At 44.3% G+C, this 72,089-nt stretch overlaps 2 protein-coding genes across 5 annotated transcripts; one reads left to right on the top strand and one right to left on the bottom strand.

The window, feature by feature from the left end:
• Nucleotides 1-1,973: 1,973 nt before the first annotated feature.
• On the top strand, nt 1,974-20,817 carry gna13b (guanine nucleotide binding protein (G protein), alpha 13b). Its single transcript, XM_026166248.2, has 5 exons — nt 1,974-2,288; nt 9,070-9,299; nt 16,025-16,075; nt 17,663-17,863; nt 18,652-20,817. The coding sequence occupies exons 1-5, from the start codon at nt 2,006-2,008 to the stop codon at nt 19,039-19,041; spliced, it is 1,155 nt and encodes a 384-aa protein (XP_026022033.1). The 5' UTR covers nt 1,974-2,005; the 3' UTR covers nt 19,042-20,817.
• Nucleotides 20,818-36,042: 15,225 nt separating this feature from the next.
• Nucleotides 36,043-46,308, bottom strand: slc16a6b (solute carrier family 16 member 6b). Of its 4 annotated transcripts, none has more exons than XM_026166242.2 (6): nt 46,271-46,308; nt 42,554-42,801; nt 40,986-41,129; nt 40,106-40,234; nt 39,100-40,017; nt 36,043-39,020 (listed from the first exon to the last, which is right to left on the bottom strand). In XM_026166242.2, the coding sequence occupies exons 2-6, from the start codon at nt 42,783-42,785 to the stop codon at nt 38,761-38,763; spliced, it is 1,683 nt and encodes a 560-aa protein (XP_026022027.1). In that variant the 5' UTR covers nt 42,786-42,801; nt 46,271-46,308; the 3' UTR covers nt 36,043-38,760. The 4 variants fall into 4 exon arrangements, with proteins under 4 accessions (XP_026022027.1, XP_026022025.1, XP_026022028.1 ...); XM_026166240.2 differs by lacking the exon at nt 46,271-46,308 and adding an exon at nt 44,933-45,182; XM_026166243.2 differs by lacking the exon at nt 46,271-46,308 and adding an exon at nt 44,933-45,133 and having other exon boundaries at nt 40,106-40,392.
• Between the last annotated feature and the right edge of the window lie 25,781 nt (nt 46,309-72,089).

Genomic DNA, 72,089 nt, shown 5'->3' on the forward strand with positions numbered 1-72,089 from the left:
TGTTGGATAACACCTCCCACCCACTCCATGACATGTTGGTCAGTCACAGGAGCTCGTTCAGTGAGAGACTGAGATTACCGAAAAGCACCACTGAACGACACAGGAAATCATTCCTGCCTGTGGCTCCCTGTACAACGCATCCACTTAACACACTGTTTGCTGCTACAGCTACACATGTTTCTTTTCCAAATATTTATTTATGAGTGACTTATGTATGTATGTATGTATATATATGTATATATTGTACTATTCTTAGTTAGCGTATTGTCTGTCTTGTCTTAATGTTGGTTTAAAATGGAGCACTGTAACAAAAAATAATTTCCCCCAGGGATCAATAAAGTATTCTGATTCTGATTCTAAAAGTCTCCTCCCCTGACATGTTGTTCTTCAGCTCACGGCAGAAGGCATACTGCTGCTTGAAGTGATGCATTTGAAATTTCTTTACAAAGCTGTGGAAGAGCTCAATGAGGTCCTCTTGTGTGCCCTCCACAGATTTCTTGACTGTCACCTTGACAGTGTCCTTCATCTCTCACGCTCACTCTGCAGGTTTCTCTCCCTTCTTTCAGGATCAGCTTTAAGGCGTTCCCGATACTTCTTTTGCCTTTCTGCTGCTGTTGTTGGTGCCATCTTACTCGCATCCTTAACATGGAACATAAATCACATTCAGCATGTATGCAGTATAAGAATGGTGATTGAATATAATAATAATTGATTTAAATAATTGGATAACTTAACAACCAAAGTATTAAACTCTCAACCCCATAACAATCTCACAACCGCGTTACAATCAAAAACATAACAGGGTTGAGATTTTTGCACAAACGGGCCGCTGCTCAATATAGTGAATACCAGACAGAGAACACATGGCATGCATGAAATTCAAAATCACCATATATTCAGGAACTAACAAAAAACTTTTCATAAGTAATAGTTTTCTTTTTTTCATGTTACGGTGTTGAGTCATTGAGGTTGATGACCACAATATCACAAGATAAATGACTAAAATAAAGGAAAAGAATGGAGCAACTTGCCTGTCTCTGGTCCTGTTGTCCAAAAGACTTCAGTGATGTCACTTCCTGATGTATACGAATTCTGGATCACACCATTGTATTTATGGGGGTGGGATCATTCATGTGACGGGGTTGAAGGGTTAGTCAGGTACAGGAATAATTGTGATTTTATTGAATAATTAACAATTAAATTTGAAAAAAAGAAATATTAACAGCAAAAGAGCACAAACAGATGTTTAGGTTGATACCAAAATTTATTGACTTTTTAAATAGTTTTATTTGGTATTTTCAAAGTAAACTTTCATCAAGGCCATGAGGGACATGACAAAATAGGTGGTGTCAAATGAAAAAACTGTATTATTTCCCATAAAAAGATCAAAATTAGTTCAGTTTTTTACACTGTATTAAATGGTACATTTCAATATATATGTAAAGCTGTTTAAACAGAAAGTTTGGTGACCCAATAGATGAAATACACCATAAGAGGTGAGAGGGACTCAAATTGTGCCATTTTCATGGAATGACTCGACTACACGACAACCTATGACTCAATGACCCACACATGAATCAACTTTATTTAGTTATTTATTTAATTTTGTACTTTTTTGATATTATTAGGATGATTTAAGTTTAACGAGTAAGTTCTGAGTTCATTCTTGCCACGTCTCTGAGTTTGCTTACAGCTGCAAGGCTCTTAAATACAGTAACAAAGTATTTGTATTTCTTTACCACTAACCTCTGGAAATTATATTACAATACTGTTCAAGAGTTTTGCGCTGTGTTGTAAATTAGTCTCCATGAAAAATGTGCCAATAAGGGCATCATTTGCAGAAAAGGTCCATTTGAAATCAAAACTGAGTGTCACGATACGGACTGTGTTGTGACAGCTGAAACGCACAAGCGAAACGTCGTTCGGAGGATTCCTACGGACCGTGAACGCAGCACTGGACTCAGCCCTCCCATCCACCCTCTGTATCGATGTAGTTGTTTCAAAGATGGCGGACTTCCTGCCGTCCCGCTCCGTTTTATCTGCATTTTTCCCCAACTGCCTCCTTACAAGGGGCGAGGCAGAGCAGCTGCGGAAATCCAAAGAGATAGATAAGTGTATTCATCGAGACAAGACTTATGTTAAAAGGCTTGTAAAGATCTTATTGCTCGGGGCGGGAGAAAGCGGCAAGTCCACTTTCCTCAAGCAAATGCGTATTATTCATGGGCAGGACTTCGATCAGAAGGCCAAAGAAGAATTCAGGGCTACGATTTTTAGTAATGTTATTAAAGGTAAGCCGACATTATACCGACTGCTTTTCACATATTGAAACAGGTTTGTTCCGACGTGTGTAGAGATGGGGCTGTAGGAGCAGCCAGTGGGAAGTTGCTAGCTTCTGTTCAGCCGATTTTCTGTGTTCGACCAAGCTAGTCTGGTTAGCTTGTTGAGTAGCCAAGAAACGCCTCTGCTGCTTGTGTGTGCATGGTGGATCTGAACGCAGCACTTGATCGTCTGTGATTAGTAAAAGCTTCGCCGATATTTACGTATGATTTCTGCTCTCTTGTTCAGTCAAAAACATGCAGACTGGTTCGTCTTTATGGACAAAGTTGAGGAAAAGGGAACCAGTTTATTTGGAGTGCACTGGGTGTGTTGTTTATTACTTTTAAGCCTCTAAGTGTTACATAATCGCTCTGTAGCGATGTCTTTTTGCGAACCAGGCCAGTTTTTCATTGCTTTGCGATAAAAGAGCAGACGCGAGCATGCTGTATTATGGGAAGTGTTGCCTTGTGTGGTTTGTCATGAAAGTTTTTGTAGGAAGTGCAGGGCCACCCATGCGAGAGCTGCCGTTTTGTTCCAGCTTAACTGGTTTTCATGCTTTCTGGGGATGTTTGCCAACATTTCAACTGGTCTAAACAGATATTTCTAGTCGCAGAATAATCATATTTATGACATTTTATAGGTGAAAATGGACGTTTTGTTTTTGTTGTTGAATTTGAATATAAATATTAAGTCATTTTTTTGTAATCAAATATTGAAGTAAACCGATGTCCAGATTCTAATTGTTGGCCAAAATAGTCAGCAGTTTACAGATGCAAAGTTATTCATTGGGACTTTCTATAGATAATTGATGAATAAATTAAAACATATTAGATAAGACTAATCTATAAAGGACCATTCATGTCTCTTTAAACATTGTTGAATAACTGAAATCTCACAACCTGCAACCTAACAGGAAAGGAAAAACCAGCTGTTTGTGGAGAAGCACAGCAAACCGTGACCGACAGTTACACAGCAAACAATCGTCAAAGGCATCTGGTAGAGTGAGGCACGTCTGTGGCGCTATGCTCATCACAGCACCATACTTTAAATCATCTAGGTTACTGTTAGCTGAGCTGACATAATTCTGCCCCGTACACGAGGAGGTTTTCTAGTTTTATTCAGTGACGTCTTCAAACTGGTCAAACTTGAGACACAGTTGCAGGCACTGGAGCTCCGAGTGCTCCGAACCTGTGGTTTCACACGTGTTTCACGTTGATACAGATCATACGTTGATTTCAGGGTTTTTCCAGAAAAAAACAGCATCAACTAACTAACTAGGCCTACTTTAAAGAATGATACCGTCCTACTTCCTTAACGTTTCGTCAACATTGAAGGATTCTTATGACCTGCAGCACATTTCCTCTTTCTACCGTCACTCTAACAATTGCTGACAGATGGCATATAAATCTTTTCAGGGTGGGACTCTCACCATGAAGTTTGGGAGTGATTCCTTTAGATTTCTTAGAGCAACTTTCTTATAACAGAGATGAGCAATTTCATCCTGGATGGCGAAATATCGAAATTTGTCAATCCCACCATGATTTCACGAAAACTCGCTTTGCAATTTAACGTCACCGCTGTCTTTACACTGAACGAAGATAACTGATCTGACCAAATCCCTCAGAGGAGTTGCTAAAAATACAAGATCTGAAAATATCACCAAAATTATACATTGAGTTAAAAATGGCTGACTTCATGTTGTTGGTTCTTTTTGTTGAGACTTTTTACGCCCTGTTGTCTTACAGGCTGCCAAATGTCAGACTCATAGATGAAACGTAGTGCAGCGGCTGCTTTTTGAAATTTTGTAGGTGGTGCTTGGAGACAGTGTGCAATAGGGCTGCCACGATTAGTCGACTATCAAAATCATCACGACTGATTTAATAGCCGACGCGTCGTTTGAAGCTTTATAAGATCACAAAAGACGCAGGAATAAGTAGTAGGATTTAAGAGTGTAATAACGGACTGAAACAGAAGATGGCAGCACTGCATTTACAAGGATGCCAGCTGCTGTTAAACCCCGAAGAAGAAGAAGCTGTGTCCCAGAATTCATAGCGCCCCAGCTCAGTTTCCAACAATGGCGGCAGCTAGTTAGTTTTAATATCCATCCATTCGCTTCCGCTTATCCTTTTCAGGGTTGCTTCAGGCCGTTTAACGGCACCAGGATGGACCTGAGTGATGCCCCGATCGTGTCATTTGTAGCACATACCCAGTGCATAGAAGAATACATATCCACCATGATTGTTCATCCAGTTTAGTTTTCTACCATTGTTACCACATGAAGTGTTGGCCCTAGTCATCATATCCTGCCTAGAAATGTTCCTGCCCTTGTGCTAATGCAGAGTCACAGTCAGATATATGAAACGTGCGTACTTGCTGATCTTGTTGTTACCAGCTTACGTATTGTGAACCCCGGGCTCGTGCATGCTGCCTGCAGTCTGTTGAGCTGAAGTGTAGAAAGTAGTGACGATGTTAAATACATGAATCAATCATGTCTGAGGAGGAAGTCAGAAAGGCCAAAGGGACAGTGACTGTGGCTCGCTGTCACACAGAGTCTGGATGTTAAAGTTCAAAAAGTAAATGAGATCAGAAAAAGAGAAAGCAACAAAAAGCCTGATCTGTCAGCCTGAGATCAGAAACTCAGGGAAGTGAAAAACTCATTATTGACATGAGGTAGTGACGCCTGTTACTACAAAACTGCCAGAATACAGAGTAAGACAAAAATATTGCTGCATGTCAAAGCTGATCTGCAAACACACAGTTCATCGTGGAAGGGTTTCTGATTGGTGGCAGTTTGTAAACACCCGTCTGACACACACGTGCAGCTCTGTGTTTCTATGCCAGGCGAGCAGTCTCAATCAGTCTCTTTCATACGCTCATTGGGCTGAAGGTGCTGAATTTGAATCAACCAATCAGCAGCAGCCTGTGTGTGATCCCTGGGCAGGAAATCCCTGCTGAGATACAAACACACTGTGGGTCCCACTGAGAAACCTGTGACAGCGTGAGCACGACGACACGTGTGTGAGTCTGCAGCACTGAAACAATGGCCCCGGAGCAGCTGGCGTTGTTGTGGATGCAGACTGTGTCCTCGTTGAAATCGTGTGGTTCACTGTGTTTGTGTAAAGGTCGTTTCTTTTTCTTTTTTTCTTTCTTTCTTTTTTTTTGTGTCCCGTTTGGATCTTTAGCATCAGAATTGTTGTCTTAAGGCCAAGAAAGATGCCAAGCAGATTTATTTTACCAAGTGGATCATCATGGCCTTGCCATATTGGTCCATTTGTTTGACCTTTATTATAATTATGAATTTATTTTATTTTCAGTTGCTACAAACGGGACAGACATGACTGGGGGATAGGACAGGGAGAAAGAATGAAAGAAAGAGGGGGAGAGAAAGAAAACCAAAGGGGAGAAGAGACGGTGAGAAAGGGGGGAAGAGAGAAAAAAAAACACAAACAAAAAAACAAAAAACACCTGGGTCACCTGTATGGAGAAAAAAAACAGAAGAGAAAGCAAACAACAAAGAGCAACATAATAAAAAACAGCACCATCACAATAAACTAGCTAGCAGTAGATATCAGTAGATACTAAATAATAAATGATATTGTGCAGCACGCAAGATAGACAGCGCACAATGTGCTTTGAGGCAGCAGCCAAGAAAGCTGTAGTCCGCGTCTGTGATCACCCGTGTGTACACCTGTGTGCACACCTGTGAGCATGGACGCTTGTTTTTAAAAGGTTCCTTCATGTAATGATCTGCTAGAGGGTGTGGGGGGGCCACAGCCCCGTCCTCCAGGGCATGAAGCAGGTATGGAGGAGATCCAGGCCCCAGACATCCAGAGGCCCCCAGAACACAAGAGACCAAGGAAGACCAACAGAGGGGCAGCCGCGCCACTGTCCCAGAAAGAGCTGAGGAGAGTCCCAGATGAGGGCTCACTCAGCAGCCGCGGAGCAGAAGCCAGGGGGAGTTGCAGTGACGCGCCCGTGAGCTCCGCCGGCAGCCAGCTGTGCCTGAGTGACCGAGCCCCAGGCCGAGAGGCCGGGGGCACCCCACCTCCGAAGTGGCCCGAGCGAGCCCCAGGCTCCAGGCCCCGATAAGCGGCCGCCAAGGAGTGAGCCGGTGTGTACCTGGACGCCCACCCCCAGACACAAAGAACCACCAACGCACCGACACCTGAGGGAGTCCGCCACTGGCAGGGGAAGTGGTGGTGGGGGGAGATAGGCCTCCAAACCTTGGAGGGCCTGAGATGTCCCCAGAGAGGTGGCGCCTGACACCCAGCCTGACATATAGACACAGACATACAGGCACACACAGACACAAACATCCATTCCCACCCTCATGCTCTCATATGCACTCACTCCACACTCAACCAACATGGAGACAGACATAAAGAGACGCTGTACACACAATCACACTCCCCAAGCGTACTCTACAAACCGGGTCTAGGTGCCCCCGCCCCTGGAGGGGGAACTGCACCCAGACCCAGGTGGTGTTACCCTTTTCCCTGCGGTGGGGGGAGGCAGACCGCCCCGACTCCGCAGCAGCAGGGAGGCCCCACACTCCAGACCGCAGTCGGACGGTCAACTCCTCCTCCTAGCCCCCCCGCTCCAGCAGGTCGCAGAGAATGGGGGTGGGAGAAGACTCCAAACCTCCCTCCACCCGCTCATTGTAGTGTTGATGCATGTGTGTTCTAAGGTGCATTTAAAACCCAGGAGGGCATGGAGCTACCTGCCAGAGAGCAGCAGGTAAGCGCATGGTCCCTCCTGCTAGCCCTCAATGTCTACGTGTATTTAAAATTGAGAGGTGGGCAACGATGCCAGGGGTGGGGTGTACACCCTGATGGTACTTTGGACTCCGTGTATCGTGCCCACCCCCAAGATCCTATATGTATGTGTAATGAGAGTGTGAGTAATGTGAATGTCTAAGTTGTGGGATAAAATTGAGGCAGAGGCAGCCAGAAGGGGACAGAGGGGGGGGGGGGGGTAGCCTCCTCTGCACCCTGGTGACATACCCCTACTCCAAGGTCCTGCATGTGTGGGTGGTTGTGGTGGAGCGGGAAGAGGGAGGCAGCTGGAGATGGGGAGGGAAGGAAGGGAGGGGCAGGTGACCCCTCCCTGGGGCCAGCTCCCCCGCTGACCCCAGTAGGCACCCCCATACTCCGCGACCCGCCAGGGAAAGGGGGCCCAGGCCCATCCAGACCGGGGCCCAGTGCAGCAGCGCCTCCCGGCCCCACAGAGCCCAGGACAGTCCACCCAACCCCACCACAGAGAAAACTGCACCCACCCCACCATCCACTCATCTTCCAGACTACATGAGGCAATAAACACCCAGGCTGAGATCTTCCTCCACCTCTCCTGTATCTCCCCCTCCTGCAGAGAGCTCCTGGGGAGAGGAAAGGTCGTTTCTTAGTGAGGACAGCCACAGCTGCATGTATTACACATGTATGTTTGGCTGTGAAAGAGAGAGAGGTGTTTTTGTCAGCTTATCGTCCACCCTCAGATTTTAGAGCAGGTGATGTCATCACGCAAAATTCTTCATTAAACTTAAACTGTTTGAAAACATTAAACATAATATATTAAGAGAACACCTTAATAGATCAAGGAGCGGTTTTAAGTTCTCCTCTTGCTCCAAGTCTTTGGAGGCTTTGAAGAGGAGTTTCTCTCCTCGTTTGAAGAGAAACCATCAAACGTTACAAAAATGAAAGTAAGAGCACAGTCCTGATATGCAGAAGTAGTTAAGCACACAAAACGTACGGAAGAATAAAACAGAACAATGATAAAGACGTGGAGCTCAGCAATGCAGAAGCTTAAACAGTGTAACTTCCTCTAATCTTATTCATCTCTCTCCTATGTTGTTTTCCCAAATACAGAAATGTGCTTCATTGTCAGGGCAGCTTCTGAAACCACGGTTACCAAAGTATCACAGTTCATTAGTAATAATCAGCCTGGCTCAGCGATGGTCAGAGCGCTGGTAGCTGCACCAGTCAAGTTTATCATCATTGTCTGATTCCAAATAGACGGCGTCGGCCTCGCTGTACTTTCATGTTGCACACTGGCAGCACAGACATGTGTGGGCAGCACAGACATGTGTGGGCAGCACAGACATGTGTGGGCAGCACAGACATGTGTGGGCAGCACAGACATGTGTGGGCCTGCACAGGGAGTGGTGTTCCTGACTCATCCTCATCAAATGAGGAAACACAGGAGGATAGTTAGGACTGCTGCTGTGTTGTTGTTGTTGTGTAACTTTGTAAATGCAGACACGCGTGTTAGTAGCGTCTCAATTCCCCCTCTGCTGTTTTGGTCTTGTTTTTCAAACAAAGGTCAGAGTCGATCTTATGTCAGTAATCTGGGGTTATTACACAGAGCTGCTGGTTTGCTTTCCTCCCCAGCACCTGTGTCATGGTTGCTTCCAGATGCTTTTCTCATACAGTCACTGGCAGCTGTGAGCTCCATGACTTTTGTGTAGCTTTGCAGATGTTGCTCGTTGTAATCTCACAGACCATGAGATGTTCTAAAGAGACAGTCACATCCTGTCTCCATGACTCCCTGTGTTCCTGTGTCATGAAGTATACAAATACATTTACATGTTTTCATACATGTATGTCTTTGTGGTATTTTTTCACTATTTGCACTGTTTAGTGATCTTATAAGTCAAATTGTAAAAGTGATATGCAGATGAGTCAGTTATGAAGCTGTAACTTGGAGCCCACATCTGGCCCAGCACACAGATCGCTCATGTGTTTTTGTCACTGTCTGCAGGCATTCGAGTGTTAGTGGATGCTAGAGAGAAGCTGCACATCCCATGGGGTAACACGTCCAACCAGCGGCATGGAAACACTATGATGGCATTTGACACTCGGTCGGCGATGGCTCACGGTCACGGCATGGTGGAGCCCAAAGTTTTTCAGCACTACCTGCCGTCAATCAAGGCCCTGTGGGCGGACCAGGGCATCCAGAATGCCTACGATCGGCGCAGGGAGTTCCAGCTGGTGAGTGAATCTGCTCAAGTCCAGTCGGCTGTCAGGTGACACCTAAAAAACCTTAACTGGTATTCTCACCAAACGCTCAGCTGAAATCGTTATTTAACCCTGTCATGCAGGAATTGTGACAACCTCAGTCTGGATTTTATTCTTTAGTATTTTTATCCATCTTCAGTCATGAAAAGATGAATAACAATCCTGATTGAGGTCGTCATAATGCATGACAGGGTTAAATGACAATAACTACAATGATACAGGTCATACATCTGTAGTAACATTGAAGGACCAGTGGGTGGCAGAGTGTGGGGCGACACATCAGAGTGTAGTGGTTTATGTGCAGGTACACCATCAACACTGACACAAACACAACAGCCTTTGAATAGCTGTCCACTGTAGTGACCAGTATGGTGAAAGGGTGACAGCAGGGGCCAAACAAGATAAACATTTATTGAACACTCAAACAATGTTTTTTAAACATAAATGTGAAGAAAAACCGACAGGAATATTATTCCAGTTTAAATAAACTTAAAAAAAGAAACTTTAACTTTAAATATCCTGTCAAAATGATGCAAGTTAGAAATATGAACATGCTGCCAAAACCCCAGAAAAAGTAAATGAGAGCAAACACAAGGTTGGAGCCGCATGCAGACGAGCTGGGCGCTGCTGCAGGAGTGGAGCTAATAAACTGTGCGGGCCATTCAGTGTCTTTCCCTGAGTGCATCGTTACACTGCAGCTGCATCTGAATCTGCACAGGTGCAGCTCAGCAAAGTGCGCTGACTTGGTTCAACATTACTGCAACAGGGAAAGTGAGGCAGGCTGCACTGGTGCATTAGTGACAGCTTCACTTGAAACGCCTTCACCGCATCACACATGTCCATGAACTGACAGGTTTCCTTGCTGAGCTCAAAAACTCTGAACTTTTATCCCAACTCAGCCAGCGGAGCTCTGCATGAAGGAATGTCGGCAAACTCTGAATCTATTTCCCACATAAAAGACTGAAACTGACGGTGATTTAAACTTTTAGCTCAGATAAAATGTACGGTCTGCGTCACGGTGACCATTACATGCTCCATTTTTAGGACTTCACCACACAGCCTTTCCTGGTGTGTGATGCAGTGATGTGCTGTTAACTCACCGGTACATTTCTCCTGCATCTTTACTCGCATCCTGCTGACTACTTTTTCACCGCACAGCACCGGCGCTCCATCTGTTGTAAGTCCAACAAGTTTGTCCCAGGACAGTTTCATGTCGTTACACTTTGACATACGTTTTAAAAAATGTCTTTTCCTGTCGTTGTCCCGTGCATCGATTTAATGTCCAATATTTCCTCTCCACGGATGAAGATGGTCAGCTGTGCAATGTCCATCATGTCTGTCCTTTCATCCACAGCCGACTATGCAATAAAGTTTTTGCTTCTTTCACACAACTGTGTTCTTAAATCAGTGACCATCTCACAAACCGATCAGCAATCGTATTTCTGCTCAGGCTCACATTTGCCAAACTCTGTGTTTTGTCTGGACACAAGACGTCCACAGCTTCATCCTGCAGCTCTTCAGAGTGGTACCGGGCTGCTTTGGCTCCTCTGCTACAATAAAACTTGCTTTCACAACAGCTTCACTTTGTGGTTTTGCTCTGGTGACAAACGTCTGCTGAAACGTCAGATTCTTCTTTAGCTCTTCTACTTCCTGTAGTTTCTGCGTTTCGGTTTTTCGGCTTATCCTGACGTTTTGTCTCGTAGTGCCGTCTTAAATTAAATTCCTTCATTACAGCCACATTAGCTCCACTAATAAGACGCACGGGTTTACCAGCATGTCTGTAAACATATATTCAGCCTCCCACCGGCGCTGAAAGGCTCTGCTTTCAGAATCGTTTCTCGCCACCATTGTGAGCGGCGAGCTTCACAATAACAGAAGTTTGGCTTGATTGACGCGGGAATGTTCCCAGGTAGCCTAGCGTTCAGCAAGGAGGCTGCAGCGCTGCATTATGGGATCTGTTGTCTGTGTGTTATTAGCGTCTCATATCGCCGGGCCATGCATAACAGTAATAAAAAATCTATATAAAATGATCTGGCGGGCCGGAAGTGGCCTTGACTTTGACACATGTGGGTTAGAGGATGTTTGCATTCACTGAATCAAACAACCCACTAGGGCTGCCACGATTGGTCGACTAGTCACGATTACGTCGACTATCAAAACCGTCGACGACTGATTTAATAGTCGACGCGTCGTTTGAAGCTTTGTAAGATCCCAAAAGACGCAGGAATAAGTAGCAGGATTTAAGAGTGTAATAACGGACTGAAACAGAAGATGGCAGCACTGCATGTACAAGGATGCCAGCTGCCGTTAAACCCCGAAGAAGAAGAAGAAGAAGCTGTGACCCAGAATTCATAGCGCGGCCCAGCTCAGTTTCCAACAATGGCGGCAGCTAGTTAGTTTTAATGTTACTCTTATTATTCTTTCTGGGTCACAAAATAAACGTTTAACATATTTTCAGGCGAGAATGTAGCTGTGTAAACCTCAAATATCTGCTCAGTTTATCAAGACACCGCATATTTTCAAAAGCGCTCCGACGTTTTCGGAGATGTCTGTTACCCACTAGCTTGATAGCTAGCCGGGGGCTAGGTCACTAGAGCCGTGAGAACACCGGACTCCCGGCAAATCGTCTTCAAAACCACCGCCGTCTTTCACTGCTCAGGTTAAACATGATATATGAGTCACTTAGATAACTTAAAAATTTAATTGTTTGGCTTTTTTCAGTATTTTATTTGTTCCTGAGTAAATCGGTTTGGCTGAGATTAAAGTTATAGTTTTTACACAGCTGAATAAACATCAAGCAGACAGCTGATTATCAGAAGTGTGAGATGCTCCAGAATATACTCCAGTGTCCTGTTATATTTTAGATAGCAAGGAGTTTATTAAACTTCACTGAAACAATCTGCAGATTTCAATAAAATTTAATAAACTATCATCTTGTCTTTACTTTTAGTTAGCACATACCTTAAACACTTAAAGCTGTAAGCTAATGATAGTTATATAAGAGCAGATGCTGCTGGTGCAGTAAGCTGTAGTTTTACGTCCAATGGATGATGATCTGATTAGTCGACTAATCGCAAAATTAATCCGTGACTAGTCAACTATCAAAATAATCGTTTGTGGCGGCCCTACAACCCACCAAACCCACGATACAGTTGGAAGAAACAGGTAGTTCCAGTTTTTCAGGTTTCCACATGCCACGGTCTCTGCAGTGAGGCTGACTGTTGCATATCTACCCTGGATGACACAAACACAGCTGAACCCTTATTCATGGGAGTTTCACTAGTAATCAAAAGCCGCCATCTTCTTCTGATGCCACCCACAACCTCAGATGAAACCACTGCCTGCTGTCTGAGCATGCTCTATGGTTCATCTTTGCTTTTAGATAAAGACGGGGAGAATAGATGAAGGAGACCTGAGTGTGCCCCCGCCCAGGGTCAGAGGGGATGGGCTTCAGTGTAGAGCAGGGCGATATGGCCAAAAATATTTATCACGATATATATTTGAAAATTTGCGATAACGATATAACTGACGATATAATTGATGCGAGACAAAATACAACTCCACAACATTACTAGCACAAAAAAACCCCATCCATTTATTGTCACTTAAACAAGCAGCTGTTTTTATGTACATTAAAGCTTTATAAAAATGTAACAGTGTAAATGCAAATTCCTTGCTGAAAGTTTAACCAAAAGGCATTTCCAGTAGAAATGGGCTGACATATCCTGAGCATAACCATGTATAATATCCACTGAAGTTAAAAAGAGGTGCTTTGCAACATTAAACTGCAGTGTGCCAAATAAAAAAGTCAAATATGTATTTCTCGGACCATAAGGTGCACGGGATTATAAGGCACAAGAAACAAAGCAGTCAGATAAATCAAACTTTATTCAACTCATTCTTCTTGCTTCCTCCACTTCTGTACCATTGATTCATTAATGCTGTATTCTATCACAGCGGCTCTATTCCCATGTTGTTGCAGTATAAGATAAGATAAGATAACCTTTATTAGTCCCACACGTGGGAAATTTGTTTTGTCACAGCAGGAAGTGGACAGTGCAAAAGTTATGAGGCAAAAATTAGAATACAATAAGAATAAATACAGTACACAGCTGTACAGAATAGAATAAAATAAATATACAATAAGATAAAAATAGAATACAAATACAAATACTATATACAACTGAGTAAAAATACAACGATGACAGAAAGGATTATTGCACTTAGTATTATTGCATATGTATGGATGATCAGTTAAAGTCTTTATTATGGAGTCTGACAGCAGTGGGGAGGAAAGACCTGCGAAATCTCTCCGTCCCACACCGTGGGTGCCGCAGTCTCCCACTGAAGGAGCTGCTCAGTGCTGTCAGAGTCTCCTGCATGGGGTGGGAGATGTTGTCCATCAGGGATGACAGCTTAGCCGCCGTTCTCCTGTCACTCACCACCTCCACTGGGTCCAGAGGGCATCCTAGAACAGAGCTGGCCCTTCGGATCACCCTGTTCAGTCTCTTCCTGTCCCCAGCAGAGATGCTGCCGCCCCAGCAGACCACGCCATAAAAGATAGCAGAAGCCACAACAGAGTCATAGAAGGTCTTCAGGAGTGGGCCCTCCACTCCAAACGACCTGAGTCTCCGCAGCAGGTACAGCCTGCTCTGCCCTTTCCTGTAGAGGGCGTCTGAGTTATGAGTCCAGTCCAGTCTATTGTTCAGATGAACACCAAGGTACCTGTAGCTGTCCACAGCCTCAATGTCCATACCTTGGATGTTCAGTGGTTGCAGTGGAGAATGCTTGTGCCTGCGGAAGTCTACCACCAGTTCCTTGGTTTTACTGGCGTTGATCTGGAGGTAGTTCAGCTGGCACCAGTCCACAAAGTCTTGGGTCAGACCTCTGTACTCCTTGTCGTCCCCATCAGTGATGAGGCCGACTATTGCAGAGTCATCAGAGAACTTCTGCAGGAAGCACTGGGTGGAATTGTGGGAGAAGTCTGCAGTGTAGATGGTGAAGAGGAACGGAGCCAGAACCGTTCCCTGTGGGGCCCCCGTACTGCAGACGACCCTGTCCGACACACAGCCCTGAGTCCTCACATACTGTGGTCGGTCGGTGAGGTAGTCCAGGATCCAGGTAGTGAGGTGATGGTCCACTCCAGAGTTCTCCAGCTTGTCCTTCAAAACCGAGGGAAGAATAGTGTTGAAGGCACTGGAGAAATCAAAGAACATGATTCTCACAGTGCTTCCAGCGGTCTCCAGGTGAGCGAGGGAACGATGTAGGAGGTGAATGACGGCATCATCCGCTCCAATGCCAATGTATATGAATGACTAACCTCGTACTGTGGATGGATTATCTCAGTTGTTCTCCTGACTGAAGTTTGGTCCGTTTACAGCATCCTGCCATGCGATTGCATTTGTCCCTAACCATCAGGAACCTTAACGTTAACTTTTATAAGGGGAAAAGTGTTAGCGTTCATCCTCCAGCTTCACTGTGTTTATGCTAACACAGCTGTGTCGCTAGCGATCACGTAGCACATCATTAAATACCAGCTAGCCCAACTTCAGTAACCCTACAAACATCACTGCTGTTTAGTTTCCTGTCTTCATTTATGTTGGAAGTGATAGCAGAGCTGTACGTTTGAATGTTTTCAGAAATCTCGCAGTCAGAACATGCTATATCATGGAAACTAGCGAGCTAACCTCCTGCTAACCTCCTGCTAACTTCTAACTTAAATGTAATAAATTCTGTTTTCATGGATGCCTGGAATTTAAACTTCATAGTTATACCTGGTAAAGCAGCAATGCTGATTGTTTTATTAAAGATGAAAGAATTTAGACCGTTTTTAACTCTCAGTGATGTTCGTTTGACTTTGGGACCTGAAGACGGAGTTTCGGACCCAGATTACTCCCAGATTTATGAGCACCTTAGTGCGACAAATACGGCAATAACGACGGCCCGCCTGCATGTTCTACAAAAAAACTGTGCTTTGGTGTGTATCTGACGGACAAACACCAAACCAGTTCCACATCACTGAAGTTGCACCATTTTTACAAACCAATTCTGGTTCATCCGTTTCACTCAACGATCCGCGTTCCCCCTTCTCATTCTCCGTCGCCGCCATGGTTTTTCCACCATGTGCGTATGAAAACAAAGCCACTGCGCATGTGTGTTTTACCCATATTCTATCGTGATATTTTATTTTCTTATTGTTGCCCAAAATTATACCGGTATTACTGTGAACGGTATAATATGGCCCAGCCCTACTCCAGTGCTTAGTAATATGGATCCATGGCTTGAGACAGTAATGAGAGAGGAAACCTACAAAGATGCAGTCTGAGTGCTGTGTACCTGCAGGACACAACAGGGCTTCGTAGACACCAACAAAGCTGTGATGGTTTGGGTTTAGCATCACTGGCTGAACTGGGTCATACAGGTACTGTTTTATTATTTGGCTCTGACTCCCAGGCAGTCCCATTACATGGACAGTTTCTACTGTTCAGCTGCTCGAGCTAATCCATGAGCTTGGCTCTAAAAACCTTGTAGGATTGTGTTGTGGATGCATCAGTCTAAAAGCAGCTAAATGTATTTTTCTAAAAGAAAAAGGATGGGTGGTATCCCATTAAGTAAATGACATTAATGCGAATACCTCCCATGCAGAGGAGGGTCTCATGTGTCACATCTGACATGGATCTCCACTCTTTCTCTTTCAGGGGGAGTCGGTCAAGTATTTCCTGGACAATTTGGAAAAGCTCGGACAGTCGGTAAGTCCCAAACACACACTAACAGAATAAAAGTGTAGTAACACAACTTTGTGTGTTATTTTACACATTTAGGGACAAAGTCTCAGACATGTGGACGATTTTAGCCAAAAACTGAAAACTGCTAAGAGCTTAACTCAGCAGTTTCAAACTATCCAGCTGTGACGAGGAGACGAATGAGTTTGTTTTTCAGCTGTTTCACTGGACCGTGAGTTACTCTTTGACATGTTTAACTCAGTTCACGAGGCCTGGCACTGAAACTGAACTGGGCTTCCCAGAAACTAGATCATCCATCCCTCCACCCATCCCTCCCTTCATCCACCCATCCATCCAGCCATCTAGCCATCCATCCACCCATCCCTCCATCCCTCATCCATCCACCCATCCATCTAGCCATCCACCCATCTAGCCACCCATCCATCCATCCCTCCACGCACCCATGCATCCACTAATCCATCGACCCAGCCACCAATCCATCATTACAGTCTATTCGTGATTTAATAAGGGAGTGGATTGTTTTTTGGATTTTGTTTCCCACACGTGGCGAGGTCGGTTTGATAGTTTTTCCCTGTAAAAAATGAAATCATTATTTAAAAACTGCGTTTTGTGTCATCTGTGTCCAAGAGCCGAACATGCACACATAAATCATAAGAGTTTTTCATGCACTGTAATTCTGCATCGAATATGCTGATATCAGTAAACCTGTAAATGAAATGCAGAACACCAGATTATACTTCCAAAGTTTTGATGTGCCATAATTGGATTTTCAAATGTGGAAAAACAAACACTGACAACATCTAAGGACATCAGAAGGCAGCGGGATTTTCCCGCACTATGACAACACATGTCTGGTCTCATCTGGGAGGTTATTGGTGATATTTTCTTTGCGTTAGCTTTCAGAGATTAACTGTGAATCCCAGAACGTTGTGTTTTCCAGGTCTGGTTCGGTGTGTGGCATTAGTTAGTGTGTTTATTTAGCCACTTTCTTTGGATATTCCTGCAATTCAGAGCCGTGTAAAGATCAAAAGTACTTTTTTAATCTTTTAGATAAAGAGCATAAATAAAAGTAAAAGTTCTTTAAGGACCACAGAGCAGCCTTTTGTGTCTGACAGCGAAACGTCAGACGACTTTGAAGGGAGACGCTGAGTGCTGAGGGTGTGGACAGTGGTGCGAGTACTTTGAGGAGCTCCTCAGTCCTATTGGCATGTCACAGGGCAACAACAGTCTGGGGATGGGGGTGATTTGTCCATCAGTAGGGATTGAGTTCACTATAATCAAACCACACTGCTGGGCAGGCTCTGCACGGCTCTGCACGGCTCTGCATGCTGTGGGTCGTCCTGGTTGATGCGCCTCCACAGCAATGCATGGAATTTAAAGCCAGTGCCTTAGGACTGTAGGATTGGCACATTGGGAGGTCATCTTTTCTTTTGGTAGCTGATCTCTGAGTTTCTTTTAAAAACAGTTGTTTGTTTTGTTTGTTGTGTTTTTTAAGTAACTCTTAAGTAGATCAGTGCAACTTTACCAGTGTAAAGTGTTTTGGTGTAAATCTTGACAAAAGCATATCACACTGCAACACTTATCTGCTTGCAGGACTACCTTCCCAGCCAGCAGGACATCCTTCTGGCCAGAAAACCCACCAAGGGCATCCACGAGTATGATTTTGAGATTAAGAATGTGCCTTTCAAAATGGTGGACGTGGGTGGGCAGCGCTCTGAGAGACGGCGCTGGTTTGAATGTTTTGAGTCGGTCACATCCATCCTCTTCCTTGTGTCCTCCTCTGAGTACGACCAGGTGAGTTATGTGGAAGCAGAGTGTTGCTCAGTATGCTAACCTGGCTAAAGATTCAGCTAACAGCAGTTAGTTGGGTCTTTGTCTTCTTACTGAGTTCAGATTGATTGGAAAGCCTGTCTCGAACCCTCTGATGTTCTGTCTACTGGTGTTTTTCATGGAAACCTTCACTAAGTATCCTGCTTTGTTTACTTTGGTTAATGTCATTTAGGGATGTTTTTGTCCAGTGGTGAAGCAGCTTTGAGTCTAACAGTGGTGTGCAGTGATGCTGATTACATAACGAGTATGTATAACAATAAATGGAGGCGTTTGGGAGAGGGGGGTTGCAAAGCAGCTTGCAGGGCAGCAGCAGCTCCATGCAGGGTGATGCAGTTAGATAGCGTGCCCCAGTAGGATATGCATGAAGGAACCGACTGAGCCAACAGCTGGACAAACGTAGAGACTGATCCATCTGTAGATCTCAGCTAACCTGCAGCGCTCTGGCTGGACTCCACAGTCGGCCTTAACCTCAGTCTGTGCTCAGATTTGGTGGGTGTGCTTACCATCATTAAAATGTTTGAGAACAGGACATCATATTTTAGACTTCAACTTTCCAAAACCACATCAAAGTTGATTTTCCTAGAAGTTTTAGAGGCTTAGTGATCGATGCCCATGATACCACCATCCAGCATGGCTCCGTCACAGTGCACGCTGCTGCGATGGTGAAAGCTACTAGAAATCCTGCTATTTTACTTCTGCTGGTTGAGTCGAGCTGCTTTTCATACCACATGTCTGCGTTCTAACACATCCAGGTGCTCATGGAAGACCGGCAGACTAACCGACTGAGCGAGTCACTAAACATCTTTGAGACCATAGTCAACAACCGGGTCTTCAGCAATGTCTCCATCATCCTCTTCCTCAACAAGACGGACCTGCTGGGGGAGAAGGTGAAGCAAGTGTCCATCAAAGACTACTTCCCCGAGTTCTCTGGTGACCCCATGAGTTTGGCGGATGTCCAGTGCTTCCTGGTGGAATGCTTTCGCAAAAAGCGTCGCGAGCAGCAACAGAAGCCTCCGCAGCAACTGAAGCCTCTGTACCACCACTTCACCACAGCCATCAACACTGAAAACATCCGGCTGGTGTTCCGTGATGTCAAGGACACCATCCTGCACGACAACCTCAAGCAGCTGATGCTGCAGTGAGGGAGCGCGGCAGGGAAGGGCGGAGGCAAAGGGAACATGGCTTGCAGCGGCTCTTTCAGCAGCCATAGGAGGAGCGGACAGCGCCACTGCTTTCACCCACCCAGGATTTGGCTCTGCCCCTCACTGTTGAACTTGACTGTGTATTAAAGCAACCACTACTATGGCCACTCCCCCCTGTGCTTCTTTGCTTAACAAGCGTGTTCACTGTAACTTATAACAGCCCACTGTGGCTGAGTTCTTCCTGCCCTTAGACCCATGTAACTGACCTGTAGTCCTCACTCTCTCAGGCCACGCCCACACTCCTGAGCATCCTTTATAGTGTCCCTGTATCCTGCTGGAGAGGAGGGGGTGATGCAGGCCGCTATCAGTGACTGTTACCGAGGTGTTGTTGTAAATGTGCTCTTCACTGTGCCTTGGTGTGGATTTATACTTTTCTAATCATTTTGTTTTCTATTGTATGAACATACTGTTTTAACCTATGCATTTTTCTATCTCATAGGGGTTTACACTTTGACATTTGGACTGTTACAGTTATTCAAAGATGTCGGGGTGCTGCAGACACAAACACGCCGCTTGTTGAAAGCCGGTCGGGGTTTGGGGTGACCCACAGTACTGGTGCTGTTTCTCAGGGCACCATTTCTAAACCACTACTGTGATTTGATACAGTGCAGAGCATGTGTACCTTACCCTTGCACCAGTCAAACGGGTTTCCCCTTTATTTGCCACAAAACCGGCCGGAGTTGTACTTCAGAAGTACTCTGGCCGTCGACCTCAGCCTTATTTTACTGCGAGTGATTTGACCCGTGTGCTTGCACATATGCTAACATGTGATTTGTGGATGCTGCCTCATTGACAGTGGTTAAAGATAACACTAAGGGACAAATGTAAAGCGGCTTTTCTCAGACGGATGGCAGATGTTGCAGCGCGGGTTGAGCCCCTGGGTTTTCTTCAGTGGTACAGAGAGAGGGATTTTTCTCCTCAATAGAATTATCGCCTTAAGTGTTGCGTATTGCACTGCAGGCGATGAGGTGGCCATCTTGCCTTTTGTCTTAATCAGCTCTTCATGTTGCAGGCCGCCCCTCACCACAGGGACATATTCCCACTGCAGTCTGTGCAGCTAGTTTCTGCTGGCTGCTCTCGTTTTGTATAAAGTTCACGTGTCCATTCTAACACATGTGTCCCTCACATCGACCTAAAGCTTGTTGCAACCGCTCTAACTTTCCACACAGTATAATGGTAAGTGTTATTTTGCTACGTGGTGTTTTTGGTTTGGGGTTTTTAAGCAGAAGCAGGCATCTATTAGACTGTCTTGTGTTGTTTAAGGGGCTTCCTGTGTCTTTACAACACGAATGCCACAATCCTGTACGTGTCCCTGCAAATAACAGGCTCCGCTGGTCCATGCTAACCAGTTGTAAAAGTAGTCTTGTTGTCTTTTTGGGGGTGAGCAGTTCCACACTGTAGACTTTTGAACAATGGGAACATTCTGTGTGCGTCAGCATGGGTATTTTTTTTGTACTTTCTAATTGTGATAATTGCTAATGTTGAATAAGTAAAGAATACTTAATGTTAATCACTGTTAATAAGTGTTGTGCACAGACTTGTAACTGAGCTGCAAAGCTTCAAAGGGACACGAGGCAACTGAGAAACTGGCTGAAAAGGTTTGTCTGATGTGACCACAGAACTGTGCATTTACAAATACTATCATTAACTTCTTTGTCTTATCAGATCTGCACCTGCAGTGTTGACTCAACTCAAATAAAGTTTCCTCAAATACAACAGGTGACAAAAACCTGTGTGGGCTGCCAGAGCGATTTCACACTGTGCAGGAGGGGGGCTTGGAAGAGACCACTCCCATCAGGATGATAGATAATCACTGTCAATGACTGAGTGACCCATCACTAAATGAGGCGGTCAGAGTTTGATTTGTGGGCGTGTCATGTTCAGCTCACTGATGCTGTGACAAAACAGGACCGTGTGTGTGTGTGTGTGTGTGTGTGTGTGTGTGTGTGTGTGTGTGTGTGTGTGTGTGTGTGTGTGTGTGTGTGTGTGTGTGTGTGTGTGTGTGTGTCTCGTCTGAGCGTCTCATGTCACTGAAGCTTGTTGTTGAAGTGTTATCAGGACAGGCCTGCACCCTGACACCACCCTGATTGTGATTGTTGTCACACAGAAGCATGAGTGTGTTTGTGAGGTCAGTCTGATGACACTTTTCGTTAGAAGTTGTGCTCCATCAGGATACGTGCCATGTGTACAAAGACACATTAAGCCAAGCAAACTGAGCTCTCTCCATCATTTATCGCTTTGTGCCTGTTTGCATCCATTCTTTACTTTACTGCCATCTTGCTCTCTGCAGCTTCTCTCCTCCTGCTACCCCCAAAAGCCCATCTCCATAGAGACTGTGTCAGCTCCCAAACAGACAAAAAACAAACTAAAAACCAGCAACAAACAACTTGAACATAAACAATCACAAAGAAAGAACAATACAGTATCCACATCTGAACCAAAGAGTAACACAGTGAAATGTGGATTATTAAATATTAGGTCTCTCTGCTCCAAGTCTGTTAGTACATGACTTAATAACTGATCAACAAATCGACTTACTCTGCCTTACGTCTTGATGCATGCTCAATCATCCAGGTAAGGAAATCTCCAAAAGTTGATTCTGTTCATCTGGACGTTTTCAGTGGGAGAAACGTTTTGTCGTCATCCAGGTGACGTCTTCAGTCTCAGCTGACTGCAGGTTTCAACCTTATAAACAGGACATAATGACTGAAACCAGCCCAGTGAAGGAACAATGGGCTGGGAGGTGACAGAATGATGCACCAACAATGACCAACTGAGGCCACAAGATGGCAGCGTGAAGGCTGGATGCACACTGGCAGGCCAGGAGCTTTGGCTGCTTTACTTTAGACATAATTGAAACGTACCATTGTTAGATTTGCAGTGCTCGTCCTGATCACTGTCTTTATCAGAATCAGAATACTTTATTCAACCCGAGGGAAATTAGGGGTTACAGCGGGCAGCATGCTAATGGCGCATGCACACTTACAAAGGAACCTTCTGACCAACTTTACACAAACATCACATTGGGCAGACATGTCAGAAGGTAGGCTGATAGGAAAAAACAACGAAAATACATAACATGAGGTAAGAGGAGGAGAAAAAAAAACTCCACTCAGACTGAGCTCCTAGTGGGAGAACAGTTTGATAACAGAAAAAACACCTCAGCACAAAAGCACATGACTATCAATACACCATAGAAACACGAGACAAGCAACAGGGGCGGGTAAAGGGTAAGAGAGAGCCGGCGTAGACAGCGCATCCGGTCCTGCAGTATCTGTGCTGGTCCAGTTGACTGCTATCTTCCCCGGTAGGGCACAAGCATCGAAGGCGTTGGAAAGGGAGGGGGGATGAGTGAGTGCCTGTCAGTGTAAGTGTGTGTGTGTGCGTGTCCATAGTTTAGCTGAGACAGTGTCCTTCGGCCTATCAGGCTAAGTAAACAGTCCTCCAGCCAATCCAGGTGTCCTTGCATGGGATGGGAAGAATAGCCGTAACACAGTCGTTATCAGGGAGTGATTGTTCGGCTCCAGCCTTGGGCCTGCAGCTGGCGCCGTTATGGGGATCCGCAATGTTTATGTTGGTTTTGTTAATTTCATGCGAGCAGCCCAGGAGAATTTTCAGGCTGCTCTTTAACACTCCGACACTGGCCTCTCAATCTCCCGTTGGAGAGTCGCGAGCCTCCCCATGATGGTATCAAACTTCTGTTCCATGGTGTTATCGTTCTTTTGATTCTGAGACCTCACAGCTGCAGTGATCCGTTCCGCGATGTTTTCCAACTGTCGCTCAAGGGTCTCATTTTGAGCAGGCCTCTCTCTGATGTTTCCCCTCATACGCGCAATGGTGTTGTTTTGAGCCTTCACAGCAGCTGCAAGCGTCTCCAAGGTGTTGATCATATTACGTTCGTTGTAAGAGGTCGCGCCTCGTTCCATTTCGATTCCAGCGGGCAGCCTTGGGGGGGTTTGAACAGCCGGTTCCGCTCTCTTATTTCTCCGATAAACCAGGGCTAAGCCAACGCCGATCAGCATGAACCCTGTTATCACGGTTCCGAATAGATAGATATCTTCAGCGTCCTCGATCGACAGTCCCGCCAGGCACATGATCCTCCAGTTCTGCCACCCGTCCATCGTGTATCCGGCAGGGAAAGTCCCTCCAGGGCACTCAGGCTCTCCCGAGCCCAGACTTCTCGTTGAGAAAAGGGTGTCAATAGCATTCAGAGACCAGTTGATCAAATCCATAATTCTCTTTTAGGTTTTAGAGAACGACAGTGGGAGACTGTTCCAGGGAAAGTAATGCACACAAGACAAGGACATAGAGGCGAAGCAGGGAAGATAAGGGTGAGGAGGAGAGGAGAAAAGTGCGACCGCCTTCGCTGAGAGCTAAAGATCTAAAGACACAAAATATGTTTACAACCAAACAGGTAAGTTGCAGTAAAAAATTAGTTTAATTTGGCCTAAACGACAGAGACACGAGACACAGTGCAGTGAAACTGTGGCTCAGTGTGTCACAGGTGGCAGCTCTAACCTGGAACTGGAAACACTTTCTAAGCACTGACCTGAGTTTGGGTCTGAGCTCCACCTGCTGCAGCCGCAACACAAGGAGCTGCTGTTGGTCGTACCAATCAGCATGGATGCTGACCTACACATTCAAAACTGATCAAACACAAGGATTAGAAGTGAAGATTCAGATTTATTTGTATAGCGCCAAATCACACAACGGTTGCCTCAAGGCCCCACAATGATTGGTTTCCAGGACATGGACCAAGCTTAGTCGATTTCACTTTGAGTTTACTGCAATTTGTTACGTTTTTAGTCTAGGCAAGTAATTAAACGCAACAAGAAGTTTGCCCATTCACACCCCACCCAAGCAAGAACACCAACAATGATACCTTTTAAAGTGCTAAGCAGCCATTTATTTACTTCGGCAGTGAGCAATGCCAAAAATAACAAACAAAACTCCCTCGTGGTCCCTACGCTTCCCTACACAAAAATGAAAAAAAAAACCAAACAAAAGACAATTCACTTACCTAGCTTTCTAATGAAAAAACAGGAGAAAACTTATTCAACAAAAATGGCTTCTCACGCCTACTACGCTGCTGCAGTGAAGGATATATACAAAGTGAACAAAACGTACGATCGCTACTTGACAAATCTATTTACAGCTATTTACAAAATGGACATAATAACGCCAGACATACACACGAAAACTCTACACTGCAGTAAATCAACACACAGGTTCTTGGTTAAGTGGTGGAGGTTCAGGGAAAGGGGCCAGGTGGCTGTCATCCGGTAGTTAAGTACTGGAGGTGATCCATCAATTATCCAATCCGAGGATAGGCAGAGATTCCACCCAGATACCTAGCAGCCACGCCCAGGTGTCCACCTCCTAGGAGAGAAAAGGGGAAAGATACCCACAGCCATCCTCTGGTGGGAGGAGTAACACAAAACAAACACATCACTGGATCATAACAAATTGAAGTCCTCTGTTAAAAAGGAAATTCAGTGAGGATCTGAATTTTCTGAATGTTTCTAGACCAGGTTGATGTGTGGTAGACGGGGTCTCTGTAGAAGTCTGTAGGCTCCCATGTGTTTATCAGTGCTTTGGATTCATTCAGATACCACCTGCTGACTCCTGAGAAAAGAACATCTCACAAAGTGTTCACTCCAGGTTAACTCTGGCCTGAAAGAAATCCTCATTTTTAAACCATTTTTGAAATGTTTTTGTTTAGTTCTGGTTTTATTTTTAATGAATTCATTTATTTTGTTTCCGACTGTCTCCTGTTGTTGTCGCTGTTAACATGTTAAAGTCTGTGCTTTAAAGACGCAGGATGTGGTGCTTGTGATGGTTTAAAAGAGGGTTCCAGCCTTAGAATGATTCTGTTTAAAGCATGTTGAGGCCTGAAGTGTCCAAACACAACCTAAAATTTCTCTTTGTGCTCAGGGCCTCATAGTTTGTGACTGGTGAGTAGTGATGGGTGATAACTAGGGCTGCCACAAACGGTTATTTTGATAGTCGACTAGTCACCGATTATTTTTGCGATTAGTCGACTAATCAGATCATCATCCATTGGACGTAAAAGTACAGCTTATTGCACCAGCAGCATCTGCTCTTATATAACTATCATTAGCTTACAGCTTTAAGTGTTTAAGGTGCTAACTAACAATAAAGACAAGATGATAGTTTATTGAATTTATGTCTGTGAAGGTTCTCAGTCATCCAGGTCATCGTAGTCAAAGGAGCTTGCAAAGAAAAGCGTCTGGACTTCTTTAAGTTGCTTGAAGACGTTTCACCTCTCATCCGAGAAGCTTCTTCAGTTCTAAGGTCAAATGGTGGAGAGTCCCAGATATAAACCTAGTGGGAGTTTCCCCCCACAGAGGGACAAAAGGACCCCCTGATGATCCTCTAATCGCCTGAGCCAAGGTGTGAAACTGGGTGTGGGTCCCAATCAGCCAGAGTTTCGGGTGTGTTCATTGTGAAACCTGGCCCCACCTTATTATTATTTTAAATGAAATCTGCAGATTGTTTCGGTGGAGTTTAATAAACTCCTTGCTATCTAAAATATAACAGGACACCGGAGTAAATTCTCCAGCATCTCACACTTCTGATGATCAGCTGTCTGCTTGACGTTTATTCAGCTGTGTAAAAACTATAACTTTAATCTCAGCCAAACTGATTTACTCAGGAACAAATAAAATACTGAACAAAGCCAAACAATAACATTTTAAGTTATCTAAGTGACTCATATATCATGTTTAACCTGAGTAGCGAAAGACGGCGGTGGGTTTGAAAACGATTGGCCGGGAGTCCGGTGTTCTCACGGCTCTACTGAGCCTAGCCCCCGGCTAGCTATCAAGCTAGTGGGTAACAGACGTCTCCGAAAACGTCGGAGCGCTTTTGAAAATATGCGGTGTCTTGATAAACTGAGCAGATATTTGAGGTTTACACAGCTACATTCCCGCCTGAAAATATGTTAAACGTTTATTTTGTGACCCAGAAAGAATAATAAGATCCATCCATCCTCATCCGCTTTGTCCGGGGCCGGGTCGCGGGGGCAGCAGCCTAAGCAAAGAGGCCCAGACCTCCCTCTCCCCAGCCACCTCCTCCAGCTTGTCCGGGGGAATACCAAGGCGTTCCCAGGCCAGCCGAGAGATATAATCTCTCCAGTGTGTCCTGGGTCTGCCCCGGGGCCTCCTCCCGGTGGGACATGCCTGGAACACCTCACCCAGGAGGCGCCCAGGGGGCATCCTTGTCAGATGCCCGAACCACCTCAGCTGGCTCCTTTCGATGTGGAGCAGCAGCTGCTCTACTCTGAGCCCCTCCCGGATGGACGAACTTCTCACCCTATCTCTAAGGGAGAGGCCAGCCACCCTTCGGAGGAAGCTCATTTCTGCCACTTGTATCCGCGATCTCGTTCTTTCGGTCACTACCCACAGCTCGTGGCCATAGGTGAGGGTTGGGACGTAGATCGACCGGTAAATTGAGAGCTTCGCTTTTACACTCAGCTCCCTCTTCACCACGACGGACCGGTGCAGCGTCCGCATTACTGCAGCTGCAGCCCCAATCCGTCTGTCGATCTCCGGCTCCCTTCTCCCATCACTCGCGAACAAGACCCCGAGATACTTGAACTCCTCCACTTGGGGCAGGAACTCATCCCCGACCCGGAGTGGGCACTCCACCCTTTTCCGGCTGAGAACCATGGCCTCAGATTTGGAGGTGCTGATCCTCATTCCCGCTGCTTCACACTCGGCTGCGAACCGTTCCAGTGCGAGCTGGAGGCCCTCACCCGATGAAGCCAACAGAACCACATCATCTGCAAAAATCAGAGATGAGATTCTGAGGCCACCAAAGCGAAAGCCCTCCGCCACTTTGCTGCGCCTAGAAATCCTGTCCATAAAAATTATGAACAGAACCGGAGACAAAGGGCAGCCCATCACCCACCGGGAACGAGTCCGACTTATTGCCGGCAATGCGAACCAAGCTCTTGCAATGGTTGTATAGTGATCGAATGGCCCGTAGCAATGGGCCAGACACCCCATATTCCCGCAACACCTCCCACAGGACACCCCGAGGGACACGGTCGAATGCCTTCTCCACGTCCACAAAACACATGTAGACTGGTTGGGCAAACTCCCATGCACCCTCAAATACCTGGAGAGGATAAAGAGCTGGTCCAGTGTTCCGCGACCAGGACGAAAACCGCATTGTTCCTCCTGTATCCGAGGTTCGACTAACGGACGAACTCTCCTTTCCAGCACCCTGGCATAGACTTTCCCAGGGAGGCTGAGGAGTGTGATCCCCCTGTAGTTGGAACACACCCTCCGGTCCCCTTTCTTAAAGATGGGGACCACCACCCCGGTCTGCCAGTCCACAGGTACTGCCCCTGATCTCCACGCAACATTGCAGAGGCGTGTCAACCAGGACAGCCCTACAACGTCCAGAGCCTTCAGGAACTCGGGGCGGACCTCATCAACACCAGGGGCTCTGCCACCAAGGAGTTGTTTAACTGCCTCAGTGACCTCGCCCCCGGAAATTGGCGGGTCATTCCCCTCATCCCCAGACTCTGCTTCCTCCTCGGAAGACGTGTCAGTGGGATTAAGGAGGTCCTCGAAGTATTCCTTCCACCGCCTGACAATTTTCTCAGTCGACATCTGCAGCACTCCGCCAGCACTATACACAGTGCAGGTAGAGCACCGCTTTCCCCTCCTGAGACGTCTGACGGTTTGCCAGAATCTCTTCGAGGCAGTCCGAAAGTCTTTTTCCATGGCCTCTCCGAACTCCTCCCACACCCGAGTTTTTGCTTCAGCCACTGCCCGAGCCGCATTCCGCTTGGCCTGTCGATACCTGTCGGCTGCCTCCGGAGTCCCACAGGCTAACCAAGCCCGATAGGACTCCTTCTTCAGCCTAGTGGCTCCCTTCACCTCTGGTGTCCACCATTTGGTTCGGGGATTACCACCACGGCAGGCACCAACCACCTTGCGGCCGCAGCTCAATGCAGCAGCTTCGGCAATGGAGACGCTGAACATGGTCCATTCGGACTCAATGTCCCCAGTCTCCCTCGGAATGCTGTTGAAGCTCTGCCGGAGGTGTGCGTTGAAGATCTCGCGGACTGGGGCCTCTGCTAGACGTTCCCAGCACACCCTCACTACGCGTTTAGGTGCACCAGGTCTGTCCAGCGTCCTCCCCCGCCACCTGATCCAACTCACCACCAGGTGGTGATCAGTTGACAGCTCAGCCCCTCTCTTTACCCGAGTGTCCAGAACATATGGTCGCAGGTCTGCTGATACGATTACAAAATCGATCATCGACCTACGGCCTAGAGCATCCTGGTGCCACGTGCACTTATGGACACTGTTATGTTCGAACATGGTGTTCGTTATGGCCAAACTGTGATTAGCACAGAAGTCCAATAACAGAGCACCGCTCGGGTTCAGATCAGGGAGGCCGTTCCTCCCAATCACGCCCCTCCAGGTCTCGCTGTCGTTACCCACGTGAGCATTGAAGTCTCCCAGCAGGACAACAGAGTCTCCAGGTGGAGCACCCTCCAGCACCCCCCCCCCCCCCCCCCCCCCAGGGACTCTAAGAAGGCTGGGTACTCTGAACTGCCACTCGGCGCATAAGCGCAGATGACAGTCAGGACCCGTTCCCCGACCCTAAGGCGCAGGGAACAAACCCTCTCGTCCACCGGGAAAAACCCCAACGTACCGGCAGCAAGCCGAGGGGATATTAGGATACCCACCCCAGCCCGCCGCCTCTCACCAAGGGCAACTCCAGACTGAGACAGAGTCCAGCCCCTCTCCAGGAGACTGGTTCCAGAGCCCAAGCCATGTGTAGAGGTGAGCCCGACTATATCTAGCCGGTACCTCTCAACCTCACGCACTAACTCAGGCTCCTTCCCCACCAGAGAGGTGACATTCCATGTCCCTATTGCCAGTCTTGGCAGCTGGGGGTCAGTCCGCCAGGGCCTCCGCTCCTGGCCGCCACCCGGCACACAATGCACCCGACCCCTATAATAAGAGTAATATTAAAACTAACTAGCTGCCGCCATTGTTGGAAACTGGAATTGCCTGAGCCGCGCTATGAATTCTGGGATAGGTTGGGCCACGAAGTATACACCGGACCCCTCTTTCAAATCTGGGGACATGAAGGGCGCATTTGTCGGAGTCTTCAAATTTGGACAGTCTTCGTCGTGTCGCTGTAACGTAATCGGCCTACTAATGCGGGCACAGGAGGATGCAGTTCCTGAATTTGGACACAGCTACGATACCGGACACAGCTGCTTCTTCTTCGGGGTTTAACGCCAGCTGGCATCCTTGTACATGCAGTGCTGCCATCTTCTGTTTGTCCGTTATTACACTCTTAAATCCTACTACTTATTTCTGCGTCTTTTGGGATCTTGCAAAGCTTCAAACGATGCGTCAACTGTTAAATCAGTCGTCGACGATTTTGATAGTTGACATAATCATGACTAGTCAACATTCACACGTATTCACATTCCAATCGATGCAACATGGGGTCAGTATCATGCCTCGACCTCCTGAGCTACAGCTACCCCGCAGCCCAGAAGGTAAAACTGTTACCTGCTAAAAAAACAAACAAACCTGAAGCCGTGAACAAACTCATCTTAGCCAAAAACACCTGCAGGCTGTAAAAGTAAAGCTGAGCTTCATTCATGTAACAGGAATCGTTGAGGAAATTTAGAGCATTAAATAAAAGAAGTCAACTGATAGTTATCTTTTGAGAGTTTTATTTTTGCAAGAAGGAATTCAGTCACACACGTGTGCACAACCAAACAGTTTGCCATGTTTTGTTTTGTTTTTGTTTGTTTTTTAAAGCAATGTAGGGATGGACACAGGAGACAGGTCGAACCAAGCACACATAAGAATGACAACAATAACAAAACACATCAGAGGACTGATGGCCTCATCAGTGACAACGATGAGGCCGCCTACAGGGAGGAGGTGGATCGTCTGGCTGAGTGGTGCGACACAAACAACCTGCTGCTTAACACCGAGAAGACCAAGGAGCTCATCGTGGACTACAGGAGGAATGCTGACCCACATCCACCCATCCACATTAAGGGGACGGCTGTGGAGCGTGTGAGCAGCTTCAAGTTCCTGGGAGTCCACATCTCCGAGGATCTCACCTGGACGACCAACTGCTCCAAGCTGGTCAAGAAGGCTCACCAGCGCCTCTTCTTCTTGAGGACTCTGAGGAAGAACCACCTGTCCTAAGACATCCTGGTGAACTTCTATCGCTGCACCATCGAGAGCATCCTGACCAACTGTATAACAGTCTGGTACGGGAACTGCTCTGCCTCGGACCGGAAGGCGTTGCAGAGGGTCGTGAAAACTGCCCAGCGCATCGCCGGAGCACCACTTCCTGCCATAAAAGACATCTACAGGAAGCGGTGTCTGAAAAGAGCTGGGAAAATCATCAAAGACCCCAGTCACCCATCACATGGACTCTTCACCCTCCTGCCCTCTGGGAGGCGCTACAGGAGCCTCCGGACTAAGACCACCAGGTACCGGAACAGCTTCTTCCCCACAGCTGTCAGACTCCTGAACTCTGCCTCCTGACATCTGACCCACATTAAACTCATGGACTGAACATACACACACCCACAATGGACAACTGTACCCTCAAACACACAATAATAACATGGACTGAACCACCACTCACAACCACCAGCACTTTATACAGCCTCTGTAGAATTATCCACACCCTCACTTATCTTAACTGCACTGCTGTATAGCTCTGTGTAAATAATCATTCTGTACATACGATAATTTTTAATCCTACAACTGTTTACAACTTGCATAGTTCCCATTTCTGTATAGCTGTATATCTCAGATTCTGTAAAGTTATTTATTTCATATTCTGTATAGTTTTTCATATTTATATCCTGTTCATATCCTGTACATAGCTTGTACTCACTACAGCCTGTACATACTTATAGTTATAGAATATTCACAACATACTTCATACCATGTACATTATAACATACCATAATAGACCCATTTCTGTAATATACTCACATATCTATTAGGGGTGCAACGATATTCGTATCGATATTGAACCGTTCGATACAGTGCTTTCGGTTCGGTACGCATATGTATCGAACAATACAACATTTGTAATTTATTTTATCAACTTTCCTTCTGACGATGCTGTCTGTGTTGAGCGCTCAGTGAATCTCCGTTCGACTACTCCGCCTAGGCTGCACTGTCGAGCGCAGATCCACTGAGCGCTCAACACAGACAGCATAGTCAGAAGGAAGAGCGCAGCGCACCTCCCCCACCCTCATTCAGATCTGGCGTTTGGAATTATTTTGGTTTTCATGTGACGTATGACCCTGAAGGTAAGCGAGTCATGGACTAAAGTAAAACAGTATGTTGGATGTGCCATGCAATGCTCAATTACATGGGTGGGAGCTAGTGTGTTAGCGCAGTTAGCTCGTTAACGTGTTGGCCGTCTAGCCCCATGCACGGGGCGATCGGCGGTAGCTCGTTAACGGAGATTTGCCGTGTTGTGGCGTTAAGGTCATTTCAACGAGATTAACCTGAAAGCACTAGTGGGAACACAACGAATATGACTGCACATTTACACCGACATCATCCTAGTGCAAAGACAAAAACAACAAGCATGCTACAAACTTTAGCCGAGTCATTTAGACAGCTGTTAGTACATGATTCTCCTTATGCTGCTGAGAATATAGCCCAGAAGAAGCGGATAGTATAGCTTTTATTTTGGAAAGAGACATTTCTCTGTAATAAACTCTCTTTTCCAAAGATGCATGATTCCTCAATCAGATACAGGGCTTGCAATATCGCTAGCCTGAAGTCCTGGGGCTAGCGATTTTTTCAGTCGGGCTACCAAAATCTATCTCTTCCCTGCCCGTCGGGCTATTGTAGGAAGGAAAAATATATGTCAATGCTTTTGCATTCTTTCAGAAATGTAGCTGGGTAATTATGTCATTGGCATCGGTGAGCCACTGTCAATATGTGACATATTGAAGTCGCGTTTGAATTTGTGCTTGTTTTTTTGCTTTCACTTTGCAATCGTGCAAACTGTGTATAGAGAGCGACAGCACTGATCTGTGAGTGATGATAATTTGCGCACCAATTCCTCTGACATCGTCTTATTAATCGTTAGCTTACTATGCAAACATGACAAGTGAAATCTCCCGCAGCAAGCTAAATGATGAGCTAAATAACCAGGGCTGCACATAAGTGGTCCGCAGGTGCGCATTCGCTGTCAAAATAAAAAACACGCACAAGGGTTAGGGTTAAATTTAAAAACTGTATTTTTGAGTTAAAATATATATTTATAATTTTAATAAATGACAAATTAAAAAGGCATGAACATTTTTTTTGTATCGAAAAAATATCGAACCGTGACACCAAAGTATCGAACCGAACCGAACCGTGAATTTTGTGTATCGTTGCACCCCTAATATCTATATTATTGCTAATATATATTGTAATATATCTATATCACTAAAGCACTTCTGGATGGATGCAAACTGCATTTCGTTGCCCTGTACCTGTGCATGTGCAATGACAATAAAGTTGAATTCTATTCTATTCTATGTCAGACAAGCCTGTCACTCATGTCATCTCTGGTGTGGATGTGGCTCATGCACGTGTATTCTCAGGGACCTGTGGTACACCAGCACCTGAGCAGCATAAGTGCACACTCAAAGGTATCAGGTGCTGTTCTGTAGGGAACAGTTGGTGCTGATGGGATTCTCCTGCAGGAGCTGCCATGGATCCAGTTGGCCCTCTCACCAATTCTGACCGTGGTATTCATGATGAGTAGCCCTTAGGAGGGTCGCTGCCAGTGCTTCCTCCTGAGCAGTTTAGCCCCAATCACCGGGTTTTACATCACACATATGGTGGGAGACGACGGCATCTCTGACCATCAGGGAAACTCAGAAGCGTTGATTTCAGTGAAGTCCATCATGACATGGCCAAAGGGTTTTCAGGTTGTGTTTCCTGGGTTAGTAACACAAATCATGCAAGAACAACAACACTTATCTTCATGGGTAGATGATCCTATAGCCAGCATTCCTCCTTCTGATGGATGGTGCAGCGCAACAGTAGAAGCACATTTCCAACCATGACGCAAGTTGTTTGTTGGTAAGTGGTTTTGGTGTGCAGTTTAGCTTCAGTGTGTTTGGGAGACACAACTGTAGCCATAGCTGAAATCTGACGCCTCAGGAAATCTAAATGTAGAACAGAATTAAACTCACGGCTTATTGCTGAGCTTGTGTGTAAACTAAGGAGGAACTAGAGCGTAAGGAACTGATCAAACACACAACACTGAGGGATCGCAACAAGTGATGGAATAAAACAGGCTTAAATACACACCAGGGTCCACAGGTGAGCAGAGCTAAGACGCAAATCTGAACATATCTCCAACTCACCATTAGAAACATTACTTCTGTTTAGAAGGGTGAGCAAACACACTCTTAAATGTACATGGAGATATTTATGGACTTTATCAGGAGTATGAACTTCTCTGATGAGGACGTGGCCAAAAACGAGGCAGCTGATGAAGATGCTGCTGGAGAAATGAGGAAGAAAATATTAACCTGGATATGACGTGTAATTGATTTTGCTGTTTTTTGTGTGTGTTATGATCACAACTATCAGTTTCTGTTAATTGTTCTTTTTGATCAGTGAAAAGATGATTAACATATAAGAACAACCCCAGGTTTCTCTTCAGCTCTGTAGCCAGGCTGACAAAAAGTCAGAGCTCTTTTGAGCCAACCATCCCTTTAACGTTAACTAGTAATGACTTCATGAACTTCTTCACAAATAAAATTTTTATCATTAGAGAAAAAATTACCAATAATCATCCCACAGATGTAATATTATCTACAGCTACTCTTAGTACCATTGATATTAAGTTAGACTCTTTTTCTCCAATTGATCTTTCTGAGTTAACTTCAATAATTACTTCCTCCAAACCATCAACGTGTCTTTTAGACCCCATTCCTACAAAACTGCTCAAAGAAGTCCTGCCATTAATTAATTCTTCGATCTTAAATATGATCAACCTATCTCTAATAATCGGCTATGTACCACAGGCCTTCAAGCTGGCTGTAGTTAAACCTTTACTCAAAAAGCCATCTCTAGACCCAGCAGTCTTAGCTAATTATAGGCCAATCTCCAACCTTCCTTTCATATCAAACATCCTTGAAAGAGTAGTTGTCAAACAGCTAACAGATCATCTGCAGAGGCTTATTGAAGAGTTTCAGTCAGGTTTCAGAGCTCAGCACAGCACAGAAACAGCTTTAGTGAAGGTTACAAATGATCTTCTTATGGCCTCTGACAGTGGACTCATCTCTGTGCTTGTCCTGCTAGACCTCAGTGCAGCGTTCGATACTGTTGATCATAATATCCTATTAGAGCGATTAGAACATGCTGTAGGTATTACAAGTACTGCGCTGCAGTGGTTTGTATCATATCTATCTAATAGACTCCAATTCGTGCATGTAAATGGAGAGTCCTCTTCACACACTGAGGTTAATTATGGAGTTCCACAGGGTTCAGTGCTAGGACCAATTCTGTTTACATTATACATGCTTCCCTTAGGCAGTATCATTAGAAGACATAGCATACATTTTCACTGCTATGCAGATGACACCCAGCTCTATCTGTCCATGAAGCCAGATAACACACACCAATTAGTTAAACTGCAGGAATGTCTTAAAGACATAAAGACCTGGATGGCCGCTAACTTTCTGCTTCTTAATTCAGATAAAACTGAGGTTATTGTACTCGGCCCTGAAAATCTTAGAAATATGGTATCTAAGCAGATTCTTACTCTGGATGGCATTACCTTGGCCTCCAGTAACACTGTGAGGAACCTTGGAGTCATTTTTGACCAGGACATGTCCTTCAACGCACATATTAAACAAATATGTAAGACTGCGTTCTTCCATTTGCGCAACATCTCTAAAATTAGAAATATCCTGTCTCAGAGTGACGCTGAAAAACTAGTTCATGCATTTATTACTTCCAGGCTGGACGACTGTAATTCATTATTATCAGGATGTCCAAAAAACTCACTGAAAAGCCTTCAGCTAATCCAAAATGCTGCAGCAAGAGTCCTGACAGGGACTAGAAAGAGAGAGCATATTTCTCCTGTTTTGGCTTCCCTTCATTGGCTTCCTGTTAAATCCAGAATTGAATTCAAAATCCTGCTCCTCACATACAAGGTCTTAAATAATCAGGCCCCATCTTATCTTAATGACCTTGTAGTACCATATCACCCTATTAGAGCGCTCCGCTCTCGCTCTGCAGGCCTACTTGTTGTTCCTAGAGTATTTAAAAGTAGAATGGGAGGCAGAGCCTTCAGTTTTCAGGCCCCTCTTCTGTGGAACCAGCTTCCAGTTTGGATTCGGGAGACAGACACTATCTCTACTTTTAAGATTAGGCTTAAAACTTTCCTTTTTTCTAAAGCATATGGTTAGGGCTGGACCAGGTGACCCTGAATCCTCCCTTAGTTATGCTGCAATAGATGTAGGCTGCTGGGGATTCCCATGATGCATTGAGTTTTTCCTTTCCAGTCACCTTTCTCACTCACTATGTGTTAATAGACCTCTCTGCACTGAATCATATCTGCTATTAACCTCTGTCTCTCTTCCACAGCATGTCTTTATCCTGCCTTCCTTCTCTCACCCCAACCGGTCGCAGCAGATGGCCGCCCCTCCCTGAGCCTGGTTCTGCCGGAGGTTTCTTCCTGTTAAAAGGGAGTTTTTCCTTCCCACTGTCGCCAAAGTGCTTGCTCATAGGGGGTCATATGATTGTTGGGTTTTTCTCTGTATCTATGAAGCGCCTTGAGGCGACTTTTGTTGTGATTTGGCGCTATATAAATAAAATTGAATTGAATTGAATTGAATTGAATATAATTATTTAAAAAATGCAAACCCTACACACAGATGTTTCAGGCTTTATTTGGAAAATATATCATGAGAGCGATACAGCACTGAATAGGCAGGACCCTGCTTTGTACTCAGATTAAAAAAATGACCTAAACAGAAGAAAGGTAAAAAATAGATTCAATCAACATCCAAAACACTTTAAATAAAAAGGATACAGTGATTAAAGTATTCAAGTCAGGCTGCGATGGGTGTAGAGACAATGTGAGCCTGCACAACGAAGGGAGAGGCGCTTCAACGAACGTCTGTCTCCAATCAAATCTGTCAGTCACAGCTTTGCATACATACACTGTGCACTTTGCATTTCATCAACCGTGACACTGGCCAAAAACAAACAAACAAAAAACACTGTAAACCTTCACTTCTGCTGTATCACCACTGGCCTCATGTGTAATTCTACAGTACATCAATAGGATCATAACATGATAATATAAGGACAACACGTTTACACAATTAGGGATGTGAAGTGGTGCTGATTCTCATCATAACTTAATCCCACAATCTGCAGCTTTTCCATCATTCAAGGCTCCAGATGCACAGACCAGCTGGTGCTTCAGTTCAGCCAACCTATCAGGGAACACTGCTGCTGTATTTGCAGTGTTGCTATGGATAACATCATGTGAGAAAGCAGTCGATTAAAAATAAGTTAAATGAATGTGCATAAAACCATCAGAGAGGAGCCGGGCGTTGTGTTGAGACTGCAGAACTGCATTTCTGGAAATCGTCCTTCATACAGACACATCAGTGATGTTTAAAGCCACGAGGAGCAAGTTCCAACTTTCTGAAGTGACCCTATCATGTGGGCATCAAGAATGGGTCCAAAAACCTGTGCTCAGCAGGAATGATCATGAGAACAGTTTGTGTGAACATGGGAAAGTTAACAACGCAGCTCCTTTCCCGAGACAGGCACATCGAGCCAACGTTAGCAGAAACGAATGCCCCCGTTATCCTCGCTGTGTCACGCACCAATTATGACATCACGTGTCACGTGACAGAATCTTTGCGGCACTTTGGCCAGCCGTGCACCTCTTGCTTTTTGTAACTTTGTGCACTGCGCCTGCTGCAGCTGGGATCGGGTCGCTTTGAACCGCCATTTCATATTCCAGTACAGAAGCTGAGATGTTGGATCAGGTAGAAAAAAAGACAAGTGTGGAAAAAAACTTTGCAATAAAACACTCGATGAAGTCTTGGCTTCTGGTTTTGAAATACAACTGACTGTGAGACAAGGCTGTGGCGGCGAGTGAAGCGACCACTGCGGCGGATGTACTGGCCCTTAATACAGAGCTCAAGTAAGAAGGAGAACGTTTGGTCTGGTTTCAAACACTTCTAAGCTTTGGAACAACCACTGGTCATGTGGCTTGGAAAAAATTTTAAGTAGTAATTATTAAATGTAAGCTAATCTAGTGAGGTTTCGAAACACAGACAAAACCAATGATATGAGCTGTGTCCCAATTCCTAGGCTGCATCCTTCAAAGGACCCGTCCTTTGCAGTCTACGTGGGCCGGGTCCTCCAAAGACCGAGAAGGCCGTAAGTGCGAGGCTGTGAAATTGGACGGTCTAGCCTTTAGTTTTACGTCGCCGCGGTCTCAGTGGAGTTTAATAAACTCGGCCATCTGCTCCTTGCTATCTAAAATATGACAGGACACTGGAGTAAACTCTCGACTGTCTCACACTTTGACGTTTGACATTTATTCAGCTGTGTGACAACTACAAATTTAATCTCAGCCAAACCGATTTACTCAGGAACAAATAAAACACAAAGCCAAACAATAACATTTTAAGTTATCTAAGCGACATATATATCATGTTTAACCTGAGTAGTCGTTTTTGAAAACAATGTGCCGGGAGTCCGGTGTTCTCACCGGCTCTAGTGACCCTTGACCTCCCGGTCAGCTATCGAGCTGGTGGGTAACAGACATCTCTGAAAACGTCGGAGCGCTTTTGCAAATATGTGGTGTCTTGATAAACCGAACTGATATTTGAAGTTTAAAAGGCTGCTTTCTCGCCTGAAAATATGCTCAAAGTTTATTTTGTGACCCAAAAAGAATAATAAGAGTAATATTAAAACTTAGTAGCGGCTGCCATTGTTGAAAACTGGAATTGGCTGGGCTATGAATTCTGGGATAGGTTGGGGCATGAAGGACACGCCCTTCAAATCCGGGGAAATGAAGGACCCATTTCCGGCTGCATTTGGACATATTCAGCCTTCAAATGCGGCCTCCGAAGGATGCGACATAGGTTTTGGGACACAGCTACAAAGATGTACCCAGGCTGGTTTTACCAAATGGAACCTGTAGTTTTTACTATATTCACAAAGTGATCAACATGAAGGTTTCTTGAAGTGTTAAGAGTCGATGCGCTCTCTTTTCATGAAACGTTGCTGGATGGTTGCATTGCTAAAGCTCACAGAACAGAGGCTAAACCCGGAGTTACATCATGATAGCAGTTCTCTATACAAGTCACACATTGCAAAAGAAAGGTTTTACCCTAAACAGACAGAAAAGTGTGGACATGTGCTCACGGATGTTTCATTGGTCTCATGTAAGATTGTTTTCTTCACTGGAAGAAGTGAATTTCAAGTTTGCTGAAAAGTGGAAATGCGACACCTGAGATTTTCCAGCCGTCACTGGTGTTTGTGGCAATGACGCCTCCTGCAGTACATCTGCACTTGTTTGGTTGACACTTCTGTCCATTGTGATGCCACGCTGTGGTTGGGCTCAAATAACGCAGCTGTCCTGATCCTCACCCTGTCCAACTGGACTGTCTTCTGGGGCCAAGTCCACCTCCAAAAAGTCGGCTTGGTCACTATTCTGAGATATTTTCACCTCTTCTGCATTCTCTTGGACTCTGCTCCCTCTTTGGCACGTTCTAGACTTGGCAGGGCCAACCAGAGCCAGACAGATGGCACTAAGACCTGTGCCTGCTGCACAGGAGTAGAAAGCAGCACCATAGTTGTCAGTGATGTCCACCAGCATACCTGGGGAAAAATTAGACAGCTGTTAAGACTTTATACCCAGAGATGTGTTAAATCAAACCGAAGAAGTAGGCGCTCATACCTCCCAGCGGTGGTCCAGCAAGTGCAGCAAAGCTCTGAATGAAAACATACACTCCCACAGATGACGGCATCTTCTCGATGCCCACGACATCTTCTTCAGCCAGCATGGGAATGTGCGTGGAGCCCACAGTGCCCATGATGAAGCCAAAGAAGCCGGAGCAGATTGCCAAACCCCAGAACTCCCACACGATAGTGAAGGCCACCAGAACCAAGCTCATCAGAACCACACACCCCAACAACACCAAGGTCTTTCTGAATCGGACTTTGTTTAGCACCACTCCGATGAGCAAGCGGCCGAAGATGTCAGCCACAGCCATCACAGACAGCATATAGGAGGCCATGGTGGATTCCACACCCCTGCTTTTGCTCAGTTCAATGATGTAGAGCTGTGGCGCAAAGAAGCCAAGAGTGGCGAATAGACCGAAAAGGGAGTAACAGATGAAGCCAGGGTCTTTAAGGACTGAGAAGTCCAGAAGTTTGGAACCTGTGGAACTTACAGGGCCCCTATCTAGCTCTGCCAGTTCCCCCTTGTCCTCACTGACTTGAGCAGAAGGAATGGACAGTGATATGTCCTCACCGTCTTTGTCCGGCACTTTGTCCTTCCACTCCATCAGAGCTTTGGTTTCTCCTTCTGCATTTCTCAGGTCTACATTTGAGGCAGACAGGGAGGTGACACCAGAGTCCTGTGAACCTTGGGAGATGTCCGAACTGATGGAGGTTCTGGTTTGTTCATTTTCCAGCTCGTAAACAGCCTGCATCTCTTTCACGGAGAGCGTCTCGTCATCATGTTTCTTTAAAGGTTCTTCCTCGATGACGATTGGACGAAGGAGAACCCCACAGCCAATCACAGATGCTTGAATTATACCTAGAATCACTAGACAGAAGCGCCAGCCAATATGCTCCTTCAGTGTAGTGAAAGCTGTGGAAAAATGGGAGGTACGAGGAGAAGAACAATCAGAATATAGGTCACAAGCCATTTCTGATGTAAAGGCTCTTTTATCACTTACCTGGGGCAAATACAAACATAGCAACAGATTCTCCTGAAGAAGCCATCGAGGTGACGAGCGCTCGCCGTCCAGAAAAGTACTGGGCTAGGATGGTGATAGTGGGGAGGAAGCTGAGGCAGTAGCCAAGGCCTGTAAAGAAAGGAGAAGAGAAAAAGGGGACATGACAGCCACTGGTCCGCATGGTAGAACACTGCTAGGGGGGTGGGTCAAAGATTCAGGGTGTCAGGCCACTCCTTTGTCAAAGATGGTAGGCTGCTTGTGATGACTCGGGTTTGCTACAGCTGCTGCTGAAAGACAAAAGGCATGTAAAGACAAAAAAAAGAGAGACGGGGGAGAGAGAAGGAGTTGCCAAGTTAGCTGGAGTCCACTTCACAGGCCGACATGGTCATTAGGGTGGGAGAGCTAGCAGTGCTTTCTGTCCAAGAAAAAAGCAAGTTAATGTGCCTTGATGACATTTCACTCCACCAACTGGTTCGTCATTCAATCTGTCACTTTGGTTAAGTCAATTTACTGCTCTGTCTTCAGCTGCTTCAGTTTTATTACACCTGATCCCAAAGTACAATTTGTGTTTTGGGAACTATTTTACTTTCCTGTTCTGCTCTGTTCTGTCAGTCCTGGACAGCTAAGACATCAGAGTAGACCTGACTGGATGGTGTTTGGGAGAGGCCGTTCACCTCTCACTCATTGCACAGTTGTGGAAGAAATACATTGTAGCAGATTTTGTTGCTCACACTGCTAGGAGTCCCTTTAGATCAAGTCAAAGAATTCACAGGGTGTTAAATAAGACAAACACATCTGCAAAAGTAAAGCTCAGTAAACGGCACACTGTGGTGACAAAAACAGACACAGAGGTGTGGAAAAGCTTGTGTCTTTTTAGTACCTGCTACAATCCCAGTGGTAATGTACATCTCAGTGACGGAGCTGGTAAAGGCAGAGGTGATAGTTCCCAGGCTAATAAGGAAGCCTCCCGTCATGACCACAGGTCGATAGCCAAAGCGGTTGCTCAGCATTGTCGACAGCGGAGCTGAGGATGAAAATCACAACAGCAATGTATTGTTATGTATTGTGATACGCATCATAGGCAAAGTCTAATACCAGGAGGGGGCCAAGAATTGATCCTTCCTGATATGGAGTCCATACAGGGCTGGACTGGGACAAAAAATCAGCCCGGGCATTTTGACTAATGACCGGCCCACCATGGTATTATAGGAAAAGCCATAAAGCCTTTATAATAAACTTAAACCTACACCATCCTCCTTATTCTGGTATTCTAAACAGTAGTTAGCAAAAATATAAAACAACCTAATTTATAATTACATATACCTGGATTGTGGTGAAATGGAAATGGAAAGAGTTTATATTAATCTTTGCTCGTAGTGCCCCATAGAAAGCTTTCCAAAGAGCTCTGGGCCTTTCTCAGAAATTATATCTACTGAAAGTCTGTTACTGAGAAAGACATGTTGGACCAATACATGAGCTCTGGCAACACTTTGCTAGACCCGCCCCTGCACAGTTACCAGCTGTCAGCTACTTAGAAAAGGATCCTGGTGTTATTTGTCTCTCAGAAACAGTTCATAACTTCAACTCATTCATGTCACCTAAAAGGTAAACCTGTTTCTCCATCACAGCCCTGATGATTCAGTAAGGACATCTCCTGGTTTCATCTTCATGTTTCCCTCTCACCACATATCCAAACTGACATCATGACCAGCAGCTTTACAGCTGTGGCTCCAGCAAACATCAGCTGATACTAGAAATTAATATTAAATAAATTCTAACAACAGCTGATCAAGCTTAAACGTGCTGCTGTTGTTTAGCGCGACATCCGCTGGTTTCCTGTTTCTGGCGCAAAGTGAGCGATAAACAAACGAGAGAGACGATCAGCTGATCATTGATCAGTTTCATGATTGAATTAGCAACTTTCTAGCTGAAGTAGTACGGGACAAATCGCGTTCCTTTTCACCTCAACTTTAGTTCGACCTCCTCGGCTGTAATTGGTCCAGCCCAGAGTTGATCATGACCAACTGGCCAATCCACCACCTTTCATTTATACCGTAAAAAATGAGAAAAAGAAATAAAACCCCATCGGCCCATAAAAACGACAAATCAAGAGCGGCCCATCGGGCAAATGTATGCCCGATGGCCAGTCCAGCCCTGAGTCCATATCTCCATCATCTATAATCTGAACAACACAAGGGCCATTTTTCCGATCTATCTAGATATTATTTGTATAATAGTATTAAAGCATTCGTTAGTTCTGCAACTGGCTGGCCAGGGTGTGCCCTGCCTCTTGCCCTGTGTTTGCTGGGACACGCTTTGTAAAGGTTTAAGAAACAGGAAGGTTAGGAAATGGGCCCTGACACTACCTCCTGGCTTTGTCTTACATTCAATTTGTCTGCATGCACAAAGTCTCTTAAAAACTTAAAGAGTGCAGGAGAAGAGACTGACCAGAGAAGGCGAAAACGAAGACACAGATGGAAATGACCCACGACACACGGCTGTTGCTCTCCCCAAACTCTTCCATCAGATCCTGGAGGAAGACACCCAGGCTCTTGATGACCCCATAGGTGCAGACCTCCACTAGGAAAAAAGCCAGAGCCACAACCCAGCCCCAACCACCATCGGGGACCTCTGGGTAAATGTTTGGACCCAGACAACTTTGGACATTGGGTATCTTCATTGCTAAACCAAGTCACCTGCAGGAAGAGATGGAAAAAACAGTTATAATTGGAGGTCAAAGGTGAATTTGCTGATTTTGGGCCATTTGGCAGCAGCAGGACTTCAGCAGAAGCAGAGATGTTTTAAATAAAAACAGCCCTTTGCTGCTGCTGAGCACCAAGTTGGGCACATTTAACAGAAATAGCACTGGTTAATAAAGAAGAACCAATACTTTGACCGTAAAGCAACTAGTCCATTTAACATAAGCCCACTCCATATACCTCAGTGAAACCACTTCCTTTGTCAGATGTACTACACAAAGAGAATAAGAGATAACAAATTTAATTACCCGCTTGATTTCACTGGAATAAAGAAATTTAAATATTAAACTACAATTTTGTAAAAATGCTGAATCTCTGCTTTTGCATTGTTTAGAAGACAAACTAAGGTGGTCACTTATTTTTAAATTGGCTCTTTACTGTAAAAGCCAGGGTAAGACTCGAGTGGGTTGAGTTTAGAACAGCCTGTGCGATGCATGTCTTTCATGTTGACACACTCTTATTCCATTCTTTGCACACTTAAAAATCAAACCAGGAGTGTTTTCAGGCAGCATTTTGTCTGCACAAGGTCTTTTACCCTGAAAGTTAACTCCCTCATCTGCTTTGTGCAACTCTGATGCACATCTAACAAACTCACACTGGAATCACAAGTTAAAAAGTTAAAATAAACATTTTTAACTAATAAAACTGATTTTTAATGTCACAAATTTAATACACCATTTTCTTATACAACTACAGATGTTTTGGTTCACGGGTATTAAAAATATAGTTATCTCTAATTAACTGCCAATTTAACAATGTTTGGTCTATTTAACAGTGTGAATATATTAAGTCCTAGCATGAAAACTGCAACTCAAGTCTACACTACTCGATGCAGAAACTATCTGCATTTATTCTTTAACCTGAAAATCTTCAAGCAACAAACTTTGATTTAAAGTAAAGTCAACTTTTCCTTAAAAACACGAAGCTTTCCAGGTTTGAGAACAACTACACCTGTAATACCATTAACAATGTAACAAACAAACGAATGTGTCAGTCATGAAATTAACCCTTAGATGAGCCTGAAAATCCACCTTTCCCAAAACTGATGTAAAGATATTATTTATTAATATTCTTTCCCACAGCCTGAAATATACATAGCTAAAATGAATTATGATTCTTTATATTTGAACCCTTTCCAGTATATCTACGTAACACCACTGGTTTTTATGGAGAACAAAACTAAAAAGTTTTCTTCAATGATCGGTAGCAACATTGATTTTCAGGCATTATTATTTTTTCTGTAATGTCAGATTTAAAAAGAAAAAAGTCTCACTTGATGTCCTAAAAACAGAAATGGCAGCTTAGAAAATCATTCTGGTTCAACACTACTATGCTTAAGTACAACACTGAGGTGCATACACATCACAGATCTGCTGGAAACTGACAACAATGTAACATATTGTTTGTTTAAATAGTTTAACCTGTTACTGTGTTGGAGCAACTGTAACCCACATCATTTCCTTAGGGATTAATAAAGTATTGTGATGATATGGTAGTACTGTGGGAGCATGTGATCAGAATTTCTCACCATCTTTGAATCATTAATAAAATAATCAGAACACCGAGAATGACAGGATGGTTCCGACCTTAAACAAGTATTAGTGTACAGATTATTAGACACACACTAAATATGGACAGTAGAATAATGAAAGCTGCCTCTGCCAACTTTAAAAGTAAAATGCTACACAGTATGAAAAAGATACGGCCTAAATACTGACGCGGTATCCGTTAGGGCTGCCTGTGTTCGACATATCCGCAGTGCAGAGGAAGGATGATGTCAATATATCGCGTCCGTGGGCTTTCTTACCCACTAAAACACAGCGCAGAAGTTATTTCTTGACTCCTGCTGCTATTAACTGTGAAAGGTTTCTAATAATGTCGCTTCATTCGAGTCTTGAAGTGATTTCTGTGCGCCTTTGATAGAATAATAAATACGTCAGTAAAGTATAGTTCAGATAATAAACCTTAGAAAATGTTAACATTAGGCGCTACCGCTGTACCGCACCTCTCAGCACCCGAGGCTCGACAGCATCCTACCGCCGGACGGACCAACGTAGGTCGGACTTACCTCCAGAGCAGTGAGGGAGGACAGCCGTGTGATGGAGCAAAGTTCTCCTATCTCATGATCATTATAGTGGGGCTGTCTGGACGAACACTGGGCGGAACCTGTCTCAGACTGTAATATCTACGTATTGCAAACAATATATGAAGAATGAAAGTGGTCCGGCTTAGACACAAAGGCGTCCAGGCTCAGGGAGCTGCACTTTTTGTCTTCAGCGGATGATTTCCTGCCTGCTTTGGCAGCTCTTTACCGGCTCAAGCCGGTATTCAAACGCGGGCGCGCAGGTCTGGACTTCGTGAACGCGCAAGGTTCCTCGTGCAACATAACTGACGACACAGAACGTCGCGTAGTGCCTGCAGACCGGCGCCGCGCCCGGTAGCGTGAAAAACAACGCTGCAGACTGAGCTAATTGTTCCTAGTGGATGAGGTGCGTTGGAGGGTACGTTTGAGATTCACAGCCATAAATAAATCACCACGAAACACGAGCCCACGGTCAGTGTTTATCGGTTTAACACTCCACATCTAGCAAGTCATCAACAGCGCTGCACATGAAGGGCTTTTAAATGGCGCGTACTCTCACATAAAGCTTCCCTCGTGTGACACACACGCTTTTTATCGCACATCCCTGCGAATCATGGCGCGCGCTACAAGCCCACGAAGCGCGCGGCTGCCACAAACAGGTTTATTCCAGTTGGGAGGAGGTTTGTACCAGTCGGGCTGGAGGTCCGTGTGTGTGTGTGTGTGTGTGTGTGTGTGTGTGTGTGTGTGTGTGTGTGTGTGTGTGTGTGTGTGTGTGTGTTGGTTTTCCGAATAACACAGTCGTGTTATAATGTATATGGTCAACAAACTGAGGCAAATAGAAGAAATACGAGCATCAGAGGACCGAAAGGCTTCTTCCCACACGTGTTTGTTTCTTCACCATTAACTCAGCACCACGAGCTTAGAACATTTATAGATTACTACAATAACTACAAACCTGTTCGACTCTTAATCAGTAGAAGGGACGCAGCTTTCTAGTTCAGCAGATATTTGATAAATAGTCCTCATTTAGTTAGTAATGCATAAATGTTGCACGCCTCTGACCGACCCACAAACTGTGGTTGGTACTGGTGGAAGCATAAAAGACAAAGAGAACATCCTGATATTTTTAATCATTCGGTTTTTTCCACTACTCAAGTAAAACTTGAATAATGAAAAAGTAAAACTGCTGTGAAAAAACTGCCAAGCAGTTCCAAGATACACTAGATATTTTTAGTTATGATTTAACCACTCACATTTCAGGATGGTTGATGAGTATCAGCATTATTTTTGCCGGTTTTTTGTTATAAATAATGAACAACTCACCTTTCTTTTAGCTGTGACAAATCCTTTGACTTATTTGAAAGAGGTGCCCTGACCTGAAATACTTTTATGTGTGATACAGAGGTGTGGAAAGACAAGGTCCAGCCCTAAAATCTGATAGGACACCCCAGACAAAGCCAACCCTGCTCCAAGAAAAATAGATTCCCACAGAAGGATTTGAAGGAAACGTGTTGTCACCCAAAACTCTGTTACCACAAAGAGGACATTTGGAAAGAAGCAGATAATATTTGTCTTCACTGATAATGTATGTTACAGTGATAATGTTACAAATAATCATCTTTACTGGGGAAAAAACTGAAAAAAAAAATTAAAAAATGGGGAAATGACAGCTAAAGAAACCAACAACATGCGCTTACAAAACTAAATAGAACAAATATCATTAGAAAATGTTTTTGTCTATGTCAGTTTGGTTGAATTTGTCAAAACAGCCTACCTGATGAGGCCTTGGTTGAGTATCTAGATGTCTACATGAGCAGGAGTTAACTGCCTTTTGTTTTACCTCATATTGTTGTGTTGTCCTTATTAAACATTTATCGAGGGCCACTACCGCTCACCATCAACAAAGCACCAAACAGAACGTTGGTGGCTTGATTGATCATTGATTTTCAGTAAATTCAGTTCTATTCCTAACACAGTTGCTTAAAGGCGCTTTATACTGTAAGGTAAAGCCCTGACAATAATACAGAAATGTCCTAGGACAATATACTGAAACCCAAAATGCACCTACTGTAGTGTGATAGTGACAGAAAGTGCTCAAAGGCACAGTGTATTTAGTCTGTTTTTCTCCAAAACACCGTCGTTGCCTTATTTCCTCTCTTGATTTCCACATCACTTACTGGCTCCTGAGTTTCTTTGTCCCTCCACTGTAAAATTTGTCCCTCATGAATACCCCGCCACAATAAAAGGATCTTCATGGAAGCAGTTCATTGCAAGATGACAATGTTCCATACATGAAGCACAAGCACTCAATGGATATTTTGATCAGGAGCCATGTGAATGAAATGATATGGACTTCAGTCACTTACAGGTTAGACAACTACTATCATTAAAACAGCAAACATGGGGATATCTTTTAGAAGAATGGTGGTCAAACTTAAGACCTGGGAAACTGATGCCAGGACATACTGAAGCTGCTCTTATGGCATTTTTTCCCCACACTCCTTACACTGAACATTGATTTTGCGGTCTATCACCTGTGGTGTGCAATGTGTAGTTTGTCACTACTGTAATTCTAATGTCACGTTGGAATTACTTTTCATGTCTATGCAGCAGTCCTGTGTGTGGTGTTCACTGTAGGTCTGTTAAAACGTCTAATTAGCTTAATAAACCAGTCAAATGTTAAATATCCTTCCAGGTATACAGAACTAGCTCTGCCTCCTTTGGTATTTTTCTACATTTATGTCTTTTTCTTTCTTCCACATGAACTGTCAAGACCAAACAGGGAATAATCTTTAATTCAAAACTGAGGATCATCTATACTGAAAACAACTGAAAGCTCTTAGTGCCCTCTGTATTTGTGACGTTATATTCAGAAAGGATTGTGCTGGTGTGCGTTTCACTTCCAAACGGGGCAATCACGTAACATAAGCCTGAAGTCCAACGTGATTATGTTTCTGATTAGAGAAGTTGCATAACTGTTCATGCGTCACTGATGTCAGTGATTAGAGATCATTTTATATTAGTATATTTCAAAGTGTGACTTTTTTAAAGATTCAAGTCAACTTGATTCATCCTGAGAAAATGTAAATTGGGTTGTACAGTTTCTACACACTGGGTCTAAAACATCAGCTAAAACCAAAATGAAGCAGCTTAGAAAGAAGGCAACTGGACTTTAAGTTCATGTCAACAAGCTTGAAGAAGTCCAGTCGCCTGGACATTACTTGGACTTGCCCACTGGTAACGGGTAGTTCGAATGGTTATCCTAAAGCTAGAGTTGCTTAAGGTTGAATAACTTCAAGGCTGTACTGAGAAAATATGTAGACTTGCTGTAGAACAATCCACACGGATGGACTGGTAATCATCTGGCACAGCTGGCGAGGGCCGATGGGGCAATACAACTCTTTTTTTTCAATATAATTGCACGGGCTGTGGGCCAGGTTGACTGGACGCTGCAGCACTGGCAGCAGTCCTTATTTTCATTACTGACACTCAAACACAACCAGCCCTTCCCCTACCTTCACTGTGTGCTCATGCAGTTTACTGTCGAAGAAGTGGTTGATAAAGATGGATAAACAACGAAAAGCTGACTAGACGCTAGAAAGACATGCAGCAAAATGTGTCAAATTAACCAACACGTTAGCTGTCGGCTGCTGCACCAGCACCAAGTAGTAAAATTAGGAGCATTATTCCTTCTAAAGCATCTTTTTTAAAGAGAAAATAATGTGATTATTTTACTTCCTGTTTTTTGAACTGGACCGTCTGCACTGTGTATGACTGATCACAGTGTGCTGTACAAAAAATGCAGAGGCTGATTTATTTTTTTGTCCCAGTCCAGACCTTTGCGTACAGAAATGTGAACAGGACAGTACACCTCTAATGTTATCAGGACATGATAAAAAAAATCCAGATATTAAAATTCAGACAAAACTAGAACATGGATAACCACCAAGTGCTAAGAAACAATACTATACTCAAAGGATGAAACACTAAATAAATCATGAACCCACAAAACTCAGAACACTCGGTAATCAATCCAGAAACTATAACATTGTCACGGCCTGGAGGTTCAGCTGGTCGCTGATCAGCTGTTTCTCTCTCTCTCTCTGGTTCGCTCGCTCTCTCTCTTGCCAGGGCAGAACTCATTACGGGTTCGCGCCCTCGGAGGAGGAAACACCTGTGCCTCATCAGTGTGGATGGCATTTAAGCCAGGAAGCAACGGCTGTTCTTCGCTGGATCGTTGCGAGAATCACGTCAGTGAAAGTCGAGCGTCCAGCAAGTGTTTTTCCATGTAGTTGTGTGTTTGGAATCGAACGAGCGTTTCTTGGTGTGCAGACCCTCTGGACTGTTTCCCCTGGTGTTCCCTGAGTGACGAGTGTTCGAGTGGATTCGTGTTTGGATTGTTTGAAGAGAGACGAGAGTGTTCACCTGGATTTCCCCCGGAGCCCTGCCCCTCTCACCTTTGTATATACACTCATGGGACATTGTTCATTAATAAATTCTCTTGTGTGCATCAATCCCCGGAGTCCAGCGTGTGAGTCCACCTTGAACACCGTGACAAACATGCTGCTATATGCTAAATAAATAAGCACAAATGTGTGTTAGGTTTTGTTTTATACATGCATGGATCTCCAAAAGGTAAACTGTCATGGATCACGGCATAGTTCATTTATCCATGCAGTGTGGCAAAGAACTCGTGGCACTGTGGGAGTGTTATTGATATTGATTACAGCCTTTGACTTGTCTGTATATCAAATTCAAATTTTATTTGTCACGTACACAGTCATACACAGTACGATATGTAGTGAAATGCTTGGACAACTGCTCGTGACCTAAAGAAAACAAAAAAAGGAAAGGCTATGAATAAGATAGGAAATAAATATGAAAAATTAAAAAGGGTAAATTTAACTAGGAAGGAATAGAATATAAATTAAGGTTAAAAATGAAATAACTGTATTAGAGCGCTCCGCTCTCGCTCTGCAGGCCTACTTGTTGTTCCTAGAGTATTTAAAAGTAGAATGGGAGGGAGAGCCTTCAGTTTTCAGGCCCCTCTTCTGTGGAACCAGCTTCCAGTTTGGATTCGGGAGACAGACACTATCTCTACTTTTAAGATTAGGCTTAAAACTTTCCTTTTTTCTAAAGCATATAGTTAGGGCTGGACCAGGTGACCCTGAATCCTCCCTTTGTTATGCTGCAATAGATGTAGGCTGCCGGGGATTCCCATGATGCATTGAGTTTTTCCTTTCCAGTCACCTTTCTCACTCACTATGTATTAACAGACCTCTCTGCACTGAATCATATCTGTTATTAACCTCTGTCTCTCTTCCACAGCATGTCTTTATCCTGTCTTCCTTCTCTCACCCCAACCGGTCGCAGCAGATGGCCCCGCCCCTCCCTGAGCCTGGTTCTGCCGGAGGTTTCTTCCTGTTAAAAGGGAGTTTTTCCTTCCCACTGTCGCCAAAGTGCTGCTCATAGGGGGTCATATGATTGTTGGGTTTTTCTCTGTATCTATGAAGCGCCTTGAGGCGACTTTTGTTGTGATTTGGCGCTATATAAATAAAATTGAATTGAATTGAATTGAACACAAATTAGAATGAAGGGTAAATTTAACTGGGAAGAATAAGATAAAATATATAAATTAAAGTTGAAAATAAAATAACTGTACAACAAAATACACAATACACAATATAGAACTATATAAGAATGTATGAAGAAATATAAATAAATATATACACAATAACAGCAGCTGTACAAGTATTAACCGGAAATGAAGAATATAGTGACCAGTGTTGTGCAAAACCAAAGTCCAGAAAGTCCAGTGTGTGTGTAAGAACCATATGTGTGGGTCAGTACTGTGTGGTGGTGTGATTGAGAGACCGTATCGCCTGCGGGAAGAAGCTCCTCCTCAGTCTCTCTGTGTTGGTCTTCAGGGAGCGGAATCGCTTTCCTGACCTCAACAGAGAGAACAGTCCGTTGTTGGGATGGCTGAGGTCCTTCACGATCTTCCTGGCCTTGGTCCAGCACCGCCTGCTGTAGATTGAGTGCAGGTCAGGGAGCTCGGAGCGGATGGTGCGCTCAGCTGACCGCACAACCCTCTGTAGAGCTCGTCTGTCCTGCATGGTGCTGTTCCCGAACCAGGTTAAGATGTTTCCCGCCAGGATGCTCTCTATGGTGCACGAGTAAAAGTTCCTGAGCACCTTGGAGGGCAGTTGGAAGTCTCTCAAGCGTCTGAGGTGGTAGAGACGCTGTCGGGCCTTTTTCACCACGGTGTTGATGTGACAGGACCATGACAGGTCCTGCGTGATGTGAACTCCGAGGTATTTGAAGCTGTCCACTCTCTCCACTGGGCACTCGTTGATGACGGGGGTCTGGTAGTTCCTCTCCTGCTTAGTGCTGAAGTCCACTATCAGCTCCTTTGTCTTACTGACGTTTAGAAGGAGGTTGTTCCTCTGGCACCAGTTCTCCAGATTCCTAATCTCCTTCAGGTAGGCCGTCTCGTTGTTATCAGAGATCAGGCCCACCACGACGGTGTCGTCAGCAAACTTGATGATGGTGGTGGAGCTGGTAGTGGCCACACAGTCATATGTGTACAAAGAGTACAGCAGGGGGCTCAGAACACACCCCTGGGGGGCTCCAGTGCTGAGAGTGGTGGAGGCTGAGACATGTCCGCCCATCCTTACTGCCTGTGGTCTGCCAGTTAGGAAGTTGGAGATCCACTGACACATAGATGAGCTGAGTCCCAGATGCTCCAGCTTGGTGGCGAGTGTGGAGGGAATTATGGTGTTAAATGCAGAGCTGTAGTCTATGAAGAGCATTTTAACATAATTCCCCCTTCTAGTGTCCAAGTGAGTGAGTGATGTGTGGAGGAGATGAGAGATGGCATCGTCTGTGGAACGATTTGGACGGTAAGCGAACTGTAGTGGGTCCAGTGTGTCTGGTAGTGAAGAAATGATGAAGTCTCTGACCAGGCGTTCAAAGCACTTCATCACTACTGAGGTGAGGGCTACAGGGCGATAGTCATTGAGAGAAGCAGGGTGGGGTTTCTTCGGGACAGGAACAATGATGGACTCTTTGAAGCATGTGGGGATCACCGACTGAGATAAAGAGATGTTGAATATCTCAGTGAACACAGGAGCTAGCTGGTATGCGCAGTCTCTGAGGATACGACCTGGGATGCCGTCTGGTCCTGCTGCTTTCCTGGTGTTCACTCTCTTGAAGGCTCTCCTTACTTCATGCTCGGAGATGACGAGCACGTTTCCGGTGCTGGCAGTATCTTCCTGTCTGCAGCCGTTAGCGCCGCTAACACTAGCATTGTTGGAGTCCTTAGCTGCAGCCTCGAAGCGAGCATAGAAAGTGTTCAGCTCGTCTGCCAAAGTCACGGCCGCGTTCGTCATACCGGTTGTTGGTGCTTTATAGTCCGTTATTGTCCTTAGTCCCCGCCACAGGCTCCTAGAGTCACTCTGTTGGAGTTGTGACTCTAGTTTCCTCCCGTAGCACTGCTTCGCCTCTTTCACCGCCCTCCGCACGTTATATGACGTTATATGACGCGGCTTTGTATATTGGCATTTGTGCTTCCCATCTTCCTCTTCACAATACCTCATAGGTCTTTGATGGCATTGAGGCCAGGTGAGTTGGCAGAACATTCATAAATACTTTTGGCACCATGGGCAGGTGCTAATCCTGCTGGCATCTCCATAAATCCTGTCAGCAGATGGAAGTGCTGACCAATCACTACCAACACAAGCAAATGACATAGGACTCCAAATCATCAGAAACGTCTCACTGGACTTCAAAGATCTTGGATTCCACTCTTTGTCCAGACTCTAAGGCATAGGTGTCAAACTCTGGCCCGCGGGCCAAATTTAGCCCGCGGCCTAATTACATTTGGCCCACGAAGCCATGCCAAATTACTATTAGAGCTGGCCTACTGGTATTATACAGCTACTATTGTTTAGTATTAAGCTTTGCTTGTTCCATATTCAGTTTTTCAGCAAAACGTGTCCATAAGAAAAGATTCATTCTTATATCTGGAGGAATAAATATATTTAATAAATATTAATGTTAGCCCGCGACCTTGTTCCAGTTTTGAATTTTGGCCCACTGTGTATTTGAGTTTGACACCCCTGCTCTAAGGCCTTGATTTAAATGCACAGTAGTACAAAGTCTTGCTTATCTGTTTTTTCTGTTTGCTTTCATGTTCAGCTCTCTTCAAAACCATGAGTCCCATCGTGGCACCAATTAATCCACATAATACCATGTGAATACACATGGTAGTTTTCTAAACGAGACCTGTCCACCTTCACTAAAAATGTGCTCCCAAAAAGCAAACAGGCATTGGTTAATTCTCCACAGAGTAGCTCCACTGAGCTAATGAGTTTACCTTAGTGGGATAAGCCAGCTGTCAGATAAGCTTATCTGCTGATGCTTTAGGAGGTATGTTTTTAAATGTGTTTTTGATTTGACCCAGTCAGTTTTTGTGGTCTACTTTATACTCTATATTCTATATTTTCATTGTGTTCTTCATAAAAGGATAATTATTGCATGCTCTTTGGATTACACTGCTGTTGTTATCTAGAATAAAACTGACAAAGTGAGTTTTATTGCTATCATTCATCATCCTCAGATGACAGTTAAGGCAAGTCTGAAGTCCGTGACTTGTCATCTAAAGAACATTTCAAGCTCAAGTGTCAGTCATTACATGATCACACAGCCATTTTCAGAGGAGGCAACAACTCACAGGAGAAAACTTTTTCTAGTCGTCCAAACTAACAACAGGCCCTGTGGCAAACTCATGGTCTGGAATAACTGTCTTTCCTCGTTTGTTGACTGTGACCATAAAGGTACCTGTTTCTTTATAATCTCTCTCTGTTTGCTGTCTTCATACAGCTCTCTCCATTTCTCTCACTCTCTATTGTCCCCTCTCAGTCTTTGTGCTGTCGAATTAAGTATGTCAAGACATAATTTCAGACACCATCCCAAATGTGTCCTCAATCTGCAAACATATTTTAAGATGAAATCTTTAGAGCACAGACTGTCTGCAGGCTGGATTTAAAACATTACTAACACATACATACATACATACATACATGCATACATACTGTTATGGCCCGTCTAGGTGCGGCCAGACCACAACATAAAGGGTGATCCATCCCCGTCCAGCCCCAAGCAGCACGTCACACACTTAATATTTTGTGACAGTGATTTATTTACAATAAGTGCAGTTAAACAAAGGAAGGGAGCATCATAACTTCAGGGTGAACCCAAGGCCAAAACAACAAACAAAAGTAACCTATCTCAGGAATAAACACAACTTACCTTCTCAAAAGAACTAAACCAAACAACAATCACTTTCCTCCCTGCCTAACAAAAACAGGAGAAAACTGATCAAACAAAAAGGCGGCCCACCCCTACATGCTCTTACATTAACCAACATGGTAACATAGTGACACAGTGAAGGGTCTGCTGGTTGGGTTGGGCTGAGGATGAATGAAGTGGCAGTCCCCGGCGCTCTCTTCTTATCCGCTGCCTCCCGGTCCTCAGCCAATCGGTGCGAGCCATCCACCCTGGATGCACCAACCACGGAGGAGCACCTGCACACTCAAATTTACATATGATTATGATCACAGTTGTAACATGCCCTTTCCCAAGAATTAACATTACCCCCAAAATGTTTCATTCAAGGAGAAAGCCTCTAGACAGAGTATCAGCCAACACATTCTCTTTCCCTTTCTTGTAATTGATCTCCAAGTTAAAATGTTGCAATAACAAGGACCAGCGCATAAGTCTTTGGTTGGAGTTGCACATTTGGGAAAGAAACACTAGTGGGTTGTGATCGATAAACACCTGCACAGGCAGCACACTTGACCCGACATAGACCTCAAAATGCAAGGAGTAAGGCAAGAGCCTCTTTTTCAATGGTGTTATAATGGGCCTGGTGTCTGTTAAATTTTTTTGAAAAGTAGCAGACGGGATGATCTACGCCGTGACCATCTTCCTGTAACAGAACAGCGCCTGCACCACACGAGCTGGCATCAACTTCTAGTTTAAAAGGGCGCTCAAAATTCGGCGCAGCTAGCACTGGTGCACTGCACAACAATGCTTTGGCAGATTCGAATGCCACCTGACACGCTGGAGACCAAATAAAAGGCTTTAAGGGGCTAACAAGATCAGTTAGGGGACTAACCACATCAGAAAAATTTCTGCAAAACCCTCAATAAAAACTGGCCATTCCTAAAAAACGACGCAGAGCTCTTTTTGTCTCCGGGACAGGAAAATCAACAATGGCCTGTACTTTCGCAGCAACAGGGCGCACTTGCCCCTGTCCGACCTGTTTCCCTAAATAAATAATGGTGGCTTTACCAAACTCACACTTAGAGAGGTTTAATGTGAGAGAAGATTCACAAAAACATCTGAACACCTCAGAGAGCGTTTCCAGATGTTCTGACCATGTTGGAGAATAAATGACAATGTCATCCAAGTATGCCTCACAGTTCTTCACTCCAAACAATACCTTCTGCATCAGACGTTGAAATGTTGCAGGTGCGTTTCACAACCCGAAGGGCATTACAGTGTATTGGAGGAAATGATCTGGAGTTACAAACACGGAGACTTCAGAAGCTCTGGGGGTTAACGGGACTTGTCAATACCCTTTTAACAGGTCTAATGTAGTGACGTATGTAGCTGAGCCGACACGATCAATGCAGTCCTCCATTCTGGGGAGAGGGAAAGAATCCGGTTTTGTGACTGCATTAACCTTTCTGAAATCGGTACAGAAACATGGGGTGTCATCTGGTTTAGGCACCAAAATACAGGGTGAACTCCACACACTGTTACTGGGCTCAGCTAACCCATGTTTATCCAGGTATTCGACTTCCTGTTGCATTAAAATCTGCTTGGTTGGATTTACTCAATAAGCATGTTGCTTTATTGGCTTATCAACTTCCACAACGACATCATGAAAGAGCACAGATGATCTGCTGAGGATGGTCAGAGAAAAGCAGCAAATTAGCTTCAATCAGATCAAGGATATCTTTGCGGGCGGAGTCTGACAGATGCGACAGAAACGATTCTAAGTTCTCTAACACTTCTGAGTTTTGCAAACGGGCCAACGGCATACAACTGCTCTTGTCAATCAAGTCATCATCTTGCAAAACATACAATGGTGGTGCCGAACACACAGAGACAGGCGCAATGGGAGAGGTTTTTTCAGCTGCCACATCCTCTCTGGAAACATAGCGTTTAAGCATGTTAACGTGGCAAACCCTCAGTTTTCTCTTTCATCAGGAGTTTTTATTGCATAGCTAGTGTCACTTGTCTTTTTGTCCACCTCATAAGGACCGGAAAACTGAGCATGGAGGTTAGACCCAACTAAAGGAAGAAACACCAGAACTTTTTCACCAGGAGCAAAATGTCGGACCACCATCTTTTTATCTTTTTGTCATACTGGGCTTTCATGTTGCCTTGAGTTTGTTCCAAATTGTCATGGGCCAACTGACATGCACGGAAAAGACGCTCTCTAAAACTGCAAACATAATCTAACACGTTATGTTCGGCTTGCTGCGACTCGGATAATCACTTTTCTTTAAGTAGTCGCAGGGGACCCCGCACAGTGTGTCCAAAAACTAAGTCAGCCGGACTAAATCCAAGGGATTCCTGAGTGGTTTCTCTAACAGCAAAAAGCAAAAGTGGAAGTCCCTCATCCCATTCTTTACCGGATTCAAGGCAGTATTTGCGCAACATGGTGTTTAGGGTTTGATGAAATCGTTCCAGTGCACCTTGACTCTCTGGGTGATAAAGGCTGGACGTTTGACGTTTAATTTTTAACTCCTTCAAAACCTGGGCAAACACCTTTGACATAAAGTTTGTTCCCTGATCAGTTTGAACAACTCTGGGTAACCAAAGGTTGAAAAGAATTTTGTGAGGGCTTTCACAACGTTCTTTGCCTTTAATGTACGTAATGGAATTGCCTCTGGAAAACGAGTGGAAGCGCACATTACCGTTAACATGTACTGGTGGCCTGATTTTGTTTTTGGCAACGGGCCCACACAGTCCAACAGAACTCTCTCAAACAGCTCACCCAGTGCTGGAATCGGGTGAAGAGGCGCATGCATGCATACATGCATACATGCATACATACATACATGCATACATACATGCATACATACGTGCATACGTGCATACATGCATACATGCATGCATGCATACATACATGTGTCAGGGTTCCTGGATCGGTGACCCAGTGTTTTCAGTTTTGTTCATGTTCAGTTTATTTTTCCACTTCCATGTTCTCACTTCCTGCTTTACCTGTGTTAGCTCGTCTTGTGTCATTAGCCAGATTATGTTCAGCTGTGTACTCACCGGTTTCTCCCACATCTCACGGTCAACAAATTTGGCGTTGTTAGCTAAACCTGCCTTCTGGGCCCTATTTCAGGAAGCCGGTTTAGAAAACTCAGAGTTAAAAATGATACACGGGGTTGAGTAACCCCGAACTGTCCAACTCGTAATATTCGGTTTCAGAAAGGCTGATAACAATTAGTTCAGTCAACGCGGAGTTGCTTTAACCCCAAATTAAACACGCGCACGAGGATACATAAAGCCCTGATTAGTGGAGCACAGATTAAGCGAGTCACCATGGAGACGGAGGGAAAGAAGGCGCGGTCAATGTATCTTACAGCGCTTGAGGCTGAAATGCTGATGGCAGCATATGCTGATAACATGCAAATTTTGCGGAAAAAAAGTAACACAGCCTCAGCTGCAAAAGAAAGAGAGCATGCATGGCAAAACATAGCCAACAGAGTCAATGCGTGAGTGTTAATTTAAACATTGATCGAGGGATTTCCACCCATTTAACACGTTATTTTATTATATTTTATTTTTTATTTTATACATTTTATTTTGTGCTGTGATTTGAGCGCAGGTGCAACCCAACAGGCCCCAAACGTTCCTGGCAGCAAGTAAAAATGAAATATAAAAACTAGAGATGGACCGATCCGATATTACGTATCGGTATCGGTCCGATACTGACCTAAATTACTGAATCGGATATCGGAGAAAAATAAAAAATGTAATCCGATCCATTAAATATCACGAAAGCACCTCACAAAACTTGCAACACGCCGTAACTCACCTCAGAACGTTAGCACGTCGGAGCAGTATGCATCACGTGATAGAGCGGCTGTGGCATGCGGGACCTGTCGGTGGTCTGGATAGCATGTGGAGCTTTGCTAGCAACCTGGCATTTCATCTCCGACAAAGTTATCCCGAGAGAAGTAAAGCAAGTGTGTAAGTCCATCTCTGAATGTTTGTAAAGCATTCCCACGTTAAGCTTAACAAGCGACTGCCTTTCGCTCTCCGGCTGCTACTTCAATCGTGAAACTGCTTAATGATCAGCTGATCGGCTTTTCTGTCGCGAGTCCGTGTCTCTAGTTTGCTTTTGGCCCACTTTGCGCCAGAAAGAGGAAACCAGCGGCTGAACAACAGCAGCACGTTTAAGCTTGATCAGCTGTTGTTACAATTTATTTAATATTACTTTCTACACCAGGATCTTTTTCTACGTAGCTGACGCTGGTAACTGTGCAGGGGCGGATCTAGCAAAGTTTAGCCAGGGGGGCCGATAGGGCATGAACAGGGAAAAGGGGGCACAAAGACATACTTTTCTTTCTTATTCTCATTTAAAATGTCTAGCTTTTAATAAATAATTATCTGACACCCAAAGTTTTAATTTGATGTAAAATGAATAGAAGTCAATTACTGTATATAGTAACTATTAAGTCTAATATATATACCCTAGTAAGCTATAGTACTTTTTCCTTTGGGAAGGTACCATCTGTGCAGTCTGCAATTTTGTTGAAGAAAGATGTTGAATCTATTTAATATTTCTTGAAAAATAATTGATTTCTGTGCATTTTTTTCACACTGCATCAAATTAAGGTTGATTACGTCGATTAAGCATCATGAGGTGGAGCGTGAGGGGTGGTTCCCTATTTTTTATTTATTTATTTTTGTTGTTGCTGGGAGTTGGAACCCTATTAGTTAGGTTGCTTAATATTTACGCTAAGTACTCTTTAAAATACCAGAATAGGGAGGATGGTGTAGGTCTAAGTTTATTAGATTGATCAGTATTGCTGAACTATGAAATATTTTTTTTTGCATACAGGTATAACAGAATAGCTTTAGTGTAGTTGTTGTTTTAAACTTGAGTATGAACTTATACAAAATGCAGCAAGATATTTAAAAAACAGTTTTGTTTATCAAAAAACACTATATCGGATTCATATCGGTATCGGCAGATATCCAAATTTATGATATCGGTATCGGTATCGGACATAAAAAAGTGGTATCGTGCCATCTCTAGTCCAAACAGGTGAGGTGTAATTGTATTATGAGCCATAGTGCTTGGTCTGTTTGTCCCATGTAAATCAATTGCAGTTAGAGGCTACATTAATTTCCCCTCTGTAAGCACTTATTGAAATTATCTGAGCACATTACAAGTACATATTTGCTTACTCTGTATGCTCAAATGTGACCCGTTATAGCCAACAGAAAAAAAGTGGAGGCCCGAAAAACAGGTGGGGGTCCTCCACCACCACCACTCACAGAGCCTGGCCACTTGGCTTCCACATTTGTGATAATGTTGGCAGCATCACATATGATCTTCACAGTGCAGAGAACACAAATTAGCATCCATTACTATAATGAAATAATTTGTTAGTTTGAAATGCTACAGGGAACTATGTACCTGTACATTAATGCTGTGGAAAGACTTCCTGTTCACATAGTCTCCTTCATTTACTGAAGGAGCAATGATTGGAATGTGAGTGCCATCTATACAGCCAATCACGCCTGGGAACCCTGAGAATAAATGTAAAATTTAAGTAGTAGTTCAAATATCACCACATCATGAATTAAATTTTGGTCATCCTGATACCTGCAATTTTGTGGCATCCCTCTTTGATAAATCTTGTGGGTCTATGACCGGGGAACACCACAAACGAGTGCAGGAGACGTTTCAGTGCAACTGTAACATTCCTGACTGCCCGACAGACGGTAGCCTTGGAAACGTGCTCAGCGTCACCAATATTATACAGAAAGCTCCCGTTTGCAAAAAACCGAAGTGCAATACAAATAATATGTACAGAACTGAGAGGATGTCCGCGATGTGTCACATGAGCAATATTAGGCCTGAGGATGTTATTCAAATAAATTATAGCTTGTGCTGAAAAACGTTCCTCTAGCCCTCGTGTTATGTTATTAGGAGCTGGGGTGTGTATGTGTGGTGTTTTGTGTTTGCTTTCCTTTTTCGGCACAGTCCGGTGGGGTGATGATTCACAGGATCCCGGCACACCTGCGGTGAATCAGGTGTCATCATCAGGAGTGTTTAAGGAGCTGCGTGGCCGACGCCTGGCGTCAGAGTATTGTCACTTCCACGAGTGGTTAAGTGTTTGTAAACTCTCAAGCTTGGAGCCAACGACCTGCCCATTATTCATGATTCATTTCCTTGCCTGATTTCCTTTCCATCAACCTGCCATACTGCCCGCCCCCCTGTCTGAGCCCCTGGAGATTGTCCCCGTCCTCGGTCAGAACGGAGATCTGTCTCACCCACCTGTACCACACTCCGCCTTCGCGTTACGTGCCTCCACCTCCGATTACGGGAAACCTCCACCCGTATTTCAGTTTATGCCAAGTAAGCTTTCCAACTCTCATTTATGCAAATGTTTTCACTGTTCTGTCCTCCTCACTTAGATTGATCAAGTTCGCTGCCAGTCTTTCCAGCATGCCCCGGATCTATAAATACACTTCACTGCAACTCCCGTGCAGTGGTGCGTCTGTGTGTTCTGCTATCTGAGTCCACCTTTTTAGCTACCTAACATTTATTTGCTCAGTGTATTTCTTGAGGGGGGGTAGAGGCCCTGACATGCCGAGCCACAGTTTCCAAAACTGTCTGCCACCTTCTGGTGGTGACTTGGTTTAGATGGTAGGAGAAGATGTTGGGCAGAACGGGTGTACCCAAATGTATGTTTCCCTGTTGGTTTCAAGGGTGTGCTCCAACTATAGGCGGATCACACTTCCCAGCCTCCCCAGAAAAGTCTATGCCAGAATACTAGAGAGGAGAGAGAGTCCTTTAGTCGAACCTCAGATTTATGAGGAACATTGTGGTTTTCCAGCGTGGATTTGGAGAAGGCATGTAACTGTGTCCTGTGGGGAGGTGCTTAAGAAGTATGGGGTTCTTGCCCATTGTTATAGGCCATTCAGTCCCCACCCGTAGTACTGCCGGCAGTAACTCAGACTCATTTTATTTTTGGTTTGTAGTAAGTGTGAAGTGTCAGGAAGTCTCCCCGTCAGAGACCACAGTTCTCAGCCAGAAAAGGGAGGGGTGCCCATTCCAGGTCAGAGATAAGTAACCACTCCAAGCCTGGGACTTCAAGTGTCTCTGGGTCTTGTTCATGAGTGGGCGTAGAGTGAAATGTGAGATTGACTGATGGTGTGAAAAATGTAAGAAACTCCTAAATCCACAGTGATGTGGATCCTGCACCTAATTTTTGTGAGAGAGTGCTGAACATGGAAGTGGATTTACTCGTTCCTACCATCACCTACCATCACCTGTGGTTATGAGCTCTGGGTAGTGACTAGTAGAATAAGCTGCCTCCATTTCCTCCCAAAAGAGGAAGTGGAGATAGCAGGAAGTGCATTAGTGTTTCTAAGAAAATAAAAAGTAGAATAATTCAATATTCCTTTTATGAAGTGAGAAAATATTGTCATAACTGTCTTAAGTCAGATGTAGCAGTAATTTTAATCCAAAACACACCATGTTTCATATAACTGCAGAAAACAAATCCTGACATTTATTTCATTTATTTACATTCTGGATCTGACACGTACACACCGCCCTTCATACTTTTTACTATAAAGATCTGAGTACTTTCTCCAACATTGAAAAAGTCCCACTTTGCTGATCAAGTTGTTTTAGATGGAAAGAGAAAGGGAGATCAGCCCATTCTCCCCTGTTCTCCATGTCTCAGCTGCTGCTTGCTGTCTCTTTCTAGTCCTGTTCCTGTCCCAGCAGCCCTCCCACAGATGATTTACAGCAGGGGGTTTATCAGTCTGTCCTGGACACTTGCAGTTCTCAGACAAAGGAAATCAAATATGTGACGAGTTGCGGGCAAACACAATCAATGAACTTATAATTACATGTATGTACTTTGTATTAATTATTCATAAAATCGTAACAGGAAGGACTCATCCAGGCTGGAGAAACTAATCAGGAAGGCGGGCTCTGTGGTCGGCATGAAGCTGGACACTCTGGTGACAGTGGCAGAGAAAAGGACACTAAAGAAACTGCTGGACGTTATGGACGATGCTGGGAATCCTCTGCACACGGTCGTAAACAATCAGAGGAGCCTGTTCAGCTTCTACCAAAGTCAAGAACCAACAGACTTAAAAACTCCTTTGTTCCACACACCATCAGACTGTTTAACTCCTCACTGGAGGGGAGAGGGAGGGGAGACAGGAGGACAAGGGAGGGCGGGAACAACTGAGTTGTGGTGCTTTTTTACACTGTGCAAGATTAGTTTTTTCTTATATTCGACTGTGCAATAATCACTGTGCAATATACTCACTCGAATGTGCAATCCTATTTATCCATATTATATATTCTGTTTTTATATATGTGTATATGAATGAATGAATGCTTCATTGGCCATATGCAGGTTGTCCCACAGAGGAATAGGACCTCTGTGTGTATATATGGTGTATTTGTGCGCACATCCTTACTCTCATTCCCCTTATTGTATCTGTAACATGCAACTTCTGTCGGTGCTGTGCTACTGGGGGAAGCCACCCGAGGGATTAATAAAGTTTCATCCAATGCAACAATACTTGAAAACCTTCAGACCTCAGAATTAGGGAGACATTCAAAAGGACTGTTGGGGGGGGGGGGGGGATATACATATACATACATATACAAAAAACTTGAGTTTTACAGTGTTTATTTATCGGATAAACACTTATCGGCCTCCACAATGTAGTGGGCCGGGTCCTCCGAAAGCCGGAAGTGAGCGACTGTAAAATTGGGCGGTCTAGCCTTAGGAATTACATCACGAGCTGTCTTTGGAGTGAAACTCTGCCGTCTGCTCCTGGCTATCTAAAATATGACCAGTTTATTCAGCTGTGTGAAAACCCCGGAGGAACCCTCCCGAGGGATTAATAAAGTTTTATTTAATCTAATCTAATAACTTTAATCTGCGCCAAACCGATTTATTCACAAACAAATAAAACACTGAAAAAAGCTAAAAAACAAAACAAACAAAACATTTTTATCTAAATGACTTATCATGTTTAACCTTGGGGGGTTTGAAAACGATGTGCCGGGAGTTCGCTGTTCTCACAGCTACATTCTCGCCTGAAAACATGTTAAAAGTTTATTTTGCGACCCAGAAAGAGAAATAAGACTAATGTTAAAACTAAGTAGCTGACGCCATTGTTGGAAACTGGAATTGGCTGAGCCGTGCTATGAATTCTGGGATATTGTGTTTCAATTTTGTTGTCCGGGTGGAAAATTGGGAGAAATTCAGGAGAATGGTGGCGCCGGGAGATTTTTGGGAGGGGCACTGAAATTGGGAGGGTTGGCATGTATGATCCTAACAGTCTCTGTTGGTGTACTCTTCCAGCCCTGTGCAGTCCCAGGTGTCAGAGCAGACCATACATGCCAACCCTCCCGAGAATTACGAATTTCAGTGCCCTGCCGAAAATCCCCTGTCTTGTTAATCCTGATTCGTCCCTGCTGTGTTCCCAGCTCTCTCATTATCTCAGTCTCTCTTTGTCACAGCGTTAAGTCACTTCTCCTGGTCCAGTGTTTCATACCCCTAGTTTATATACTATTGTTCTGGTTTTCAGTAAGTTGTGTTTTTCCTTTGCGTAAGCTTTTGTATTCTGCTCTTCAGCCTACATAAAAGACACCTTTCTTCCTGGTGTTTCCAAGCTTGGAATTATTTCTACAGAGACTGTTTATACCACGTTTAATGACATTATAGACTGTTTTCATCCTGCTCCTTCTTCTTTCTCTTTTCTTTTTCTTTTCCTGCCTGTCCCGTTTGGCTCTTTTGCATCAGAATTATTGTCTAAAGGCAAAGAAAGATGCCCAACGGATTTACTTTACCAAACGGACCATCCCAGCCTTGCCGCATTGGTCCATTTGATTGACCTTTGCTTTTATTGTTTATTTGATTTTATTTTCACTTGCTACACACGGGACAGACATGACAGGGGGAAAGAAAAACAGCGGGGAAGAGGAACGGTGATAAAGGGCAAAAAACAAAAACAGACAAAAAATACATCTATCAATCAGCTGGATCACCTGTTGAGAAAGAAAAAAGAGAAAACAAGCAGAAAATGAGAGCAATACAATAAACAACATAATCGCGATGATCTATGTGAATATAACAGTAAATACTAAATATTAAACATTATTGTGCAGCACGTAAGATCGACAGCGCACAGTGTGCTTTGAGGTAGGAGCCAAAAAGGGTGTGGGGGGGCCACAGCCCCGTCCTCCAGGGCATGAAGCTGGTATGGAGGAGAACAAGACTCCAGAGACCAAGGAAGACCAACAGAGGGGCAATCATCCTGCTCCTTCTGAGCGAGTTATCACTACAGGGACTGATTAGCAGCTCGGACGGTGTAAACAGTGTTTCGGAGAAGCAGCCTACCCAGAGGCTGAACCTGGGGCCTCTGGACCCCCGCAGGTTTTGCAGCCTGTCCAGTCATCATCTGCCACTGTTGAGAGCTCAGCAGAGCCGTCCCAGCCACCTGTCTCCACTGGGAGCTCAGGTGAGCCAACCTAGCCTCCTGCATCATCTGCTGGGAGCTCGGGCGAGCTTATCCAGCCAGCTACAGACTCCTCATTACTGTCAGTGCCTCAGAAGTATCCTGAGCCGGCTGTGCGTCCTGCACAGCTACAGCTAGCTCTGTCTGTGCCAGAGGTGTCCACATCGTGTGGTCCAGCTCCATCTCCACCAGAAGTCAGCGCACCCTGCTAGGTTCTTAGTTTGCCAGTTTCTAGCTGTTTAGGTTTTCTTTTCTTTTCCCCTGTTCGTATTATTTGAGTTTTGATATAGCATTAAAGCTGCCTCCCTGAGTTCATCCCTTTGTTGCTCGTGAGTCCTGTATTTGGGTCCTACTCCTGCCTGCCACAGCGTTATACAACAGCGAGAGCTGCCAGAGGACTGTCAGGAGCTGGGGTCACTGTCACAGTCATTTGAAATGACACAAGGAATATTCGATAAAAGTAGTGAATCTACATATTGACAATAGAAGATCATCCATGTTTCAAAGACCCCTTAAAAATATCTGCACTTTTTTTGTGCATGAAAATCTGAGTCATGAAATGCTGTTTAAATGAACTGGAACTGGCTGTACTGTAAGAAAATCCAGAGAAAGAGACCTTCTTTGTTTGAGTCCACATAATAGCGATCTCAGCTGACATACTATAGTTTTAACGAAGCCAGAGGCAGAGTTATAGCTACCAGAGGAAACCATAGAGTTCACTTCTGTGAGTGCACAGTGTACTCTGCAACAGTGGATTATTATCACAGTATCATGTGGCTTATCTTACAGTATCACAACTGCTTAGTCATACCTGTTAGAATACTATATACTACACTGTACCTAAGTTACAACACAATCTTTATTTTTATTAACAGTTCACCCTAGACCCATTAACAATGGCCTGTAATAGTATACTGTTATAATATATTTCAGGACACTCTGAGACCTCAGTCAGTATTATTTCTGAAAAGTGTCAGAAAAACAAACACAGAAAGAAGAAGGAGCAAATTCTCAGAACTTAGAGATTATTAGAGAAAACAATATTGATGCCTTTGCTCAGGTGGCCTTTGTTCTGGAAGCAAGTTCAGTTTAGGTGAATGTCCTACAAAATGCAGACAAGGACCACAGGATCACAGCATCCCCATATGACTCCTCTTACACTTAAGGACGTTGCATGAGCGACATGTAATCTTTTTAAATTTAGAAATGTCAGGATTTTTTTTACAATGTATCCACATCAAAATAAAAACATATAATAGGACATTCTCTGTGAATTAAAAACAAACGTTCCACTTTATATTTATGGGGCAGTCTGGGTAATGAGCTACCAGAATTATCAGTGATTTTATATATTAATTTCTTATATTTTAAGTTCAAAGAGCAAACAGATTTCTTTCATTAACCACAGCAGCATTTCTTTATCATGCAGATAAACTGAGACATGGGGCGATCGTGGCTCAAGAGTTGGGAGTTCGCCTTGTAATCGGAAGGTTGCCGGTTCGAGCCCCGGCTCCGACAGTCTCGGTCGTTGTGTCCTTGGGCAAGACACTTCATCCGTTGCCTACTGGTGGTGGTCAGAGGGCCCGGTGCCGCCAGTGTCCGGGAGCCTCGCCTCTGTCAGTGCGCCCCAGGGTGGCTGTGGCTACAATGTAGCTGCCATCACCAGTGTGTGAATGTGTGTGTGAATGGGTGGATGACTGGATATGTAAAGCGCTTTGGGGTCCTTAGGGACGAGTAAAGCGCTATACAAATACAGGCCATTTACATATAGTTTTGTCATTGCATTTCTTATTCTCATATTGAGCTATCTGGGGATTAAATGTGCAGTTAAGCTACTTTACTGGTGCTGGCTCATCAATAGAGGGCGCTACAGCACCACTCCCTTAAAAATGTTGTGAGAAAAAAATCTGTTGCAATCAATTAATTATGAAAATACAACATACATAACAAATAAGTACATTTTGCTTATACAGAATGTGTGGTTGCCTGATTTGTGTGGATTATTAATTTGCAAGAGTTTAAGAATTAAGCATTTGTTTCAATGTGTGTTTTTTTTCCTGACCTTTGAGATGCTTTACATTGTTTGACCTGTCAGCCTGAAGAGTAGACATGGTCCCGCCCTTCTGTAGGCCTACAGGTGCAGTAGGCCTACAGAAGGGCGGCCTACTGCTGTGTCTGGTGGCCGCCAAGGGTGGAGTCCCTGGCAGACCGATCCCCACACTTCTCTACATTTCCGGACATATCCCACTGAAAGGAGGCCCTGGGGCAGACCCAGGACATACTGGAGAGGTTATATCTCTCAGCTCATCTGTAAACGCCTTGTGTTCTCCCAGATAAGCTGGAGGAGATATCTAGGATAGAAGTTGGTTCATAGACCTAGGTTCTCTGGTTGGAGTGCAGGGTTGCAAAAATTCAGTAAAGTAAGGTGGAGCCTAAATTCAATTCAATTTAATTCAATTCAATTTTATGTAAACAACGCCAAATCACAACAACAGTCGCCTCAAGGTGCTTTATACTGTACAGTAGATCCTACAATAATAGATACAGAGCAAAACCCAACAATCATATGACCCCCTATGAGCAGCACTTTGGCGACAGTGGGAAGGAAAAACTCCCTTTTAACAGGAAGAAACCTCCAGCAGAACCAGGCTCAGGGAGGGGCGGGGCCATCTGCTGTGATTGGTTGGGGTGAGAGAAGGAAGACAGGATAAAGACATGCTGTGGAAGAGAGACAGAGGTTAATAACAAGTGTGATTCAATGCAGAGAGGTCTGTTAAATCTCCTAAGCCTAAACCTCTCAGATTCTTAAAAACAAGGAATAAAATGTTAAACTGTGTGTTCACATACGTGTAAATTTGACTTTTTACACTGGCTTCCAGTTCATTATAAGATACAGTTTAACATTTCCTTCCTGTGAAAAGTTGAGCTGCTTCTCTTTGTATGACCTGCATTCAACAAAGTAATGACTGAACAGAGCCAACATATAAAGAATTACAGTAGTCTCTGCGAGCGGTAACAAAAGAATGAATTACCCCAATTACAACAAAGTTTCCTTGCAACCGGGTGACAGTAAGTAACTGAAGACCAATGGTCACTGAAGAAAGGAAGAAGGAAAATAAATGTTTTAATTCAGTTCAGTTTTATTTATATACCACCAAATCACATCAAGAGGCTGTAAGGGAAAGGTGTGGAGAGAAATAGGACCCAAGTGCAGACACTGACAACAAACTTAACTGTGAATAAGCTTTCATCTGCGGTGGGGACAGAAAACAAAAACAGAACATGGCAAAAACTAAACTAAACCTAAACTGGGAGCACCTACAAATAGACACAGAGGGATAATGGGGGAATGGGAAACAATAGGGGAACATAGCAGGGAGTAATCAAACATGACGAGACCAAGACTGAAACTCTTCCAATAAACCTCTGCAGATGATCTGTTAGCTGTTTGACAACTACTCTTTCAAGGATGTTTGATATAAAGGAAGGTTGGAGATTGGCCTATAATTAGCTAAGACTGCTGGGTCTAGAGATGCTTTTTGAGTAAAGGTTTAACTACAGCCAGCTTGAAGGCCTGTGGTACATAGCTGATCATTAGAGATAGGTTGATCATATTTAAGATCGAAGAATTAATTAATGGCAGGACTTCTTTGAGCAGTTTTGTAGGAATGGGGTCTAAAAGACACGTTGATGGTTTGGAGGAAGTAATTATTGAAGTTAACTCAGAAAGATCAATTAGAGAAAAAGAGTCTAACTTAACATCAATGGTACTAAGAGTAGCTGTAGATAATATTACATCTGTGGGATGATTACTGGTAATTTTTTCTCTAATGATAAAAATTTTATTTGTGAAGAAGTTCATGAAGTCATTACTAGTTAACGTTAAAGGGATTGTTGGCTCAAAAGAGCAACCAGAGAAACCTGGGGTTGTTCTTATTTTCTTCAATCAGTGATGAATAGTAAGATGTTCTGGCTTTGTGGAGGGCTTTCTTAGAAAGCTCTCCTGAGCCCAGACTTCTTGTTGAGAAAAGGGTGTCAATAGCATTCAGAGACCAGCTGATCAAATCCATAATTCTCTTTTAGGTTTTAGAGACCGACTGTGAGAGATTGTTCCAGGGAAAGTAAAAACACAAGACAAGACAAGGACACAAGAGGCTAAGCAGGGAAGCTAAGGGGAAGGAGGAGAGGAGAAAAGTGCGACCGCCTTCGCCGAGAGCCAAACGTATTTCAGGGCTATTGCTGTTGCATCATCCACTGATCGATGGGGACAGTATGCAAACTGGAGGGGGTGTATAGTGTCTGGGACCATGTGATTGATGTGACGACTGGTGTGAGTGCCACTGGCCTGAAGTCATTCAGAGTGGAGGTGTCTGGTCTTTTGGGAACTGGTATGATGATAGAGGATTTAAAAATACGTGGGAAAGTGACAGGTTGAAGATGTCAGAGTACACACCAGCTAGTTGTTCCCCACAGGCCTTCAGTACTCTGGGAGGAACTCCCAGGGTCCCACAGCCTTGCAGGGATTCCCCTTATTCAGAGCTTTCAGGACCTGTGTGTGTGTCACCTGAAAGACGCTATCTGTGGGGTCACAGGAGGTCTTTGATGGAGCGTCTGTGTTCACTCTGTCAAACCTGGCACAGAAGGTGTTGAGGCTGTCTGGAAGGGTGGTGTCTCAGGGGTCTGTGGTTGTTGTGGTTCCCCTGTAGGTTGTGACAGCTTGAATTCCCTGCCACATGCTGCGTATGTTGTTGTTGAGGTATTAGCCTTTAAGCTTTTCTGAGTGGGCCTCTTTGCTGCTCTGATGGTTTTTGCAGTTAGTAGCAGGCTCTCTTTTACTCCACCTGATTTCCTGCCTTGAAGCCCTCCCTCCTCTCCCTGATTTTCAGTTTAATGTCTCCATTAAACCAGGGTTTTGGTTGGGGACCCTACGCACAGTCCTGGGAGGGGCACAAACAGACGTACACCAGTTTGTGTAGTCGCTCACAGTCTCTGTGTACTCGTGGATGTCGTTAGCTGTTCCTTTGAAGATGCTCCAGCCTGTAGCCTCTAAGCAGCCCCGCAGGCTGGCTTTTGCACTGTCAGTCCAGTTGTTAATAGTCCTGACTGTGACGGGCTTCGTCTTGAGCTTTTCGTTGTAGATGTGATTTATTTCCCCTGGTGGAAAGGTTACAAACTGATGCAGTTCAGGCATATTTTTCTGGAAATGACAACGATAAAAGTCTCCCAGAACAATTCAGCCAGGGCCAAGTCAACATGTTAATTTTCATGCTCATTTATCATGTCGTGCAGCCCCCTCATCTCAGCCTCCTTATATCCAACACTCACAATGATGCACTCCAGTTCTCCAGGCAAGTAAAAAGGCCTTAACCTCACAGTCAGAAATTCCACATTTTCAGGGCAGGATTTTGAAGTTATCTTACAGTCAGTACACCATGATTGCTTGACGAGGGCGGCAATTCCTCCGCTGCGGCTCTTGCCGGTGCCCGTACAGCTTTGGTCCGCTCTGAACACCATATAGCCATCTGGTGATATTGCCGTATCAGGTGTCCTCTCCCCCGGCCAGGTTTCACAGAAACACAGTATGGAGCACTCCTGAATGTCTTTTAGCTTGGATATCCGAGCATGGAGTTTGTTCATTTTCAAGACTTAATTTTTGCAAGAAGCATGATTGATTGATTAAACCCTTTATTTGTCACTTGCAGTTGCCTGCCACAGTGAGATGATCATGGTGGTCATGTTGTTTAGGACGAACAGAATATCCATCACTGGTTCGCAGGTGTATCAATTTCCTGTTGAAGAGCCGTGAGCTACGCCAGGATCTTTCCCACATTGCGTTGCATAAGAACGGTGTTAGTACTCACAGCTCGTCCCAGCCCTTCGATCATTGCAGCTAGCCTTGTGGGGTTTTGAACAGCTGTAACTGCTTTCTTCAATTTCCGATTAGCCAGGGCCAAGCCAGTTCCAATCAGCACGAACCCAGTTATCATGGTTCAGAATAGGTAGATGTCTTTGATGTCCTCAATAGACAGTCCCGCTAGGGACACTTCTGCCACCATCCATCTGGTTAAGACATTTAATTTTTTGATCTACGCTTGTGCTTTTTGATTTCCTCACCATTTTCATAAATTCACACCTGTTGCATTTGATTTCAAGAACGGCTAACATGTATGATTCAATAGAAGAAAATGGATTCGGTATATTGTAAATGACAAAACACAGAGTGTTGAACAAAAATGTGAGATGAAGTATTTCACTGTTTTAAAAAGAGGTTATGCTGAAATGGTCATGTGAGCTAATAATAAATCTAATTGAAGTGAAATTGCATAAACTGAATGAAACACACGATATACTCATATGTACTGGAATTATTGACATGTCATTGTAACAAACCACGGCAGACCCGGTGACATTTTTATGCTTTTATGCATCGTTTATTAAATCTCACACAGTTGCTGTTCACACCACAGCTGCAGCCAACCCCCTGCCAGCTCAACATACCAACAACAACCACGACAGACAAAAAGCAAAACTTTTTATGCCGGTGAGGCGTGACTGTAGATGCCATGCAGTGGCGCCGCAGACCACGCCCTGCCAGTCATATTTAAGTACAGCATAGAAAAGACGGAAATGGAATGATATGTTAAAACTTTTCTTAAAGTGTTTATGTGAAAAAGTGGGAGAAGGAGAAGGTGATAAGGTGTGGCTGGACCAGTGGCGTGTCTAGAAAATTTTTGTTGGGGGGGCCAGGTAGGGGCACAGATTTGGAGAAGGGTGGCAGATGTAATTGGCAGATAATGTTTAAAAAAAAAATTCTACCAACCCTTAACCATAATTCAATAACCCTGTAAACCTAATAACCAAATGCACTTTTAACTCTTATTAGAATGAGATTTTAACCACTACGGTGCAAAGTTTTTAGATACTGCGTTGATAAAGTACAAGAGATACAATCAGTGCTTTGTCAGTGTTTACTCAGCATTCAAGGACAGCAATATTTGCATAGTATTTTTACTGACATATAGTGCACATATGTTTTGGGCAAAAACATTTTTGAAAATTAAAATACGAACATTTGTAACAAACAATTGACAAATTAGCCAATGCAAAACTTTATCTGCCTGTTAAAAAAAAGAAGATAATCTTCTCACAAACTGGTGTTTGATTTTGAAACAGGAAAAAAGTGGAGAAACAACTGAAAAGACTAATATTTGAATAAAACCTGAAAGCAAGTAAATACTTTCTATGCTGCCTTATGGTAAACTTTGGTAATATTGATAAAGAACAACACTGGCTGATGATGAAATACAGTCAGCTGGCATGGTGA

The sequence above is a fragment of the Astatotilapia calliptera genome, chromosome 4, assembly GCF_964374335.1.
Source record: "Astatotilapia calliptera chromosome 4, fAstCal68.1, whole genome shotgun sequence".
Classification (NCBI taxonomy): Eukaryota; Metazoa; Chordata; class Actinopteri; order Cichliformes; family Cichlidae; genus Astatotilapia; species Astatotilapia calliptera.

Bases quoted from the DNA above. Each gene is read 5' to 3' on its own strand.
- slc16a6b (XM_026166242.2), bottom strand. From the start codon at position 42,785: ATGAAGATACCCAATGTCCAAAGTTGTCTGGGTCCAAACATTTACCCA. The intron at 41,130-42,553 runs GTCAGTCTCTTC...TTTCATCCTCAG, and splicing joins CTTCGTTTTCGCCTTCTCTG to CTCCGCTGTCGACAATGCTG. The intron at 40,018-40,105 runs GTAAGTGATAAA...ATTTTTCCACAG, and splicing joins TATGTTTGTATTTGCCCCAG to CTTTCACTACACTGAAGGAG.
- gna13b (XM_026166248.2), top strand. From the start codon at position 2,006: ATGGCGGACTTCCTGCCGTCCCGCTCCGTTTTATCTGCATTTTTCCCC. The intron at 16,076-17,662 runs GTAAGTCCCAAA...ATCTGCTTGCAG, and splicing joins TGGAAAAGCTCGGACAGTCG to GACTACCTTCCCAGCCAGCA. The intron at 17,864-18,651 runs GTGAGTTATGTG...TAACACATCCAG, and splicing joins CCTCCTCTGAGTACGACCAG to GTGCTCATGGAAGACCGGCA.